The sequence below is a fragment of the Centruroides vittatus genome, unplaced genomic scaffold (genome assembly GCF_030686945.1).
Source record: "Centruroides vittatus isolate TY-2023 unplaced genomic scaffold, ASM3068694v2 contig_970, whole genome shotgun sequence".
Classification (NCBI taxonomy): Eukaryota; Metazoa; Arthropoda; class Arachnida; order Scorpiones; family Buthidae; genus Centruroides; species Centruroides vittatus.
In genome coordinates, this window is record NW_027122643.1 from 635267 (window position 1) to 707355 (window position 72089).

Sequence of the window (72089 nt, forward strand, 5' to 3'; positions counted from 1 at the left end):
TTAGAAATTTTAGTATCTAGAATTATTTTAAGCGACTTTTCCTACAACATGAAGCTATAAATAGAACATTTTTAGCAATTTCTCGAGAATCTGTGGAAAATATCTAATTTCTAATTACTATATTCATAAATTTTTGTAATTATATAGCCTACACTTAAAATATTAAATGCTACATATATAGTAAAGAAATAAATTAACTTGTTATCAATATAATAAATGTATTGATATAAATGTTTATCATATATATATATATATATATAAGACTCAGAGCCGGATTTAGCCTTGTAACTCTATGCTGACACCACACAAGAGGCCTTTCTTCCTTCACCAAATAATAATAATAAGTAATATTTATAAGTTGTTTTTATGAATAGAACGAGGTCTCTCGTAATGTGAAGACCTAAGCTTTAACTTATTTAGCTTATACGTAAATCCAGCTCTGATAATATTTATAAATTTCAAATTGAAATAAGACTTTGTTATAAATATTATGAATAAACTATTTTATTATAATTTTAATTAAATAAACTTTCAAGAAATAAGACAATTTTAATATTTATAAAATCTTTCAAAATTGTATTGTAATTTCAAAGACTATTTTAATTAAAAATTTACAAGAAAATTCTTTTAAATTTTTTTCGCAATAGGTTAACAGAAGAAAACACAAGGTTTCTTCATTTTCTTGTGTTCTCTTCTGTTAACCTATTGTGAAAAATTATTTAAATAATTTCCTTGTAAATTTTATAACAATCTTCCTGGCTATTTACTAGTTTTTACTAGTTTTAGTAATGTTATTATTGTTTTTCATTTCTTATTTCTCAAAAATTACTTATTAACAAGTTTATAAAAATTATTTACTATTAATAATAATAAAAGAAGCAAAATTAATATCATTACATAAACCTTATCATCAGAATATGATCTTTAAAGAATGTTGAATAGGTCTAGACTTGAATAATATATAATATTAAATCAAATAAAACAATTTTCTACATGTTGTCGCCCATTCTGTATATAGAAAGATTTATGAATATTTTATATTATAAATATTTAAATTATGTGTCTTAGGTTTATGAAGTAAACCTCTCTAGTCAGCTCATCTTAAGCGATGCACCTGTAAGACTTCATACTAAAATTTCTACACGAAATTTTGCAAACAAACAAATATAGAATTAAATGAAAAATTTAAATAATCGATATTAAATCAAGTTGAAGGATTTTCGTTTGACACAAATCACTTTATACAGATTTTTTTACGACAGTTTTATTCGAATGTTTGTTGTGAAAAGTCATGATTTGAATTATTGATGACGAGACGAGCAATAATGTAATCATAATTTTATATTTTCGATACATATTGCCTATAAACATAATTATTTTATTCCAGTAGCTGTTCTAGAAAGTTGATAGTGGTACAGTATATTGGGGCCAGGCCTTTGGGGACCCTATCGGTTAATTACACCTTGATAAAGGAATATATAAATCGTCAAATATTAGGCGATTTTGTATGGAATATTTTAATGTTCATATTATATATGTTTAAATGTATAATATAAGCTCAAATGTTTAGCTTAATTATATTTTACGGGCTTTAGTGTCAAGCGGGGAATGGAAATCTTTGACTTTTCAATCAATTAGACTTTTCCTAATGTAGCTAAAATAAATAAATAAATAAATTTTGTAGGGCCTTATAAATAAAATAATTTTTCCACCAGAGACCCAAAACACTCTTACACCGTTACATACGTTACAATCAATATATCATTAATAATTTAATAAATAGAAATAAAATAATATATAGAAATTCTGATTAATATAAATTTCAATATATATATTAACTTAACTTATATATTATTTTCATCTTCATTATCAGTCTCGAATGAAGGTTGACTTAGCCATCATTTCATATTTTAGTTTATATTGTTTTTATAAATATAAATACAGTGTGTATTGATTATAATAAAGGAATCATAATTTTATTGATAAATAATAAATTCATCAACAAAGATGCTAGAAGTGTTTGAAAATTTAAAAATTTATCCCTTAATTCATTGTCAAGAGGATAAAATTTTGTTAAAGAATTTCTTTATTAACTTTAAATTTTCTGTTGACGAAGTTCGAAAATTCCCAAGAGATGAATTAGTTTATGCAATGTTGGAAAATTAAATCTATTATTAGTGCAATCTGGCTTTTGTTAACTTCGCCACACCTTTAGATGAACCATAAATATTTCATTTATAATTTTATAAATTTTTTTCAAGCTGTAAATTATGTATAAAAAGTTTTTATATTAATAATTATTATAATTTTCAAATGATTAGCCTATAGATTTAATTTAGCTCAATTCTTACCTAAGTATTAAATAAACGAATAAAAACAATGGAATTAAATAAACATAATATATAATTAATGCATATTTAAAGCTTTTTCTGCAATAAAACATGAAGATTTTTATCGTTCTAATCTCTGATATTGTTCTCATATATCAAATAATTTGTGTTATCTGTTGTATATCAAATCAGAATGTGATTATAGTGATGGAAATTCCAGAGGATGACTTAATTGTTGTCATTCCAGCCCCATTCTTTATAATGTGACACTGCTACTTTTATCAAAGAATTATGTTAAGGTTGAAAATTACAATTACACAAATTGAGTTATATTTTACATATTAAAAACTGATTATTCTAGTCAAATCCACAATTAATTTGAATTTTATAATTTAATGTAACTTTTTAAATCAATTTTAAATAAAATTACTCTTTGATTATTTGTAGATAATACATTAATTATATGTTAATTTATAATTAAACTTTGTACATATATTTAAAAAAAATTAAGATAAAAAATTTAAAAATGTATTAATATATTAAAATAATATAATTATTGATTAATTTCTTATATTGTAATTTATTATTTAAATTAATTCTAATTTATAATTTTCTCTTGCATTTTATTTTATTTAAATTTTATTTTTAAATGAATTTTTAGGATTTAAAAATAAAAAATTAAGTATTAATTAAAAGTTATATATTAAATAAAAAAATTATATATTAATTTTCATATCAAGTAAGATTTTATTTTTTGTTTTCTTTTGTATAAAGGAAAATAAAATAAGTAAAAATTATAAGGTCTTATTTAAGTAAAAATAAATTATGTTTACTTTGAAAGATTAATTTATTTTAAATTATAATAATAATTAATTATATATTATTAGCAGATAAAAGAAACCATCAATAAAAATTTAATTTAATTTAATTAAAGTTTAAAAACATTAGAATTAATTTTGAAGGTTAAAAAGAGTAATTCGAAACATTTTGTTTACCGAAAAGCATAAAATCTATAATAATTCATTATAAAATATAGAAATTTTAAATTTAGTAATTATACTTAATAAATAAAATTTACAGTTTTAGAACTTATATTGACATTATTAATAAAAATATACGGTAGATTAAATATGTCGATACTTCTTATTACCGACATAAATACTCGGAAAAAAGAAAAATAAATTTTAATTAAAAAGTATAAGCCAACTTTTTATATAACGATTTAGCAAATAATAAAATATTAAAATATTTTAAAATACCTAATCGAAAAATTGCGTTAATAGGCTATAAATATTTAAAACACCAAATTTTAAATCATACAGAACAAATCTGAAATTCTGACTTATTCTTTGTATTTAGATAACACAGAAGAAATTTTCAAAGTACAGTCGAGATCTTTTAATAATAAATAAATAAATAAGAAATTCTGAAAGCCGTGCTAATATAAATGTTTAGAAAACAGAACGAAGCTTGTTGAAGCGGGGAGGAGAGTTGGTGTAATTGGCGCAGTCGCAGTGTCAGAGCACCTAGTGAATACCTTAACCAGTAGTAGTAGTAGTTGTGTGTGCGCAACCGTCAAAGTCAGTCCCGGGCAGACAATCCGAAATCCTTGCTTTGGTTGGAATGGTGGCAATGTGACTGAACGGTAATCTGTTAGATGACTGCAGACAGATTGACCACAATGATTAGAGAGGAGGCTATACATACACGCCCGAAATCCGTCCGTTCTTCTTCGGCTAAAACGAGGGTACCTCCTGCAGTTGTTATCACCGATGATTCTGATACTCCCGTTCCAGTTACCGATATAGCGTGTAGCCTGTCCGATACTATAAGCGCTCATAATGTAAAATGTGACGGAAACTCCTCCGCTAAATCACAGACTCTTGCTGATAACGATAATAAACCGAACGGCGTGTGTACCATTCGTAGCAGCGGTGGTTTAGATATAGACATTGTGGCACAAAGTTCACCCGCCACCGAACTATTAGGTGAATCGAATCAATCTACAAATCAAGGTAAGATGGTTCCTCCTGCTCTTATATAACCAACATATTTACAATGTCACCCATCTGTCAGTTTCGGTTGGGAGTGTGCGTTTAGGTTGGCTCTGTAGATCGAACTGTCAGTTTCCTATACTCGTTAATAGCTTTGTTAATTGGGTTTTTTTGTGCTCTGATCGATATATTAGCTCATGTAAAACTATAGTTAGATAATGACTCGGTTATAGATCGATTTGATTAGTATGGGTTCGGGTATGGATCGGTAATGATAAATGACAGATCGCACATTGCAAATGTCAAAATGCGACAGTTTCTTACTGAACCCGAAACGTTTTACACGGTTTATATATTAAATTTTGATGTAGCAGTAAAGTTAATTTTAGATATTTAAGTAACGCTAAATCAACATATGGTTTTTTCGAATTATCTTATATTACCTGTAATATAAGAGAATACGAGAAAGAATAGGAAAAAAATTATAAATCTATATTTAATATATTTTCCCCTTGTTTTTTTATTACATTACTCAGAACAATTATTGCAATGTCGGATTTATTTTGAAGAAAAAACATCAGTATTGTCAACTCTGTTCTAATGCTTTAAGGTTTATGTTTACGCTGAATAGGTGAACTTTCGAATAACTTAATTTTTTCGCTGTCAAATGGGCTATTGTTTTAGCGGTTGCTGAATACAATAGAATTAATTTATCATCAGACTACATCATAAAATTCAATAAAGTTTTTTATTTATCTGCCATTATTTTCTAAAACAAAAACCATCAGTTCTATTGAAATATTAACCTGATACTGCAATATCTCCTAATTGTTTTGAGCAATATATACTTCACTTAATATTATCTTACTCGATAAATAAAGCAAATTATATATATACATTTTACCTTTAATTTATACTAAAACTCAATTCTGAAAGAACTGAACTTTAGTGTAATTGCAATTAGTTTAAGTATTCGCTTAATTATTTAGTTTCTTTCTGTATATTTATAAATATAATTGCACGATTTAATTCTTAAACACATCTTAAGATAATATATAAAATTATATATATTATTATACATTATAATCAAAAGAGTATCTTAAATAAATTCAGATTGCTGTTATAAAGGCATTATTACTCTAAATAATTAAATAATGTTATACCGAAATAGTTTTATACTTTTGATGATATAATCTATAAAATATTAATAAGAATAATAAAATATTAATAAAGAATAAAAGTGTTTTAAAACTTGCCAGAAAATTATATGCTTTAAAAAAATCACATTTTATATTCGAACTTATATAAGAAGTTTTAATGTATAAAAATTTATTTTGTAGTTGCTTGGTATAAAACATATTTATAGAAATATTGTATATTGTAATTTGTTTACATTCTGAATGTTAAAAGATCGATATTGACTAGAAGCCGTCAAAACCAAATGTGGTTGAAACACGATTGAATATTTTAGAATGCTAACATTTTGATTTTTGGGTTAAAAACTAGATAAAAATCAGTTATTTTACTTAATTTTAGTGAAATTTTCAGATTTTTCCATCTTATTATAGATATAGGAAGAAAAAGAAGAGCTAGATTGTAAATTTGGCAAGGATACTTTGAACATCTTCCAATCTTTCGCATATCTTAGATCGATACTGCAAAAGTCAGTAACGACATTCTGACACGTTATCATCATCAACAGTCATTTCTTTCTCTGTTTTTATTCTTTTCATCACAAAATCCAAATTGTCAATAATGTGAAACGTTAAAAAATAATGCACACTTTCAAGGAAAGATTCTTAAACATTTATTCATCATCATCATCATTATCACTTATTAGCGATATTCAATAGTAAAATCTGTAATGTCTCCACACAAAAATGGAATAGTTTAACCGAAAAAAAAATGTTTTTTGTAGAATAATTAAAAATTAATTATGTTAAATATACATTTAAACTTGTTTAATACAAAGAATTTATTCCATCACAACTCATTGTCTTCAGCCAGATGTCTCGCTAACAGTCTGGCTAATGTCCAATTTATAAACAAACAACGAATGTAATTAAACATTTTCGTTTCAATATGGCCTTACAAGTGCGTTATATTTGACATATTTGTTTCGTTTTTTTCTGTAAATAAATTTTTTAAAATAGAAAAACGTCATTTAGCGCTACTAACTACAGTTATCACGAACAATCATTGAGGAGGTTATTCTTTAATCATTTCACGCCTAAAGTGTTAGCAAAATCATGTAAAAATATTCATAAATATAGTAGAAAGCAATTTATTATAATGTCTTCTGATCAATTAAATCGTAACTCACAAATAACTTAAATATTTCAATCGTAATATGTCAGAGAAATCGCTTTATAATGTTTAATGATCCACAATAGTGTAATGGAATCTCCTATGCATTCAACTAATGTTGATGATAGATAAAATTGTTTTCTGAAAATGAGCAAATTATTAGTTTAATTTTGATATAGAAAACGCATTGTGACATTTAATAATTTATTCGTCACTAAAGTTTAATTATTTAAAGGGAACAATATTTATTTATTGTTTTTCTAATTCCAAAAACAATTATTTTACAGAATAGAGTTTTACTATTTTAAATAATAGAATTGGATGATTCACATTGCTTAGAAAAATAATATAATAATTATTTTAAATATAGACGCACATTCTTTTGCTATCAGGAAAAATATGATGTACAGGGGCAAAACACTCTTAGTTTGAGATCTAACACTCTTAGTTAAATTATATAAATTTAAAATATGATTAAAAATTTATTGTGACACAATAAATAATTGCTCGTTTATAATAAAATATAAGTAGAATTTAAATTTTATATCTAAACCTGATTATTTTTTTAATTTAAATGTTTTAATTACTTCATTAAAATGATTTGAAGTTGCTTTAATAATGATGAATGAACTTAAAGATTTGATAGATTTCACTCAATAACCTTAAGTGTTTAGATAACATTTTTACGTGTTATCTAGACGAATAGACTGAGAAAAATCATCTTCAATGTCAGCTGTTCTAAATCTTTGCATAAGAGGTTTTTACATAATGTTACATGTTAGAATTTGCTTAAATATACAAAAAATAGAACTTTTTTATATCGTTTTAAGGAGAATATCCTATTATTTAAGAATTATCTTATCGAGAATCGATAAAATAAGATAAATAAGCAAGAATGTTGTGTGTATTTTTAAGTAGGGCGTTTTTTATTCCTTTATTTTATGTCTTTCTTCGTGTTTATAATATATTCAGCCACGAAAATGAATATAATTATAAACAGAATAAGAATATCTTGTTTAGAAATCTTTATCATATTTTTATTTATAATTTTTATTCTTGTACAGTACAGTAAACATGGTTTGCTGAATGAACATGATTAATGATCAACATTTTAAAATGTGTTATTTTTTAAAATAATTTATTCTAAAATTAACTTTGGTTTAAACTAGAATTAAAAGTTAAAGTTAAAACGTTTAATTCTTGTTTATTTAAAAGAATAAAAAAGTTCTTCTCAAGAAATGAAATAAAAAATAAACATAGTTTTTAGTTTTTATCGTAAGATTAAATTGAGGATTTTTTTACATATATATAAAAATATATTTTTTGAATTTAAAATATTTATTTTAAAAATAATTTATCAGTTCATCCGAAAGATAAAACATTAAAAATTATAATAAATTATTAAAATGCATTTTTATAAATAAAAAAAAACTTCTATAGATCATTATTGTTTTTTGGTTATTGTTCTTCTGAAAAGAAGAAATTGTTCTTTCCTTTAATAGAACCACTTCATTTTTGGAAGATTTATCTGGCTCTTGCAGCTGTCTCATAAAGACTTCTAGTTCTTGTTCAATATCACAATCTCTTCTGATATGCTACTTATTTCTTCTCGCAAACACATGTATTAGATATCCCATAGATCAACATTTTTCTGTTAAAAATAATTATACACTCATCAAATTTTATATAACGAACCCTCAATTTAGCGCATAGAAACGGATAGAAACTTATGTAAGCTTAAGCTTTACGTCTACATAAAATTAGTAATAAATTAATCGATATATAAATCTGACTTAATATGGTTTATTATTTAAATTGTCGTATAGAAGAACGATAGATTGAGACATTATTATTAATTGAGTTTGAATAATTATAGTAATATTAGGGGGGCCCAAATTAGAACGTGCGAGTTTACATTCACTCTATACTACTGTTGATAAAGCCACTGGCGCTCTTATATATTGTATATACATGTGTATTAGTGGGTTTGTCACGTTCAAATGTCTTTCTTCTCCTTTGATTTTTTCTTAATTTATTTATTTACAAATATAAGAAAAGAGGCGCGGGCTCCTGGGCCCCTCCCTGATTACGCCATAGATATAAAAACGCTTTCAAATGCCAAATTTAATTGTATTTTATTATTATAGATGAATTTTATATTCACTGATATATATGTATATATTATATTTAGTACATAAATATATTATTTTCTTGACTTAAACATCAGAGTAATTAAACTTTGATATAAGCGAAATTTTATCATTTAAACTATTTTAATTTGTAAGAATATTCTGAATACTTCTAAATGGGAAATGTTCCAATAATAAAAATGACAATAAAACTTAGAAAAATATCTTAAAAATTTAAAGATTTCGTGATTGAATCTTTATTTTTTTTTAATAAAGTAAACAATTTTACGTTGTAATGTCGTGAATTTCGTTGAATAATTAATCATTTTTGAAAGATTCTTTTCTTTTTTGTATTGTCTAAAAATAAAATTTCGAATTATTATTTTAAAATATTTTTCTACTTAATTGCTTTCTAATTTATTTGTTTTGCGAAAGATAAACTTTTATACAATAAATAAACATTTGTATCTATTAATTTGATGGTTTACTGTAAAAATCGTATCGTGTTTATCGTGATTAACGAAGAATGTTTTCTCAATCGTTCTATTTTTATCGAGTTTAATTTTCTTTATGAGGTCATTATATCAAATAAACAAATTCTTAATATAGTAAGAAACGAGAACAATGACATTTAAGTTTATCCAAATACATTTATTAAGATTCTTGTTAAAATTCTCTTCTAAATAACTAAAATAAACTAACCATGTCCTTCAACTATAAGCTTTATCTCCAGACCGAAATTACATATTTACAGCCTAATTTCTTATTGAGTAGCGAGGAAATGTCACGTATATGATTATAATTTAATGAATAAGCACGTGTATATATATATATTTTTTTATCTTCGGAGGAAAGGAGGCCCTTCGTAGAATGAGGCCTTAAGCTATAGCTTGTAGACTATAACTTGATTATAAATCAGTTCTTAAAATTAAACAATAATAAGGAGAATTATTCTTGTATTTTATCTATGAACTTTTACTAGTTTAAAACTCAGAAATAACAGCAAAGTTTAATTTTTAAATACTTTAAAAGGTCGCTGTTTATTAGCTGCATATGTTAACATATGATTTTAAGTGAAATTTATACGTTTATAAAGCTTTATTTTATGGAAAAAATCTCGGTATTGAATCCATTCTCTATTATCAGAAAGACCATCATCATGTGAAACTCGTTACTTTTTTTTACAAGATCTTTATCATTCACTGAAGTTCCATTACGATAGCTTGTAATAGAAAAAAAGTCAATTTATTTTTTGTTGTTTCCATAGAAAATTGAATTTTTATTTTTAAATGCCTTTTTTTTTGTTGGATAAAGCGAGGAGAGATTTGAATTTTTGTTGGGACGTATAACACATTTTACTTTATTTATTTTCTAATGTTAACGACAAAACAACTCGAATGAAGATCTTTAAATATTGAAAATAACTACTTAAATTTAATGAATGTGTTTTTTTTATTTTTTCTAATTAAACTTGTTTATCTTCGACATTAAGTAGCGAAGCCTATATGCTATTTTATATATCGATTTATAGCAATTAAATTTGGATAAAGCTGTCATTAATTAAAGCACCCTCTGGAATAGTCAACTGTATTAATCGAAACAACTTTTATTGTGTTTTTTTTAAATATTCTTATCGATAAAAAAAATAAATGCATTATATCATCATTAATTAAATATCGAGAGAAAAAAGGATTATATTTTAATTAATTGTCTGAATAATTAAGTATAAAAATAAGTTTTTGTTTTATTACTTTACGTTATAAAAAATATTTATCCGTGTTAATAAGCTTGAAATTTATTTTACAGCATCATAAACTTGCATTGATTTTGATTGAAGCACACAAATCTCATATATTGTAAATTAAATATAATAAAATGTCGATTAAGTAAAGCTTGTTATTTATAAAATGATTTAAACTAGATTTACTTTATGTTACCACTTTATCTTTTACATAATATTTTAAGATGTAGCCATTAATTCCTTCTTTTACTCGCTTACAATAAATATTTCTAAGGTCTAAAACTCGTATTAAAACGTTTTATGAATTCTAAATTGCTATTTAAATATATAATAAAAATATTTAAAATTTATCAGTTTAAAATTTGATATTTAATTATATTTAAGGGTATTTTTTAATACTTTTTACTAGTAAAATAATTGTTTTAATTGTCAGTTATGCAGTCCTTTATAATACCTCAAAATATAAATTTATACAAGAATTATAAATTAACACGTAAATAAGCTTCATTTATATTTTGTATATATCCATAATATGATTTTATAGGCTATTTATATTATAAATTGGATCTGTGTAGATTATTTATATGTTAAATTATAAATAAATTCCATATAATCCCGCATCAACTCGAAGATACATGTACATATTTTACAAATAAGTAGGCTTTACTGTATATAAAATTATTTATATAATGAAATATAATATAACTTTATAAGCATATAAGCTCTATATGTTTATAAAGTTTACAATAAATTAAAACAAAAATTAGTTTAATTTTTATATAAATTATCTTTCGCAATAATAATAATAATATAACAATTTATTATATGTAATATATAAATAGTCGGGTGTAGAGAAATAAGGAAGATCTCTAAATATATAACACATATCTTTAAACATTGCACGAGATTTAGTATAAGTTTAATTGAATTAAATCTCGTAAATATTTATCCTATTTATAAATATAAGAATACTTTATTTTATTATATTTAGTAAATCTTGTTTCTATGTCCCGCTTTCTATTATATTTTCAATAAATACCATAATCTGTATAGCAAATATAAGGTATAGTAGACCACTTTACGTGACCGATAAGTTATATCACAAATAGTATTTTCCAAATGTGCATGTTGTTATTATAGATACGGGTGCAGCATTTCGATCTGCTCCTAAACGGGACAGACTGTACTATTTCTATACACAGGGAGGGACTACGGAAGAAACGAATTAAGATATTTCTTGACAACACTTGTTAAAATTAAATAAACATTTATTTAAAAAATTCTTACAACTGTTTAAAATGTTTATTAAATCAGTAGATCATTGCGTAGCGACTCTAATGTTTCGCATTGTTTCCGGCTTAAAAACTTTAAAAATGTCTACTTTATTTTTAATATATTAATTTAAAAAATCAATTCTAATATTTTCAATAGATATAAGTCATTTTTTTTAAAATTTAATTAAAAAATATTAGTTTGGAAGAATCCCAAATAACAAAGTTAGAGCATAAGAATGTCAAATCAGTTTCGGAAATTAAAGCATAATTAATGTTAAAATTCATTTTAAAAATTGATTATTTCGCTTATTTATAGTAATTAAATGAATATAAATTATAAATAAATAAAAATCATAAAAGAAATTCAAATTATTTCGAACTAGAACGAAATTCTAATTAACGCAGGAGAGGAAGAATTTGATAAATATATTTCCCTGATCGTTTATATAAGCGAAGGAAGATTTTTAAACAATTAAAGGAGATTAATGATGTAAATAAAAGTAATTTCGATGCATTTCCGAGAAGCATTATATAAAGAAAGGAATAATCTTGTACTTGAAAATAAGGTTACGGGTCAACTCTAGACGGGGACATCAAAATCGATACCGAGACATTTGTTAAATCGTTGGTTTGATGGAATAAAATGCAGAATCATTATAAGTCTTCTAACACATTAAAATTCTGCATTTATTTTTTAAATTTATATTATAAATATTTAAATTGAAGCAATTATTCTGACGAGGCAAATCAAATTGCCAATCGTACGTGGCAAAATTTCTGTTCGATTATTACGCTGATTATTAAGGTAATCAGCTCATTGACTAGAAAAAAAAAACTTCAAGTATTTAATTAATATTAAAAGAAATTTGAAGTTTATTTTTATTTTCCTTTTAAAAATATTTAAAAGATGAGTTAAAGTAAAAATATAATTATGGAAATAATAATTTATCGCTTTTATCTCATAGTCTTACTGATAACTTTCTTTTATCTTTCAGTAAAGGCGAATTCTCTGTGCTTGCTTAGCATGCACCGCATTCTTAAGAAAAAGTTTTGACTGTCAATATACTATTTATATGAGAACAAATATGCAATAATAATTTATTCTAACTTAAAATCTAAATCAAATATAATTTTTTTATTATTATTTTAAATTTATAATATTTAATAATAATTTATTTATTGATTTCTGTATTAGTGTTACTTTTCGTCTTTAGCTTGGATATTTTAATTATAATTAGGAGCTTTAAAATCGTTTTATAATTTCGATCATAGAAACAATTATATAATTTAGTAAAATACTTTTAAAGATTTTATCAATCTTTGAAATTAAATAAATTATACGTGATATTACATCATTGTAATTATATTCAAGTATTTTCCTATAATAACAACAACAATAATAATAAAAAGATGAAGATATTTATTGTATCTGTGCCTCTTCCTCGAATGTCATACGACATATTAAAGACAGGAAACATTACGTCTTAATCAAAAAATTTATGTCACACTACAGCAAACGACAGTGATAAATGCATATCTATAATCAGTAACATTTTAAATGGAGATATACAAATTAACAGCGTACAAGCTTGGCTAAACAGTTATTTTTAGAGGCTATACCTTTATTTTCGTCTGTACACTTGTCTTCAATATCGAGTATCAATGACATAATAATAATAATAATAATAAAACTTTTAACAATTATAAAGAAAATTAATCGAAGTTACCGAAAGATCGATCAAAAACTTTTCCATTAAAGTTAATGAATTATTATACTTTATTCAATAACGCATTTATCAGTTTAAATTAATTTTTGTTAATCTTTCACTTGCGAAAAATAATTTATTTCTGTAAATATTTCACAAAGAAATGATATTCTTTATTATTATTATTATTTTAATTTTCCCGTTAGTGATCGTTGTTCAGAGGTTTATACGTAGTAATAATTACAAATTCTAAAACTTAGATTGTAATTTTATACGAATTAACTACATTTGTAAGCTTAATTTGTAAATGCAATTATGTATATAATTATTATCATTTATATGTGCACGAGAAAGAATAAAACGTAGAATATGTTAAGTTTTAATGCTCTTTATTCCTCAAAACTTTTTAAATATATTTTTTAACAGCATATACAACAAAATTTCTGAAATAATTTTATATATTCTCTTATTAATTTTTAAATATTATTATACGAGAAGCTTCACCGTATCCAGAATATATTTAATATAATGCGAGAAAACTAATAAAATTCTAATTGCATATTTAAAAGTGATTTCACTTATGTTAGTGACAAATTTATTTTAAACTTTTTCTTAGAAAATGTATTTATTTTAACCTTTTAAGTGGAGAGAAATAGGGGAAAAAATGTAACAGCGACAGTAATACGAATTTTTTATTCGTATAAAATTTTAAAATTTACAGTTCTATTATTGAATTATAGTAACAAATTCGTCATTAGTTCTATCTCTTGTAACGATTGCTGACCTCTTATTTACTGTCGGGTAATTTGTCAAACTATTCTTTGAACAAGTAGCCTTAAAAATGATTGATAACCAGTAAAGTGTAGCATTGTATCTAAATATCTTTTAAAAAAGAGCACACTTAAATGCAAATCTTGTTATAAATAGCACTCTTATCTTCAAATTTTTACACAGTAAACTTTAAAATTTTAATTATTAAACAAGGTAATGGTATTAACTACATGTACAAAACTTTAATTAACTTTAAAACAATTTTACTACTTTTTAAAGTTTGTTTAATTAAAATTTTTAATTTTATTGTTAATTTTATTATGTTTTATTACATAAAAACACCCTGTTATCAATTAGAAAACGTTGATAATGTACATTTTAAAAATTATATTATCATCATTTTTAAGGAAAATTTTGTAAAAATTATTAAAATTTATTCAAATATTTATATTTTATTAACAGTGATTAATATTAACGCCTTTATTATGTAGTTATATTACTTAAATAATTTATTTTAAGTAAAATAAGCTATTGACTACCATAAGATAATCACTTTTATAGGGGGAAAAAATTAAAGTTATATATTTTTAGATTAAAAAAAAAGTAAAATTAATACAAATAAAAAATTCCTGCGATTATGTTGTTAAAAATAAATTTATTTATATTATAGTTTTTTTTACAATTAATTATTCAATAATATTATAGATTCTAATGGAGCTCTTATCTTAAATTATACTTACATTATTAAAATATTAAGTAATTTTTGTCAAAAGAATAGTGTTTAGTTGAATGACGTAAGTAGCTACGTCAAGGAATGAAATGATATTTTTAGTAGCGAACAGAATTCAACGAATAATATTTCCTGTCTATTATAGAAACTTTCTTCAATAAGATCGTTCCAGTTCAACACTTCACTGAATAATCCTAGAGTTTTTTTTTATAGTCCATAAAATATTAACACTTCGTTTTTTTATTATATTTTAAGCAAAATTAAAGTTTTGAAGGTATTTTTTTTATTTAAAACAATGCAGAAAAATACAAGTTAAAGGGGTGACATATATGATAATGAATTATAAATTAACAGAAGCAATATAAACATTGTAAATAATTTTAATGGAAAATTAATTACATTTTTTGGTCATTATTAAAATTTATATATATTTTTTTGTTAAATATAAAATATTTTATACATAATTCTTATATGATATAAACCATGTGATGATGTTTTCCTTGTGTAGTTTACTTATGTTGCAGAGAAGATAGTTTTACAGGGGCAGCGACGATCTATAAGTTGCTTTCTATCTATCCTATACAATATTTATATAATTTAATTTAGTATATATTATAATGATGTTTGCATAAATTTAATATAAACTGTGGTTCATTTTTATTAAGTATAATAAGAAATAAAAATAAAAAGTTTCAAAATTTTAATGGATTCAATTAATTGTATAATAATAAGAAAATTTTCTTAATGATTGAATTTATAATGAAAATGTAAAATAATTACTCTATCGTACATTATTATAATGATTATAGCGTGCTAAATAATTAAAATTTACACAGGAAACTAAACGAAATTTAGCAATTTATTTTAAATTAAATATATCTTAAATGCTCATTATGCAACTATAATAAAGATTGTACATTAAACGTATCTATAAAATGTTTAATTGGTTTTTAAATTATGTAAAACGAAATTAAAACAAATATTATTTTTAATAATAAAAATTTTCAAGAATATAATTAGACCTTGACATATCTGGCAAAGAATGGAGAAAAATACATATTTTTTTAAATTAAAATATTACTTAAGGTATTCATTTTTACGATAAATAATCTCTAAACACCTTTTCAGATTTTCCTAACAGAATGTTTATTAAAATATTTAATAAAAGAATTTTAAAGTTTGTGAATTTTTACAGTTTGTCACCCATAAACTTTACACGTTTACATCTGTTAATTATAGCATTAAAAAGTTTCATAAAATAAAAGAATATATTTAAAATTTTACAATATTTATTAAAAATTTTCTCGAGGGTGTACGAACTTATTATTTATTACCGTAATAAGTTTTGTATTAAATAATAAGGTGATCATAAATCTGTTCTCGAGCGGATTTTTCTTTATATTATACGACTTTCGTATTTTAAAAGGCTAGATTTGTAAGGTCACGAAAGGAAATTAAAAGAAAAAGTTTACTAAAACCACACCTAAATCTTGAAATTTAACTTCATTATATTGGTTAAAATGAATAGTTTAACCCTTAAATTATCGCTTAATATATTTAATACTAATTACACTAAAATGTTTAATTATTGTATAATAAAATTCAATTTATTTTATACAAGTAATGCTATCAAGTAATTCCTGTTTTGTTACCATTAATATTACATACTTAACGCACATTTATTGTTTTGTTTCCATGTTATAATGGATTAATGTTAGATAAAATATTTTTATTATCTACTTTATTATAAATATTAATGAAGTTGCCGTATGTATGATAGATTAAGATATTGAGCAGGTTCAATGCACGTAGAGTTAAAAAAACTGAAATAAATGGCCATTATTCTAAAAATATTTAAATTTTTATATTAAAAAAAAATAAGAATTCTTTAACATTTTAGTATAAAAATATCTTAACTTCAAAAATTTATTTTTTAAATTACATTTTATGCAATATTTTTTCTTTTTTTTTAGAAAATAGAGAAAAATCCATAACCGAAAGTATTTTATTTTTTTAATATTTAGATGTATAATTCTTTACATTTGAAATATATAACCGTGTGATATAAAGCCATGTTTTAATGTATGAAAAAAGATTTTTGCGTGTTTGCTCACATCGATCTACTTTAATTAAAAAAGATATGATGACGACTGCAACACGTGGAGAAATTTTTTTTTAAAATCCTCCTTCAAAAAATCGAATACTTGATTTTTCCGTCCATGCCAATCGATTATTTAATCAATAAATCAACCCATTTTGAAATGTGGTATATACAAAGAATCTCTACTTTCCTCTACTTTCTTCCCCTTGACTAAAAGTTTATTTATTCTAAAAATTCAATAATATTTTAAAAAATATCTCTTAAAAATACTAATACAATAGTTTAATTATTTTAAAATTCATTTTTTATCCGTAATGTAGACGTTTTTGGTTTAAAAATTTACATTTTATGGTATAAAATTAAATGGCTTTACGATCATTTATCTTCATTACGTAAGCAAGGTAATGTAGAGCATGTAAGAATAAAAACATAAACATGACCTTTAAAAAATATAGAACAACGTATAAATTTGAATAATATGGCTTTATATTAGTGATAAAAAACATATTAAATTTATAATTCATAGAATAAAATCGACGAAACCTGTAAATGTCGATCATTCGATGGTTACAGATAAAGTCGGTCAACTAAAATAGAAACTTACTTATATATATAAAAAATATTACTCTATAAAAGTAAGATAAAAAGATTATCTATTAAGTTTATAATGATACACATTAAAGATATTAAGTATCAGTTTAGCACTTCATCAAAATGAATCAGGTTTTAATGAACATATGCGTATTGGCATCACTGCCTATATCATCTGATCAATAGTTACCTCACTTATATTCACTCTACTTGCTTTCTGAGTGATTAAATATTCTAATAACTATTTGAAGAAATTATGAAAACATTCCTTTTTCTATTTTTTTATCCCATTGTTCAGAGAATACCTTCTAAAGTTTACTAATGGAAGTGCATGACCTATAATATGATCAATAAAACTGTCAAGAACTTTAACTTAAGACAGATGGATAGCCAACTGTTAGAATTATATAATATCATAAATTTTGTATGAGTTAGTAATCATTTTTAATATTTTTTTAAGTAAAAAATTATAGGTTAGAAAAATTAAACCTTGAAATTATTAAGTTTTAATATCAGAAGAACATTTTTTTTTCTTTTTGCTTATTTATCCACATTTATTTTTTATGTTAGTATGAAATTTATAAGGAAATTTAAATATAAATATATATATATAAAAGTATCATTGCTCCATAGAGAAAAAGAGAAAGAGGAATATGAATTTTTAATCTTCTTCTATGTAAACTTTTGGTAAACAGAGATAAAAATGTTTCATATATAAAATATTCCCTGACAACGTGTTTATAAAAAATAAATTTTATGCTTAATATTAGCATTTTATATTCATCTTTTTAAAAAAATTGTAGAGAATTAATATTATATAATCATCATATTGTCAAGTTATGAAACCATTTAGAAGATTCTCATTAACTGAATTTTCATGCCTTTTCAATTTCAGCTATATCTCAACTAATAATTTTGAAACAGATGTTTAAACTATAAATAATAGAACAAAAGACCCTTCTGATAGCTGTTTCACTGTCACATATGTTACAGAATTACAGCCTTTGTTCAGTGTTACATAGTGATTATACTTTCAACATCAATTTATTAAATTATAATTTTCAATTCTGTTTGTATTACCAACTTAATATTAATGAAATATTTTAGTTTAACTTTAGTTAAATATTTAATTTCGATAATTATAAATGGCATTAGATTAGAAAAATTATTATTATTTTTTTTAAGATTATTAATGGGGAAAAAATTAAATTTTCGATATTTTTCGCACTATAAAAGGGAGTATTTTACAATTTTCTACAATAAAATTTTCCAAATTTTTATTTATTTTTACACATTTCTTCTCTAGAAAATTTTGTATTAGAATTAACTTTTCGTGAGTCATTTCAATTGCATTTGATCCTTCTGGGAAATGTAAATGATTTTTAAAAAAGATAAAAAAAAAAGATCGTATCTTTCCATTCAATTTTCAAGTATTTCTGACTCTAATTTTAGCTAATATCTAAGCTATATATAAAATTACGAAAGCGATTTTAAAAATATATGTACTTTTTTATGTTTAAATTCGAATTTATAAAATGTTTTTTAAATAAATTTATAAAACTTACGAATTTATATTTAATATCGCGATTTTATTTTTATTTATTTATTATTAGAAAATATTTTTATATTAAAAAAATTTAGAATTATCATTTTTATTATATTATATATAGCCTATATATTTCGGCTATTATTTAATAATCTTTCTAAATTATATTTTTTTAAAATTAAATAAAGAAAATGTACGCTTAATCGTGAAAGTTTTGATTTAATTTTATATTATACTTTGTTTTTTTTTTAATATAAATAAAACTCTAATTATGAATTTTCTACTTTAATAAATAAAATTGAATGTATATTATATTATATATAATGGAGCATACAGTACAATGGTAGATTTAGTGTGTATACGTAGGAAAACTTGAGACCCCCTTTTATATTCACGTTTTTTAATGTATTGTAAAGCCATATCACCGAAACGATGTAAATATAAGGTCTCAAATCTTATTATTGAGTAAAGAAAACTATTTGACTGATTTGAATCTATCTACCCATATATATTGATGAAGAATACTTATGATTTTAGTAAACTCGTACCCCTGTACCTCATACTTTTCCTGTTAACAAGAGAGTCATGCTGATCATCTGTCTCTGTTCTAGAGAAAATTTTTGAATTGAAATAACGTGACTTCTGGAAGTTCAAATGTAGTTAATCGGTTCTAACCTAAGCTTTTCACTTTCAGCTATTTAACTCCGTTTTCGAATTTAAGAAAGAACAAACAGGCAGACGGACGACAGCGGAAATTTATAGGTCTGCAATTCTAAAATTGCAACCCAATATATATTAAACATGCATATTTAAATATTTTATACTTTTTACGGTAAGAAAGACATGAGTGGATGAAGTGTTACGTCAAAATCCGATTGTTCTGCACAGATGAAGGTGTGACGTATCCGTCTATCACACGGAAGGAATCATCAAATATCTCAGACATTAAACGACACGAGATTTATCAATGGATTCATTTAAAATTACATAATAAAATATTAAACGTTAATTCACTCAAAACTTTGATTTTATAACATAAAACGCCTTTATTCACTCGTGTTTTCAATTGTTACTTTTTCTTGCCAATCTGTTATTAATTAACTGCGTCCCCAAAAGACCGGATCCTAACGCATTGCACTCCTTTCCTACATAAATCTGCCACTAATATAAATATATACACGCGCTTATATATATTCAATCGATATATATAGAATCTTTTATTTACGTTCTAAACTCGAGCCTATAGAAACAGATATTTCCTTCGTTTCTATAAAAAGAAACAATGTTTAAATTGTTTTATATTCTTTATAAATAGATTTAAAAATGTCAATATTTTCGAAAGCTTGAAATAATAATTAACCAAATATTTTTCTTTAAATTATTGACTATATAAATATAATTATAATTAACATAAAATAAATGAAAGCACTTTTTACGTGAAGAATTCATATTATAAATATAAAATTAAATAATTTATTTTAGTAGACAATTTTTTATATATTTATCATTATAATTTTATTACAAATATTATGCAGTCGAACCTCTAACAACGGCCACCTCTAACCTGCGGCCATTGTTTTAGGAACGTTTCTTTCTGAAATGCATACAAACCCCCCCCAAACAACGTCATTCAGTGGCCTTATTCAGCGGTTTAACTGTAAATAATTCGGTTTTATATAGTCAGAAAATGTGGAACGAATTACATTTCTAATTATAAATCAGTTTATTATTGATTTATTGATACGAGTTCTCATTAAAATCGCTTTATATATTCGCAAAATTAATTTAAAAATAGATTAGAACTTGAAATTAAACAATGAAAAGTTATATCCGTAGTAAAACCTGTCCAAATCGCAACCTGAATAGAACGGTAACCTGCCTAAGCGGAAAGAATTCCTTGGAACGGAGCGATGTTTTTACATTAAGAAGAAACCTGTTCGAAACGGAAACTTGCCGGTAAAAGTATTCCATTCCGGTTTACACAGGTTCCACCTTTAATTGATTCTAATTTGATAGATCTTACTCATTTAGGCTACTGTTATGTTTTGCATACATGGTTTATTTAAAAAAAAATATCGATTTTTCGTGATATACAATGCATTATAGATTGAGTTGTTTTGAAAAATACGAATAAATTTCGAAGTAATTATTCAACAAAATGCTTAGAAACGATTTTACTAATGTTGATGTATTTAGTTGCTATAATAAAATGCTTCAAGCAACTCAGAAAATCGAGTGATCGTAACGAAGCTAAAAGCGAATTATCAATGTCCCATAAAGATACAAGTTTCCGTACATTTAAGTTATATATAGAAGCAAGAATAGGGTTAAAGTCTTTATATAAAGCTTTTTTTTTTATATAAAATTAAATTGTTTCTTGTGAGTAACCATTCATTTCAGTAACGGTAAAAGAAATTCTTTTTTTGTTAGGATTAATGGTATGTCTGAAATTCAAGTTGAGGGAATTTTTTATATATGATATGTCATGAATGAGGAAAAACGATCGCTTTCTCTGATTGTGAAAAATATTTTATACGTATAATAACAATAAAAACTTCGATATTTCGTTATTTTACAATAGAATATAATCGGAAGAAATGATAAATTGTCTTTCTGAGGGTAAATATAAGAAATAATAATGAATTATTTTATTTTCACGCTTTTGAATTTGTACAAAAACTAAAATAAAATTTAAATATCTACACAAGAAAATTTTCATTATTTTATATATAATTATCTATCATTTTGACCTATAAATTCCCACTGTCTGTCCGTTCTTCCTTAATCTCTAGAACGATGTTATATAGATGGAAGGCGAGACCAGATATGGAAAGCTTAGGGGCAAGAGGTCAGATAACTAAGTATGAACTTCCGCTCTAGACCGGAAGTCACGTGATTTCAATTCAAAAATTTTCCCGGAACGGAGTTACGTAGATGACCGGCATGACTCTATCGTTAGTGAAAATTTCTGTTATGATATAAAAATACGCTTAATATTCATTTAAAATGTATTAAATATTTTACGTAAAATATAAGAAATAAAACATAATGGTTTTTTTATTATTATTTAAATAAACATTTTAATTATTACGACAATAAAAGCAAGTTATATAAAAGAATTTAATTATATGAATTGTATAATTGGATAATAAAAATCAAATTATTTTGTTAAAATAATAAAATTTAAAATTTAATGTGAAGAAATAACAAAATTTCAAAGAAATAATTTTTTTTAAAAATATTTATTTCACTTAAAATATGAAATAAATACGTTTAGATAATTTATTTAATTAATATCTACGATAAATTCAGATCTAATAGTCCATCAAACTACAACTTATGAAATAAAAAAGAAAAAAAAATAATAATAAACCTGCATGAAAGTTTAATAAAGTGTGAGAAAATTAATAAAGAAGTAAAGCCAAATCTCCTCAAATAGTAATGATAATTACAGTAGGAAATTCTCACGGGAATTCCTTCTCATAATAACTAACCATGAAATAATCATGTTAAAGATTCTTATGATGCAATACTTTCCTGTTCTGAAGCATTACTTATTTAACCCAAGATTTACTTGTTCCTAGCTGATAAATATTTTTTCCATTAATGTTTACAGAGCTATTCGAAGAATTTATATGCATACAACTAATATTTTTTAATTAAAAATAGTTCATTTGAATGCACAAACATTGATGCATTCTATTACAATTTGATCCATAATTATACATTTTTATGTATATGTATTTGTAGACTATATATTGCTATATATACTCCTATAAAGGATGAAAGAATATTTACATAGAATACAGAAGTACTGTATATATAACACTATACAGCCTATATACTAATATAATTTGAATTTATAAAATATTTATTTAAAATTCTTTTATTGTTATTTAATTAAAATTTATTTAAAAAATTGAATTGATAACCACACACACACACACACACACACCATACACTTTATATATATGAGAGAGGGGGAAGAGAGGGAGAGATTACACATCTCTTCTTCAGAATCTAAATTTTATTACCTGAATTTATATAGATAATTTGCTATAAACGTAACCTATTTTTTAAACTTTATCGATTAATTTCGATGACAGCTCAGATCGATTCTTTTAGGAAGAACGAGATAAATTTCCTTATGTAGCTAATTATATCGATATCCAATTTATGTCAACTGCTACATCTACTTAGTTAACAGATGATAAGAGAGTTTAAAAAATAAAAATAATAATAATAGAAAATGTGAACTCATTACATTTTCTATTTTAGTTTAAGTGGCAACAAGTTGAGTAATATTTCATATTAAAAAAAAAAAAAAACCTGACCTTGTTATTGATTCATAAACTTGTAAGAATTTATTGAGTTTAGTTCAATGGTTATTCATTTTTGGCTTCTGTTTATGAAAGTTTTATCAAAGCACGTGGAAGTTAGAAAATTATTGATTTTATTACAGAAAAATGAATCAGTTTTATTCAATGATTTAGTTTTGCACTCACAGATGTCGCCACGTTTCAATATTATGGATAAATTTAAAATAAAAAAAAATTATACAGTTTTTTTAATTAAAATTTTTTAAATATTTAAATACTTAAAATCTAATATAAAATAATCGAAATTAATAAAGAAAATTTTAATTATTATTTAATAAAAATTTCACGTTCATTAACGAATGTGACATTTCGGATGTTTATTAATTTGTTAAAAGAAAAGCAAAAATTCAATAAGAGCATAGAAGGGTCTTAAAAAAAAGAAATAAAAATCATGCTTAGGAAGTAGCTATTAATATCTTCCAATCCGGTGTGTTGTGCGATTGAAAACAGCCTTTACTACTCTTATCGACTTCTGCCCGGTTGCTATGGTGATTAAACTGCATAGTGGAGGTTGTCTGTTGAAACTAGGTTTCCAACTCTCCAACCATCATGTTTGCTAGATCGTGACGATGTTGCTGTCGGCCATAGGACTCTCTAACATTGGTTTTCAAGGTAAGATTCGACCTAGCTGTTGCGCATTAGGCTGTGCTTAACTCCTTCGTTCACTACTCCTTCTCCTGATTATCATATGGATAACCAGTATTTTTGACATGTTTACCAATAGGATTGATGTTTGCTTATCATATAATTCATTGATACGTACAGAATCTATATCTGTACCGTATATAGAAATCTATTCTGTATATCCTGTAATTGCATATTCATTTTCATTATTCAGCTTGTTTTCATTAAATAATAATAATTCTTAAAATATTTTTGGCATATTATGCTAATTTCTATCACATGCTTTAAGAATCGTGTATATATATTTTTAAATTTAGAAACTTCATATTGTGAATAAAAAATAAAAGATTAGAAAGAAGGGGGAAAAGCTATGATATTCCTGTTGAGAATTAATCGATAAAATTTATTTTTATCAATACTTGTAAATGACGTTGACACAGATTTGTGTGTAAAAATAAAAAATGTAATCTCCCTTATTTTCTTGTTAAATTATTACTTATTAATATATAATATTTGAAATATTTTATAGGTGATGCAGACAATCAACCTTACATGAAAATTGCCGGTCGGCAGTGTTGTACAGAACATGGCAAAAAAGTCACGTATGGAATTATATTAACTACAGTTATAGCTACGGCATGGGTAGGGACCGTACACTTGCTCAAAATTACATACACTTCACAACCCAATGTCAAAAATGCTGTGAGAAACAACACAGAGAATCAGAGAATGACAACCGTGTCACCATCTACAAGCACCATCACATACAGTGCTCCATTTTTTACGACATGGTTCTGCAGCATGTGGAACTGTATGTTTTTCCCAATTTTCTTAAGTTTAAGACCCTGTTCTTCGTCTGAAAAGACCACAGTTAAAAAAATTTTAATGTAAATATATTACTAAAAATTATTTCTATAAAGATTTTATTGATTATAATATATTAATTCGCATTTTTTAAATTTCATTTTTAGAGAAAGCATACAGAATTTTCAAGAAAAGAATTTTACTTTGCTTCAGTTTTTCGGTAGATGTTGTCTTTTTAGCCTTCTTTGGGTCATATCAAATTATATGATTGTACATTCTTTGAAAATTTTGGGAACGACGGAAGTTATGGCTTTATTTTCTTCAAACGTTTGCTTTGTTTATTTATTATCTTGGGTTATTCTACACGAAAAATTCGTAGGAATTCGTGTAAGTATTTAAATTTCCCTATAAAATTCTCATAAAGTTCATTTAAATATATTAATTCTTAATTGTTATAATTAAGTAAACATAATAAAAATGATATTTTAAAATAATTAACTCTATCTGTATGGATAATTAATTAGTATAAATTGTTATCTTATGCTAATTAAATTATTAACGTTTATTATATCCGAAAAGGTGTCAACATGTGGTTATAAGCAAAATCCGACTTTCTATTGATTAATTCTGTGAAGTAAGCTCGAGTTCAAAGACACTACACCTATTCTTTGAACTCTGTGTTTACAGACAGTATATCAATATTTTTCTAATTATATTTAATCAAATTTTTTTACTTAAAAAATAATTAAATAAATATACTTAAAAAGAATTTTTATATCGATTTTTCTGATGTTTCAGCATTGTTATATCTTCAATATTTATAATATGAAAGATACATTTGAAAAACACATATATTATCCTGTTAGCTGTAGAGTTTAGACTATGCAGAATCAAAAATATATTTATTCAGTAAATATTTTGACGTATTTTTTCATCTATTCAACAGTCTGAAATTTTAATGTTATGGGATTTACGAATGTCGAATACGAGTAGTTCTATCCATAAGAATTTTTAAATCATTTAAACCATTCTAATTTCTAAATATTTTAATTATTATTTTAAACATTTCTTTAAAATAATAATAATAATATTCTGATTATAAATTACGGTTCTATTTTTCTTTTAAAATTTAAATTCTGTTTTAAAAAAATTATTTTCCGGATTAAACTTACATAAATTATCGTTTAAAAATAGATTTTATAATTTGATTCTTTAACAAAATAAAAAAAATATATATTATGCAAATTTTTGAAATATTAATATTACATTTTATAACATTTTATACAAATTTTTTAATTATATAATATAAGTTAATTAGAATAAAATGTAACTAATTGTTCAGCCAAGTTTCCTGTTAGGCATTTTAAATACCATTAAATTTACAAAATAATTTACTTAGCTATAAAATTTTTACGCGATGACCTATTAAAATTGTAGAATTAAGTAATTTTTAAGAAAATAACAAAGAGTTTCGTATAAATAATTTATTTCTTCGATGTTTTCTGAGGCTTGTAACAGCTAGAATAAAATCGAATATTAATCGAAATGAAAAAGATTTTCTAGTATATTTCAGATTGTATTTAATTTAAGATAGAAGCAATAAATATATTTCTATTTAAGAAATAATTTAAGACGAAATTCTGTTAGAAATCTTTACAACGATGCCGAAGGGACGAATGTTCTTGGTAAAAATAAGTTCCAGTAAATGTCCCTGAGGGAAAGACATCTCTTCAGGCGCCATGCAGGTCGAGAGCATTGAGGACAGATGCACTTAATCATAATGCCATAGAATAGCATTCTGTAGCTGATTCAGACGCTACTTGTACGAGACAGATTTTTGCGAATTTCGGAGAAAAATCGCTGATAAAAAATAAAAAGAAAACGAGAGTTTAATTGATTAAAATTTACATTTAAATATTATAAATACGGTGTAAAAGTTTTACGTTGTAAAACATATATTTAGCTATCAGTTTTATAATTATTTTAGTAAAATAGTATACAATATACTTCGATGTAGCGTTCTCCTAAATAGCGCCACACTCAATTTAGTGCCAACTTTAAGGCAAACAAATGGCGACGCTAAATACGGGTTTGACTGTTATTTAAAAAATTAATTATAGAAAGTTTCTATTTATAACGTATTATTTATACTGGAAATTTTGAAATAAAACGTAGTAAATTGATAAAATTCAGCTTAAAATATAAATTTACCGTTTATTTTTTTAATATTTTATATATTATAAAATAGTCTGTTAATATATTTTTATATATTAAAAAATAATAATTAAAAAATTAGATTTTGTTAAAATTTATCGAATTCTTTACGTGTATTCGTTTAACATTAGAACGGAATTTAGAAATTATTAAAAAAAAAAATCTAATATTTCTAAATTTCAAGAATTTCCTATTAATCATTGAACTGTGGCACGCCCTCTTAACACGTGATTGTCATGTATATGAGTTTTAATGAATGGTAATATAGGAAAAAACTTAGTTGAATCTCTCTCCGTGGAAGATATAAATCGGCCATTTTCATAGAATACGACTTTCAGGTTCATTGACTTTTATTATGGAAGAAAAGTAGGAGATGAAACGTAAAAACCGATTGGTAAAGGAAATCGTATTTGAATGGATGCCATTTGCTGTGATCAAGAGGGATGAGAAAGTGGCTTAGAAACAATTCAACCGATTCGTTAATTAGTTAAAGGGATCAGAGGTTCTGTATTGATTAAAATTTTGGTTTAATTAGGCTACAATCTGAAAAAAATTCCATCTGTCTGTCCTTCCTTAATCTCGAGAACCGTGTTATATAGATAAAAGTGGAGACTAGATATGTAAATCTTAGCGGTAGGAGGCCCCAATTAACTGTATAGGAACTACCGGTCTGAACCGGAAATCACGTCATTTCGATTCAAAAATTTTCCCCTGAATGGAGTTACGTAGATGACCAGTTCTTTCTATAAATTTTTCGAGTGATATTTATAAATATTGATACTCTTTGAATTTTATCTCGATATACGAAATATTCGTACATAGTTTGCACGATATTGTATAATATTCTCCTTCCTACAGCTTAATTTTATATTCGAGTTTCCATTGCTCATAATTTCTGGAATTTACTAACGTGAATCACGTCATATTATCATAAATATTAATTTTTCTTTCTGGAAATTGCGTGACATACACCTGTAAACTTCTTGTTTTTGTTGTTGTTTTGTGTCTTTACTTTATATAATATTAAAAATTATGATAATGATAATAAGTTTCACTTTTTACTTTATATTTTTATGTAATTTTTTTAAAAATTTATAGTTTTCTTACCGAAGATTTATTATAATTGTTTAGATCGTTGCGGTTATAATATGCAACACAGGTATAGCTCTATTAGCATATATGGATGGTGCATCCAGATCCGTTACATTAGGAGGAGTCGTTTTGGCATCAGCAGCAGCTGCTGGATCAGCTGTATATAAAGTAAGAATGTATTGATTTTAATAACATTTTTAAAATGACGTACGAAACACATAAACCTACATATTAAAAAATACTTCTAACACACATTGAGGGTATAATTCTACAGTTTCAAATAGTAAATCTATGTAATTCCTGCTAAACTAATTAATAGGCTATACAACACATTCGAAATCAGTAGCTTTATATTAACTGTGAACATGGGAATCTGCAAAAAATTTTCCAGCAGGAGACAAATAATTACGTTAATAAATTTTATTTAGTTATTTAATTATTTGTATTTTTTCCACAAGTATATTATAGGATATATTATTGCATCAATACAAAAGCAGACATGATGGAGGGTGTACGGTTACATATCTCGATCACTTTTACGATTGTAATTTGTGGGCCTTTTTACTCGATCCAAGGGGTAAATGCCACAGTTTTCTTAAGCGTTAATATAATCATTAACGATGTAATTAAATGATAAAATCTTTAAAAGATGATAACATTTTCTGAATGTTTTCGTAACCAATAAATCAATTTATAATCAGCTTTAATAATGAAGTGCGCTATTAGGAAGCGAGATAAATTAACAGGGAAATGGATAAATGAAACAGAACGGATTTAATAATAAGAATTTACAGATAAAGTTTGCTGGAAGTGAAATCGAATTGAAAAAAAAAAAAATCGGATGAACAGGAAAATGATAAGATTAAAGAAGAGGAAGGATTGAAAACATGAGCACAATCATTCACGTTTAATTTAACAGAAAAAGCTACGTAATATTTTTTCGGGAAAGGTTATCGATTCTCAACCGAAAATATTTTCTTCCACTCATTTATCTTTATATTTTAACAAATTTAGTGGAATGTAAAAAGTCCACCAACGTTTTCGTCTAATGCGAACCGTCTTCTTTGTTTTAAATAATATTGATGGCACATTGTAATGGATATCGCTTACGTTAAAGCTTTTAAAAATACAATCTATTTCCATTAAAATAAAAATAAGTTTTCTTTATATATATATATATTGTAATGTTTATAAATAAAAATTCTTTTGGGAAATGTCAGGCTACTTTAAATGTTTTTTAAAATGTTTTCGTGCATCTTTTTGGAGGAAAACATTCATTAACGTAATAAAAATTAATGTATTAACACTATTTTTTTTACAATTAACAAAATGAAATATTTTTCCGGTAGATTAATTCAAAAAATCTGACTGAAAATTATATTTTAAAAAAAGTATATAAATTTTAGGTATAATTCTAATTCATTAATTTATTTAATTTACTTTTAAAGTTAAAAAAATAAATAAATAAATTTGATTATAATATCTGTAATTTACACTTGAACTCGTGATTTCATATTAAATGCCTTAGGTCATTGATATCTAGAGGGGAAGAATAAACTTTTATTCATCAGATTATTCACCCATCACGCAACGTCTGCGAATAACTAAACGACTCTCAAAAAAGAATTCATACGGCATTTAAAAACGGTTTTCCGATTTTACATATTTTCTAGATAACATCAACTTGCTCCAACTAAAATACAATATTTTCTACTTTACAGAAAAATCTACTAAAAAATAAAATGAATGTATTAAATATATGAGTAATTCCTGTTATAAATTAATTGTTTTATTGTGTTTTCAGTACATTAAACTCGATATATTTGCCAGAGATGATGCGGTAAAGATTTAAGTGAAATTCATCTAAAGATATAAATATATATATATATATATATTTGGGAAATTTTGAAAATGATACTGAAAATATTGTTTAATTATTTACTAAATAATTAAACAAATATTAAAATATTATACACGAATGTACAATATGAAACTAACACGCTCATCGACCACCTCAGTTTACATCAGGGTTTTTTCCCATTGGGAATACTTATATAAACTATTTAAATTTTTAAATTTTGGCATAAATATTTACCGATAGTTAAATTTTTAAAATTTCTTCTCGATTTTAAATTATTTCCACTTTTATTTATTTTATTAGAACGAAGAGTCGATAGTCTGCTTTATTTATACTGGCACAAGGTACACAAATTTTATCAAGAAAGGAAAGAATATTTGTTAAACTGAACTTTTTTTTTGTAAAGAATTAATTCATTTACCATTCTGTAGAATTGGAAATTAGACTTTAAAATCAACATAAATTGAAAATTTAATGGATATTTATGTTTACTCGAAGATGCAAGTTGCTTCGTGTCCAGTAACGTTTTCTGAAAATTAATGAAAATATTTGTTTTCATTACTCTCGAAATGTAATACAGTAGAGCGTCGATAAGTGGAATGGCCGGAAAGTGGAACGATTTTCAGTCGGACTGTGTCGTGCTGAATCGAATGTTTTTGATACTAAATTTACTTCTAAAGTATAATTCTCATGTTTTTTATATTCTTTAATATATTTATTTTGTTTGTACAAAATGCAGAAATAATTTTTAACGATACGATAGCCTCGATGATTATTATAAAAATTTTCGTTAGGCTTAAAATCGACGAAAATTCAACACGAAGCGACACGCAACGGAGAAAAATTCAACAGGAAGCGATACGCAACGGAGAAAAATTTGAACATCGGACAGGTTAATGTATTTTTTCGTACAAAGTCGGAAACTGGAACAAATCATTAACTGGAAGGACTCCAGTCCCCAATTGGTTCCACTTTTCGACGCTCTACTGTATTTGTTTTGTAAAAATGGAAGTAAGTTTCTTGAAATGTTTTCTTTAAAAAAAATATATGAAATTTACGAAAATATGACGTTAAAACAGTAAAACCAAACTAAGTGATTCTTTATGACCATAAACGTGATCTAAGCTATAACTTTGGTATTAAAAATGATTAAATCAAAATATAATGCCGAATATATAAAAGATAATTTGGTTTTTAATGGAATATTCCATTGGTCTTTTCGATCATGCTAGCAAAAATATTTTTTCCATTTAAATTTAAAGTTATATTCACTTTTCAGTTAATTGAATAAAAATATTGATGTATTCTTTCAGTACAATAATATAATATAATGAAAAAGTGCAGCAAATATTTAATGCAAGACATTATATATACTTTCCAGTAACTTATTTAATTTACATCATCACTATGTGTACGTGAGAAATCCATTTTTCATGCCAAAATTTATATATATATATATATATAGATGAATATTAATGAAATTTCAGTCAGGACAAATATAGTCGGTTTATTTTGATCATTTTTAGTAAAGTTTTTGTAATATTTGTTATAATTTATTTTCATTTCGTTGATGTTTTTAAATGTAATTCTTACAACATTAATTTTTGGTAAGTTTACAGTTTATTTGATACACGATTTTATCTTGTAAACGAATAATCAAGCATTGAACCATCATGTAAATGAATTAAAGTATTATTAATTATAGTAAGAAATGCATCATTTTGTTAAATGTAAAATGGTATTGTGCGCCTTTATGCCTCATTTGTAAAACACAAACAATTCTGATATAAATTTTGATGCACAACTTCACTTTATGCATGACTGAAAATGTAGAGAGTTAAATTACATTAGAATATCATCCGCATCACTTCTGGCAGTCATATTGAATATCGTGTGAATAATAAAATTTTGTGCTTACAAGTATGACAGTGACAGGTAATTTTTATATAGTGTAATCAAATTTACTTGTAAAAATTCGGGCTGGACTATTTAATAATGTTATAAATATCTGTTCAATGCTCAATAAAAATTACAATAATGCAATTTATATTGGCTCTTTCCATAGGATACTGTTAAGAAATATATTCTAATGTTTAATATTTTATAATAACAAAAAATATTTATATATTATATGTAAATGTAGTCCATCAAAAAATCACTTTAATGGAATTTTTTATCAACATCAAAATTATTTACAGACTTTTTTCTGCCATAATCTTAAATGAGTTAGCTAAAACTTGTAAAATTTCTTTCATATTTATCTTGAAAATTTTTATTTAAAATTACAATATATTGCATTTTTATTTGATAAATTGTTGCTAAAAAATATTTTAAAATTTTACACAATATTTTCTGATATTCTGGAGGATTAAACTATTAGAGTATCCGATTATCACGCATCCTTTAGCAATTACTTTTTCCATTTTATCATTTACATACCCAACATTCTACTGGGTTTTTCTACTGGAAATACCTTTTTTTTTCGTATGGAATTTGATTCACTTCGAAAGTTTTTACTTTATTTTCTCATATTTCTTTTGAAAACACTAAAGTTCCATTACTGATCATTATAGAAGCATTCAAATATTCAGTCACGAGATTTTCTAACTTAGATAAGTCTTCTACTTATTGATAATGCATACTGTCTGATTATCTGAAGTGTTTTAGCAAATCAACTTCTCGGTTTCTTAGGAAGAGTGATAAGCAAAATGGTGGATAATGTTACCATGTTCTGCAACACTATCCTTTTATTTATTTAGCACTGATGTAGGAAAACGAAAAGATACTTTTGCATTACTTCTATATTCATGCATTTCTTCGTTTATCTTGAACTTGTGTAATTTAAACTTGTAAATATAATTTAAGCTACATTTATGAATTAAATATAAAACTATATTCTTAATATTAATTAAAATATTACAATTTATTAACGTGTAATGTAAAAACGTTTATAGATCTCTAGCTTAAATGTTTTATAGTTAAAAACTATAAGCTGTATAATCGAAGAAAGTTATATACCCCATTCTTTGTACGTAAAAGAATGAACGATCTTCGTGTGTACATTTCCTCCTTTTATGCCAGTTTTAATGGCAAGAAAATAATGAATGTTCTCCTCCATTCTGGTAGTAACTAGTTTATATGTACTAAGGTTTTATATAGTGAGTGTCCAGCCATAAACAACTTTCATTGACTTATAAAAGCGTGCTATCATATATAATTATGAACGCTTTACTAGAGGATAATTGAAAAGTTTAATTTAATTATTTTTCTACAGGTTCTTTTCAAAAAGTTGATTGGAGAAGTGAGCTTTGGCCAGTTATCTCTCTTCTTTACAATTGTAGGATTCTTAGATGCCCTAATGTTGTGGCCACTAGTTTTAACACTGTATTTTACTGGAGCGGAAGTTATTATTTGGTCAAAATTACCTTGGTATCCATTGGGAGGTGCTGCCCTTTTATCATTACGTAAGCATATTTTTTCGCTTAATTATAAACTTAATTATTAAAGAAAACTTCACTTTTTGTGTAATTAAAATATGATTAATTTTTTTTCTTCCTAACGTAATAATTAAGTAACAATTTTAATTACTTAATGAGATAATATATTATTTAGTTTTGCTAATTTAATATACATATTTTCAGTGGCAAATATATTAGGAAATCTGGGAGTTGTTTGGACCTACGAAGTGTTTCTAATTTTGGGTTTCTTGTTTGCTGTACCGGCATCTGCAGGTAAAAAAAAATAAATTTCTTATTAAAATTTAATGACATTTAAATGTAATTTTTCTTAATTAACTGAATTAATCCTTAAAAGTATGTAACACTAGAAATTATATAAAAATACCCATTAAGATTTTAAAAAATTGATTTTTAATCTGCTGTAAATTATATATACAATTAATTTTTACGCAAAATGAACTGTAAAACTGCTGTAAGCGATGACTAAGAAAGCACAGATGGACTCTCGTCAACGTAATGGTCCGTATCATACGAAGAGATCTTAGAAAAATGTACTCCATTACAATACAAAAATTCTTTATGATTTATATTAATCTACGAATTATTAGAAACAAGAAAAATACTAATAATTTTTAATGAAAAGAGTTATTTTAATCATTTTAAATTCGTTATAGTAGAAATAATTGCTGTTCTACGAGAGTTGTTTGACTTTTAATGTTGGAAAATCAATATTATAAGCATAAATTTTAATAGTTTACCCAGATAATATTGTTTATACAGCTATTAATAGCTTATTACATAATATATTTATGTCTTCAGTTAATTTACCTCTATGAAAAATGGAGTTTTACATATATAGAGCGCTCTTAAGTATACTAAACATCACGCAATTTGTAATTTTATTAAATTTAAAATGCAAATTTACAAATATTTATGAAATAAAGGATTATTTATTCTCTTTCATTAGAATCACGTTTCGAAATATTTTAATTTAAACATAATTACGCGTATGGACAATGTTTAAAGAATTAATTTTCACTTCTTCACCTACTCTAGTTGTTTGTTTACTAGATTTTGAAACTTTTATTATTCTAAAATGGAGTAAAGAAGGCTTAAAAAACTGGAACACTTCAAATTACAGAAAATCAATTTCTTATATTAAAAAAATAATAGAAATTTATTCAAATTATTAAGAAAATTTTTGTATAGTGAAAGGTTACGAAGAGGGACAGTAAAATTAGTATTAAAGAAATGTTTACAAAGTACTGTACATAGATATACACGTAAACGAACAGTATAATCGACATTATACAAGATAACCCTTTAACTGCCAAATGAATATGAACTTTTCAATTTATTTACAAGTTTTTAATTTTTTCCTGTAATCAAAAGAATGTTTTCTTCTTGCTTCCATATTTTTCGAATATTTAGGGAGTTTATCGTCATATGAATTAATTAAAAACAAATAATATTGCTATAAATTGCTTTAATATTATTAGGCTACTCCGTCTGCATAAAAATTTGTTATTGTAATTTGTGCAATTGTGATATATATTTTCATGCAGACACACGAGTAATTTCATTAAAAATATATATAAATATATTTAATACTTTTCGAACGAATCACTAGAATAAATAGTATAGAATTCAGCAGGGTTGTTGACGCCCGCAGCAACTTTATTATTATTATTCTTTAATATAAAGTATATATATCAATATGTCTCTGGGATATTTTCTTTATTTCCTGTTCAAATTGTGTTATTTTAAAGAACGTGGAAGAAACTTAGAATTAAAAAACTACCTTCTAGGCAAGAAAATAGAAATTTATTTTTTGAAAGTAGTAAAGTACTAATTTACATGTTTATTCTACTATATGCTTATATACATATATATTAAAATTAGAAACTTTACATTATACAATGTTCTGAATACATATTCTATATTACAAAGTATTATTTGATTGATTTTCCAGTGTATATCATATTATAACTTATTACCTATAGGTGTATATATCAAAAATAAAAAGAAATCAATTAATGGTAGTAGTTATTCTATTCATCGACAGATGGCACCACAGTAAATATTTGTCTTCCATACTCGTATTTATATGAAATTTTCAAAATATTTTATTACCTTGATATTAATTTAAAATAATTATAAAACTTCGGAAAATTCTTGTTTCTTTGGTTTCGAGTATTAAAATGTCATATTTTTTAAGGAAAAATATTAAATTACAAAAAAAATATTAAAGTAATAAATTGAATCTTGGAATGAGTGTAGTCTATTTCTCTTAATGTAATCCCTATAGAATTACACAAAAGATAACAACATTACCTTCCATTATAGATAGATATCTTCTGACCATCCGAGGTAAGCTGAAAATATGGTTTAGTGAGCAACTGGAAGAACATCTGGGGTATAGTGGAATTTGCTGTATATGACAGAACAACCGACTAAGCAGAATCTATTGTTAGTCTTTAGGTAGCTGACACGATAAACTCCAATCAGTCGAACGTAAAGTTTGAAAGGAAAGACGTCCTTCGGACATATGAAATTTTCAATGTTCTTCTTTCCAGTGATTTACTAAATTTTCAAGTACAATCATTTATTACCTAACGTAATTTGAATTTATTATGTTGATTAGCATTTTTTTTTTTTAGTTACACAAAAATATACTTAAATTATAAGGAAAATATGAGTTTACTTTGTTTATTTCCGAAAAACTTAATGAAGACGATAAAACTACCGAAATCTTTCAATTTTCTTTATCATCAAATATGATTTGCTATTACGGATTTAATTTCCTGTTCCAAAAAGTAATTTCCTCCCCATTTCTATGATTGTTTTTTCGCGTAGATAGTAATTTATTTTCGTTAGTATAATAATAATTTATAAAATACGTCATTTATTCGAATCGTGTTTAATTAATTATGATAAAGGACAACAGATGGCGCGACATTCGTAATTTCAATTACGGTTCAATTACTAGGAAATATATTACCATATTTTAGTAATATTAAGAATATTTTTTCTTAAAAAATTATTTATTTTAATTTAAATATATTTTTATTATCACAGTTAAATAACATTGTGTAAAATATACATCACTGATTAGTTCTTAAATTAAGGATTAAAATATAACCGAGCAGCAAATGATTGATTGAAATTGTTAAAACAATAAATTAATTACATAAAAATATATAATTATTTAGATTTTACTGTATTTATAAAATGTATTATTACGTAGATTTATAATTTAGTGTAATGTATTATTACGTAGATTTCTTATTGCATTGTACTCAATTTCAATACTTTGTTAGGAAATAATAATTGTTACGTAACAGATTACCGGAAACAGATTACACGATATATTTCATATGAATTTCTAAGCCTTTATTTGTTTTAAGCGCATTAAAATATCATTCTATAATTGTTTAAAAGCGTAAAAGAAACTTACAAAAGCCACACATAAGAGGTTTACAAGATTAAGGTAAAGTGTACAAGCAATTGTTCGAGCGTGGTTTAGCAAACGTGACAATCTATTGTATTAAGCTTAAAGTAGTAAAGCAGCTAACTTTCCTTCTGTGAATATTTGCAGCTGTCTCTTGTCACGCCATAGTTAAGGTTAATAGAGTCAGAGAAGAGAATCAGATTAATCAAGTATTTTGATGTCTTCTACTATAATTAGGTTTCATTCCAAATGTAGAAACCTTACAAAAATATTACTCTCATTATTAAAAATAACCGCCATTTGGTAGCAAAACTTTGTCAAATCATTAATAGAAGTTTAATTGAAGTTTATTTTTAAATTCCATGCTTTAATTGAAAATCGCTTCTAATTCGAAAATTGTGTAATTAGCTAAATAGCTATATTTGCCTTAGGTTTGAATATATTCTGTAGCATTTATTTTATTATGAATATTAGTAAAATTCTTATTGAATTAATTGAAAACAATTTTTTTAATTTAAAATAATCTATTTCTGAAAAGATATAACTGAAACTATACACGCAGCACTGTAAAAAAATGCTATTTCAAATATAAATATATAAATTAACTAAACACTTATATTAATTACAAATTAATGAAATATGTGTTTAATTAAAACATTACAAAATAAAAGAATTATTTATTTATTTTTTTATAATAATATCGATTAGTTTTTCATCTTTTAAAATATAATTCTACATAAAATATCTTAAATAAAGCATCTACATAAGTTGATCGATAATACAATAAAATATTTTTGAATAAAATAAATTAAATAAGAAGACAGACTTTATTTTTTTAATTAATATATTCAAAATATTTCCTTTTTTGTGTTTTTATTATTCGAGAAGAAAACTTTTTGGAAATAAAATTAAAAATCATTCTACTTTATCTGAACAGTACTTTATATGCAAAACTAAATGAATTTGAAGTTCGTAGGATATAAACTGTAAATTGAATTCAAATCCTTCAAACAAAACCTCTGCAGTAGTACAAGATGGCAGAAAAAACAGTCTCTATTCATTCATATTCAATATCTAATTTACTATATTTATATATAAAAAAGCGAATTTTATATATTTTCTATTACGTGTTATTTCTTATTTTTATAGAAATATATAAAAAAAATTCGACTTTTACTTTTTATATTGGTTTAATTCTGTTTATTTATCTACGTTTCATCTTATCAAGAGTGGGAGTAAAATAAAAATAAAAATGATTATCTTCAGAACAGCGTGATGTACCTGTTATATAATGATGAATAACAAGAATTCAAAAGAAAATTTAACATCATAAATTCAGTTCATCAACTTAGAAAACTGATTTATTTATGAATTCACAGCTTATTTTACATGATTTCTTTTTTATCAATTCACTTGGAAAATTTCTTCAAGGCTTTATACTTTTTAATTCGGTTAGAAAATATAGTATTGAAATCTCCATCTTTTATATCGTGTAATATAGTATTGTTGTATCATTTATGAGCTAATTTATGGTAATAATAATAATAAGATATTTAATACAATAATAACATTAATTAGATGAATATGTATAGTCCTCATATTATGATTTTTAATTTATATTATTAAAAATAGGCCAGCAATTTTTTAATCCTAAATTTTTATGAATTTCGATTATAATAAAGGGATTTTTAAGCGAATTTTTGATATTTAGTCAATAAGAAAAGAAAAATTCATATTAATAATAACATATAATTGTAGTCTTGTTAATATTTGATGATAATTAAAGTACAAACAGAAATATTCTAATACGATAGAATATAAGCTATTAATATCTTCAAAGTTTGAAACTTATTTAAAAATGATATTCATCAAGGAGGTGATCTTCGTGACCAATTTCTGACAGAAAAGAATACCTGCGTCTTTTAAACTAGCAATTTTCTTCAATTATCTCAACAATTGGCGACAACCATAATTATGGCTTGCATTAGTTTTACTTCACTACTTCCAGTATAAGTTATTGGCGCTTGTGATGATTTCGAGTTCTCAACAATAAAATAAAAATAAAAATTAAGAAGCTGACCATTTAGAAAACTTATTTTATGTATTTAAATTTTTCTGGAAGTTTTTATAATTATTTTTTAATATTATTATTTCTGTCTAGTTTGTTTATTCTTCTTCCTTGATAAAAATAAAACCACAATCTTAACAAAACATTACATTTTTTTACGAATAGAAGGATGGAGTTAAATTCTCTTGGGAAATTCATCTGGAATCAGTAATTCGTTTAACATTTTATCCCAACATCATAACGCAATTTTTCAGTTAGACATAACTAGGTTTTCTACTTTCATCTTCAGAAACGTCATTCAAATACTGACTGAATGCTTATATACATCCATATGACAGAGAAAGAATTAAAATATAGAAACAAAGTTTTCTGTTCAGAAAAAAAATGCATAAAAATTTTATAAAAAGTATTGAATTTTCTTCAAAATAATTCTAGTCCTTGGGAAATGCATTTTTATGGATAAGCAGAATATGCAAGTCAAAATATGTTTGCCAAAGTTATTTCAACCGGGAAACTAATAAATAAATTTAGGATATTTTCCTAAAATGATTTTTTTTCTATATTCTTTTGTAAGATTCCTCAATATTTCCTTTCATGAGAGTAATGTAACACCATTTCTTTCCTCCCTCCAGTGTACAAATATAACTTTCCTTTCAAGCCTGCACTGTTTTATTGCCAGAAGTCTATTTGATATCTAAAGATTCTTTGTTGATTTTTCTCTGAAAATCACATAACTTTACCATAAGTGCAAATATTTGATACCATTTACTTATTGTTTAATTTTCTAACTGCTGTCAATATAATAATTGCTATAGTTTTTTTCATTAGATCCGAAAATATAAATATTTTTTAACGATAATGGAAATTTAATATATATAAAATAGAACATTTTCTTACTTTTCCTCTTTTAAAAAAATATATTTTACGCAATTAAAATTTAATAATGTTGACGTTTCTTGCGATCTTTCATTATTATAAATAATTTAATTTTTCACAACATGACAAGTTTTGGTAATTTTCGTCAGAAAGTATTTTAGAAAGCTTTTATGATGGTTCCGGAACGATTAATTTTCAAAGTTATTCTACATCAAGATTAAGCAAATTATCATAATTTAATTTTAAAACTAATAAGTAATGTTTTAATTTATTTTAATTAAATTGATAGTCACCTTACATAAATGAAGTTTATATATTACTGGGTGTGACAGAAAGGGTGGTACAACGCGTACAGAAAGATTAATCCTCATTGAAAAGCAGAGGAAAATCATTTTAACATCCAAAGGCTTACTTTAATATAAAATTACTTTTTTCGATAATCATGTATGATCTTATTTTTTATTAGTAAAGTATTTAATTAAGTTTCATATCTATTCGGTATTGCATGATGCAGAATAAGCGTATGTATTTTCAAAATTGATTCTTGAACTTCTCTGGAGGGATATCGCATGGTATCCACTGTGAATTTAAGCAGTGCAAATGCTTTCTAAAATTTCAATTTTTTTTGTGTTTTTTTTGTATACATTTTTCTTTTTAATTTACTCTGACTAAAATTATTCTAATTTGTTAAATCAATTTTTACATTAAAGCCAACTTTGATGTGCTTCACATATTTAAGCGATCGATAGAACTATACTTAACATAATATAATATATATATATATATATTTTTAATATAAAAATCGCAAAATCCAATAAAGTTATTTACTATATTCTAGTGTTATTTTATATTTCTCAAATCGATTTTATTTATGAAATATAAATGCAAAATTGGAGGGAATTATTCAAGTTATTTACATAACTTATATATATATATGCGTGTAAATTTGTTTAGCTCATAGCGAGAGTTTCTTTATATAACCTGATTCACTAAAATGATTTCGGATCTTTATTTATCAGAAAAGAGGGTTTGTTTTGGTCATTTATTTCCCCAAATATACGACATGTGTTTCCTCTAATTTTTTTTATGATATCCATGATTCAAAAACTCATCTGTTACGTTTATGTGTATGTATAAATACATTACTATACTGGCATATTTGTAGCTTGAAATACATGAAAAGGGTTCTTACAACTTCCTGATTTATTTAGAGTTGTAAAATCACAAATATCTTTATTAAAATTTTCAAAATTTATTACGACATAATTATAATAACTATAGTATTTATAATTCAGCCCGATTTTATTTAGACACTCACATAAGATGAAATATAAGAAAGCTTCAGAAATGATTATTGTTTAAGAAGAAGAGAAGAGAAAATCATGCGGAAAGAAGAATTAATTTCAAGAGCCTCTGAGAAATTGTATCCCATTTAGCAATCCACAAAAAGAGTTAAGAACTCGACAGTCGATGCAAACATTTCACAAAAAGAATTTCATCAGAATGCTAAGTTTGTTAACTTCAGAAGTCCTCTCATAATTAATTAATCAATACTAATTGAAACACACTAAAGCATATTGCATAGGCAATATATTTCACATTCATTGCACACATCACAATAGTATTTGCATAACAAAAATTCCGTGAAAATTTTAATAATTATTATTACACGTAAATAATTTTTCACATTAATTAATGACACGACAGTCACGATATACTACAGTAGCAATGCATTCGTCATGTTACTGCGAACTTTCTGATAAAGACGACACTATTTTCGTAAGAGATATCAAATTTATGTGCAGTTTTCTCATTACTCGCTTTCTAAATTGGCAATTGCGTAAAAATTCTGATAAAGATTCCCTTATGCTACAGATGTATTGGGATAAGATACTTTTGTAGACAAACTATATTCACGTACAGTGGTTGAATTTCCTAAATTCATATTATTCTATATGTTCGTCATAATATAGCATAGGATGAGCATTTATACGAACTTTAGAAATTCAAAAATTCAATAGATAAAGAAATTATTATTGAATGCTTACAGCTCTTTTCAATAGTACCTTCGATTCCTTTTAACTTCAGTACAAAGCCAGTTGCTTCAATGATTTCAAAACTTTCTACTTTTAATAAAAATTTTGTTTCGGTTTTTTTCTTTTTCTCTTTTTTGTTATTTCTTCTTCGACTATGATTCTTTTAATGATATATCTCATTATCTTACATGATCAAAATTTATAAAACTTTTAATTTGTACGCTGGAAATTATCTCATCTAACTATATCAAATACTTTGAAGAATATTATCATGTTTAAGTAGATATTCTTAAAGGAATCATCTGTATATTTCTAAGTGTGCCGAATTTCCTATTATCCTTTCTTTAGCTTGCAGACACAAATTACGCCATAAATCAAGAAAATACAAACTACTAAACGTCTGAATTTTATTTTCATTCAAAAATCCTTATATATTAAAATCTGCCACAGTATATTAGAGCTATTATTGCTAATTCTTTACTTCATTTAATCTTGTGAGTTAATTAATAATCTAAGATACAAGATTGATAAATGCTTTCCCCTTCTTCATTGTTATGTCCCTATGAGAATTGAATGCGGCAATTTTGTTCTTTATTGCTATCATTATTTATGTCTTCATTGGATATAAAAGAAGGAATGTTCTATTTCATTAACTTGTGTAAGTCTTTTCAATACCTGATTTTTATTTCAATTCAAATCCAATTCTTCTCTTGTAAAGAATGAAAAAGATAAACAATGAGAAAATATCTTTATCTTTTATCTCTTCGCTACTTTTAATTCATTGTTTAGTAATAAATATACTAAAATACTATAAATATAAATATTTCGATGCTATTTTTATATAGAAGGTAACTCAAAAATCAATTATTTGTGTAAAGTTTTAAAGTATTTGAATAAGACAGCAATATACTCTTTAAATGCTTAACGGAATTTTGGACCACCCCTTATATAAGACCGACTTAGATTCACTCATTTTTTATAACAAAACATTGATAGATCTGACTTTCTACTGTAAAATACAAATGATTAATGATGATAATAAATCTGACTTGTCATTTTATCAAATTCTGGCTATTATCATGGAGAACCAATACGATACACGAAGATAGCGTTGAGGACAGAGTCAGATTATAAATCAGAAGAAAAAAGGCATAAGAGCCTAAAAAAGCTTAAAAGTACTCTGATTTTTCTTAATTTATTCAAAACTAAAGAAAACAGTATATAAATATAAAATATTTATACAGTATTAAATCGAAGCAATATATTAAATACGGAGTGACTCGAAAGTCTGTATTGTAAAACCGTTTTAAGAAGTTTGAAACGGATGCACGTCTGCATAATTACATTTAAATTACTGATTTTTTTTCTTATTGACTATTCTTGAAAATAAAAGTGAATAATATTTATATTAAAAATTGCTAATATATTTTTTTATTATATATTTTTCAGTAATCGATGTTTATAGATACAATATCAAGTTTTATGGGATGAAATTGGCCGGTATAATATTAATCGTTGTTGGTTTTCTTCTTGTTCTTTTACCTGATGATTGGCCAGATTACCTAACTATGGTATTACGATGGAGAAGAAATAAATATACCAAAGATAATAAGGCCAATAAACAACAAGATATGAGATCGGCACAAACTTCAAGATTAAGAACACTCAGTGGAAGAGTGAAGTAAAATATCCAAACAATAATGTATTTTTCGAGAAGAAAGAAAGAAACAAACAAAAAAAAGAATATATCTTTTTTTGTTGTCACGGAATGTTTTTTAGAATTAGTATCTTCAAAGAAGATAGGTGCTATATGAGGTGGATAAATAGCATCGACGAAATTCAACTCAGTTCTATTTGTATAGTACAATATAATGTATTTGTGCTTAAACTGTATCGTTGAACTGCTCTGTTTTAACATCAAATATTAATCAGCTTTACGATTCTTTTCTCAAATTAATAGGTCGAACGATAACATAAAAAGTCTATATTAATAAATTTCGTGTTCAGACATTCCCGAATCAAACTTATATCATGTAAAATAATCGAAAGAATTAATATTTACGCATAGTGAAAAATATTTAATTAATAATTTATAATTTATTTTTGATCATGTAAAAGAAGCACTAAATTTTATACTGGAAATTTTATAAAAAAGAAAAATTTATACTAAATTTTGCTAAATAATATTAAAAAAGAAAAATATTCTTGCCTATGAAGATATTCGAGGAGTAATTATGAATATTATTATTGTTATTATATAATTAATAATAATTAAACTTAAATAACGTCAGTTTAAAATATATCGTATGAAATTTTGTGTATTTGTAAATATGTAATTATTATTATAATTGTTTTGTTATGACGGTATTCATCTTTGAAATTAGTGTTGATAAATAAAAAAGGAGATAAAGTATTACAGAATATTTTTTTCTTCCTTAAATATATGAACGTTAAAAAAATAATAATAATTAATTTTATGTCTTTATTAAAATTTCTATAAATCGTATTAAAATGTTTAAAATATAAACTGATTTCTTTTTATTTATATATATAATTAATAACTTCATATACATTCAATCAAATATCCTGCCTCATCGTCTAACCCGTTAAATTTATAATTGGGGGAACTCTTAACTGATAAAATTTATAATTGGTACATCTCATCCTGAGAATGATACATAACAGATACCAACCGTACTTAAGTGTTATTCAATATTTTTGAGTGGAACACCGGCTGAATTTTAGCCTCTAGCTAAATATAAAATTAAAAAAAAAAAGAAATTATAAGTAGGCACTTGAACTGAGGAAAATTTTCCAACCGTTAAGTTCACTCATTAATAAAATAAATACATCATTTTCTGTAGGAGGAAGAAAAAAGAAAAGATCGATTTTATCTGGTGAATATTAAGAAAAATTTTAAAGTTAAAAAAGAAAAAAAATGTAGCAAAATTTTAGATGTCACTATTGATATATTTCCTTGTAGTTCTGAATCAGTTTAAAACACGATTAAAATTGTCGCTCTGCTGATTAGAAAACATTGATTTGTTTTCTTGCAGTTCTGTTTATCGCGAAAATGCTTCAACATTTTTTCTAATTTTTTCATCCAAGATAAAACTACTCTCATTTGTTTCCAGGCATTAACTTCCCGATAGAGAAAATGTTATAACCTATATGAAATGACACAACTAATGCATTTGTTTAGTTTTCTAGAATTAAATTTCCTTTACACTCTTAAAATAACATTAAAAACTATAAACTTATAACGTTACAGTAAAAATTCCAGTAATTTTAGACTATTAACGTAGGAGTAACCCGAGAAGTTTTAAGATGTAAGCTGATTTACTTTTTTTTTCTTTTACAAAAAGGGAAAAAATTAACTGTAGAAGACCGCTAGAAAAAAAAAAGTAAAAGCACTGCTATTTCATGGTTAATATTGCAACTTAATAAGAAGTAGTTAGGCAGAAGTGGCGTCATGGCATTCTTAAAGCATTTCGATAGTCTGGAGTCGTGAATGATGGATGATTCTTCAGTAGTTCTCATCAGAAAGAATTCGTGAAAGGAAAACTCGTATTGACTAAAACCGGAAAGATAAATCTTTCCTGGATACTAGTAAAGATGGTCATTAATGCTACAACCGAAGACTTTAGCTGATCCTTCTTAAGCCTGGCACGGTGTTGAGATTATACTGAAAATCATCGCTTAACTCAGAAATCGTTATTTAGCTTCTTTCGAAGGATCAACATCGTTAAGACTTCTTACATCTCCCATAAGATTCTTTATTTTCCTCCTCCTCCTCCTTTTTGATATATATAAAAATTCACCCTTAAGCTGAAAATCGATTTATTACATAGTTTTTAACTAAGCAAATATTTCACGCCTTACATTTCGATATTGCAACCAATTCTTGTTTAATATTTGATTATTTAAATATACATTATTCAAATGTAATTTCAAAATCCGTTGTAAATTTGCAATTCTTTTTAGAATTGCAAATTATTTTCTTACGATATTGCACGATTTTATTTTTTACTCCTCTCTTTTATTAACAAATAAAGCTTTCAAATTGTATATTTTACAGTTTATTAAATTATAAATTTTTATAAAATAAAATTATAAAAATTCTAAATTTTACTTAAAAGAAATATTACCGAATCCTGCATTTATATGTATTAATAATTTACGTTTCGAGGGATTTTCTTTTCTTTTTTTTAATTGAGTAAAGATAGATCTCGGGAAAGAATAAAACTTTTTTTAAATTGGTACCTATCTAATGTATAATACAGTAAAAGAAAGTTTAAAGTTGAAAGATGACGTCGAATTGCACTTACAACTGAAATATTTAATACTTTACTGAGGAAAATAAAACTTTTGCGGGAAAGCCTAATGAAAATAATTTAATGGTGCACTGAATGGGTTTTACTTTACATAAATTTACCGAGTTAAAGACTAAAACTTGTCGTCATCTAAGTTGCTGATGGCTTTATATTTATACTGCCTTTTCTACAAACAAAACCGTAAAAAAAAAATTCAGAAAAAATTTCACCAATTTAATATCGTATACAAAAATAAGAAGAAATATTAATAATTAACCATACTTTTCAATAAGAATTTAACTTCAAATTTACTCATGAAATTAATTATTTCAATTTTCTACTATTAAATAAAACTCACGTAAAGACAATGAAAAATGGATTATTTAAAAATTTATCGTATTATTTATTTGATTTTAAATTGTTTTAGAAATTTTATCGAAAATTTCTTCTATTAATATTAATCAAGCTTTAGATCTACGAGTAAAATAAATTGATTTCCGAAGAAATAATCCGTGACAATTTACACAATGTCACGAAGTTGAGAGTTTAAAAATAATAAAATGATCGAACTATAATTAAAGATTTTGTAGATGAATAATTTGCGTGTTTAAGCAACTTTTGCTTAGCAAAATTAATTTTATAAATTGTATTATAGAAGTGATGTTTACAAGTTATATAGAAAAATAAAAGAAAAAAAAACGAATAAAATTCTATGTCCGAGGTTAGAATATTTGTTTTTAAAAATGTTAATAAAACAAACGATCAAAGTAATAACATGTAAAGCTAATCCGTTCAGCATCTTTCTTAAACTTGACTTGTTCGTTAAGAACGGTGATTGACAAGGGACACAGCTGCAACTAAGAGCAAGAAAGCTTACGATGTGGCAAGTGAAAAACGAATTATGTATGTAGATCTTGCATGTTGCTACAAATTATCCGCCTTTGTTATTCCAATATCCTTAATGCTTGCATTCGCCAAAGGAAACGTTGATGTGAAGTAATTTGTTCTGCGAAAGACTGGACTTTTTTTTCTGGTTGGTTCAGTTTTCTTACTTTGATACACATGATTGAAAAAAGAACAAAATAAATACCATTTTACATATATTATAGTTGAATATGAAGATAATTTAATCGTTTTTTTACTAAATATAAATAAATTTTTTGCATTTATACAAATTTATAAATGTTTTAAATAAATTTTTAAAAAATAAGAATTAAAAGTAAAAACCTCACGTAAAATCAATAATTTTAACATTTTTTTTTTTTTGTAATTTAATCAATAAATCTATATATTTCTCTTACAAAAATCGAAACGGTCGTGTTCAGAATTCGAATTTTGAATGATGCATAGCCATATCAATTATATTATTCTTATCCTGACTCCATTCTTAAGAAAAAAGCATTGAAGAGGATTTGAAGATTAATGAGAAGTTCGATCAATTTTACAAAGAAAAATGTGCTTCTTCACATCATTATGCACCACTGTATGCAGAATTGATTGAAGCCAAAAATATCTACGATTCATGTAAGAATTCACTTGATTGCACTAGAAGTTTAGTAAGAAATTTTTGTACAGTTCAATGAGAGTAAATAAATTATATTTAGTAATTACAATTTAAGATGTAAATTTAAATTTTTCTTAAGAAGAAATAATTTAATAAATTTTTTTAAAAAATGTGAAATGATTAAGTTCATAATTTTCAGTTCATTAGTTAATTTATAATATTACTGTATTTTCATTACAAGTTTTTTCTTCAGGAAAATAAATATTAGTATTTACTTAATTTTTAAGCCATAAAATAAATAAATATCTTTATTTTTTTTCTCTTCTCGATAAGGAAATATGTAAAATAAGTTTAATGATAAACAATTTATTATAATGTAAAGTAAATTAAAGATATTATACTTTACATTATAAATAATAAATAAAATAATTTATTTCGCAAATTTCCATCAATATTAAATAGTTATAGGGAATTTAAGCATTTAAATTCAATTATTTTTTTTATATCGCAAAGTATTTAACATTATATACTGAAAAATATTATTTTATTTAAAAAGGTAAAGGATTGCTATTTATTATTTTTATACAAACGTATATAAAATGATTTTGATATATACTCGAGTGTCAGAACAATTTTGCATTAATATAAATTCAACGCAGAAGTATGGAACTTTAAAATACAGAAGCAACAAGCATTAGGAGATTATGACAAAGACAGACATGGAGAATTTGAAAACAAGTTTGACAGGAGTTCTTGAAAGCAAAAGTGAACATAGAATATGTTTTCAAATGAGAAAAGAAAATATAAGTAAAATAAGAAAAAACTTTTCTATTTTTGTTAGCAGTAAGAATAATACAGTTTTCTTTCATAGAAAAAAACAACAAAATAATTCAAATTTGACCCCTGTAAGCAATCTTTACTGCTATAAATATCTACTAGATGGGATCTAAAGATACATTTCCATTGCAATTTTCATATTTTTTGAGAATTTCTTTTACAGTTTTTTTATATCTGGTGTAAGATAAATATCTTTATTATTATTATTATTTCCTTTTTCATATTTTTACATAAATTACAATTAAAAAATCATAAACATAAAGAAGATACTGCTCAAAATGTCTTAGAATACCTTTATAATTTAACATTATAATTCCTAAAACAGTAATACGTAAATATGCTTTACGAGAATTAAGGTTTATTATATATCTCTCTAGCGTTTTAAATATGTTAAAAGTCCATTAGACTAAACTAAAACTTTTGGAGTTGAAAAGTTAGAGGCGCGAATTTCAGCCGTTAGGAAATGGTAAACAAGAGTCAATCATAGGGATGTTGGTTGACGTTTTGGTGACAATATTTTAGAATCATCGACTTGTCAACATCAGACGTTCCATTATGGTTGCGGAAAAAACTGATATTATCAAAAGACTTGGCAAAAATCAAGATAAATGATACCGATCTTTTCTATACATACCATGCAATATACTTCTAATATTTACTGTTGCATTTTATATCGTTCGATTTAACAGCTTTATATATAAATTGTCTTTTTAAACTTTCATATCAGAAAGAAATTTATAGATAGCAACATATATTTTTTTTTATTTAAACGGCAGTTGTTTTTAAATCTGTAGATTATTAAATGGTCTTCGAAGTTCTAAATTATTAACCAGCAAAAATTATTGTGACAATACCGGGCTGAATTTTTATTGTTTTTTTTTTTAATTTATTAATTTAAAATATATGCTTTCTATCTCAAATTAGTAGTGTTTTGTCCCTGTATATGATACTTTTCCTGATAATATTAGAATCATGCTGGTCATCTATGTAACTCCGTTCCAGAAAAAAGTTTTTAATTGAAACACATGACTTTCAGTATACAGTTAATCGGGACCACCTGCTCCTTAGTTTACATATCTGGTCTTACCGTACATCTATGTAATACTGTTCCCGAGATTAAGGAAGGACAGACATAGAGACCGACAACAGTGAGAATTTATAGGTGTACAATTTTTTTCAAGTTGCAGCCCAAAAATAAATTCTATTAGAAGCTTTTGATACAAAGAAAGGATATATTTAGATTAAAAATAATAAGATACGGTAATTTTTTTAACTCTAATTAGGACTTCGATGATGGACGATGGACTAGAACAAGAGGCTATGACATTGTTATTCTGGAATACGGTTGATGTACTTTGAAGCATCACTCTCGACCATAAAATCAATAGGAAAACATCTATATCTTACCGTTGGTTAAGCTCCAGGATGGACACAATTCAATAATTAATATGTATATAAAGCAATGATGCGAATGATTTCTAAACTGCATCCTCGAGTTGTCATCAAGAAGAAAAATCATCGAGAAAAATAAAAATAATAATTTTAAAAAATATTAAAAGAAAAATTAAGTATAAGAAATTTTTTAAGTTAACAAATATCTCTGACGATCTTTATAAAATAACAATATATAAAAAATATCTGTAAAACTTTATAGTTGACTTGATCAATGAAAATGTTTGATATGAGTGAATTTCTCTTTAAATGTGAATCTAAAAATTTAAAGATGGAAAAGTATGCAACAGCTTGACTTAGAGAACTGTAAATGACGTTCAGTTTCCCTTAAGCTCAAAATATTTCTATCGACTGTAAGCGAATTTGAAAGTCAAAGAAGGTGGGAAGAAATTTGTTGATATTATTTTATAGAATCTTCGACATTTTTCTTCACGTACGAAATTTTTATGACTAAAATTTTATATTTTCAAGAATTTTTTGTCATTTTTTCCAATTATAAATTCAAATTTTATGGTATAAAATATATTAATTCCATTCAAGGAATTTCATCTACACATATAGAATACATACATATTTATAATTTACTATATTTATTCGTAAATATTATAAAGTTTTCTTTATAATTAATAAAATTATATATATATATATATACTCCTTAAAATATTCAAGAATAATTTTTGAAAATATTAAATTAAATATTTGTATATAAATTTCTATAGAGAATTAAATGAGAAATAAAAGAAACAATACCACAAAGGTAGACAACTTCAAATGTTAAAAATGTTAAAATGAGTAGCTTTATTCTATTAAAACCATGCATATTTATAACTCAAGAGTAAATAGAAATTATGTATTTAGTGTGAAAATGAAACCATTGAATACTTTTAATAAATTAAAATTGTTTACTTTAAAACTAAAGTTTGTATTAAATAAAAAAAAATTAATTTGTTAGTTTCTTATGTATAGATTAATGCACTTTTTACTTTATAACATAATATAAACATGTTTTAATAATCTAAATGAAGAAAACATCGCGCACTTTTAAGCTTAATATTTTTTTTCTCTAAAGTATAAAAATAAAACATAAATTTTTTGAATTTTGGCTGTTTTATTATTAGTTTTTAATTAGAGTAATACATTATATTTCTATAAAATACATTTAATAACATTTATAAATATATTTTAAAATATTGTCGTCTATAAGCGTATCTTAAAATAAGAAGCATGTTTAAAATAAATCGTAAATATCAAAAATTCAAAATATTTCTTCGGTGTTTTAAAGATAAATTTTAAAACTACTAAAAAATTGTATCGATTATTCTACTTTTAAAGTCACTTTTATGACATAAATCTTTTTATTTTCCGACCGGAAAAGCTTATTTTTTTCATGATTAACACATCAGAAAACTGCTTAAAAAAAGTATATTTTTTTTTAGATCAGGCAGGCGATTAATTCAACAAGTCCGATAATTTCAGTACATCTATCGAATTATAATTTCGTGGCTCGAGTTCATTAAAAGATTGCTTAATCGATGCGGAAACACTTTACTAGTAGCAAATGATTAACTTTAATCAAGACAAAATTCCAGTAAAGGTCTCTCCGAAAAATCTGCTCTTTTTTTTCACTTTATTTTTTCCTCCCTAGCTTTACAGTCTGGCGGTAGTCTCCCACATATTCCGCCAGTATGCGTCCTGAGAGACGTATACAAGGACAGAAGGACGGTGAACCCTTGTCGACCTGTTCTAAACTGGGAACAGATCGAAAGAAAAGAGATGAAAAATCAAAGAAAAATTCACTGTTAGTGAAAACCATTCACAACGAAACATTTTTCTCTCGAAGAAGGACAGATGACGATGAAATAAAAAAAAATCTCTACAGTATTGAAAATCAATATATGTTATCTGCAGTTTGTGAAGTGGCTGTTCGAAAGACGTCCTAGAAAGCAATGACAAGTACAGAAAGCAAGCACATCGTTTTGCACTACGATTGTTCTCCGGAGAAATGTCGTATCGGAAATCTTTAAATGTTTCCTGTCGCAACAAAACTGCGGTTGGATGCAGTAGTTGGATTTTTAGTATTTGTAACATTAATCCATTTACGTCACTTACCGAGGATTTTCTGCTAGTAGACATTGCTTATCAGTCTGACGAAATCCTTTTTTGAACAGTTTCTTTAAACTTTTAGCTTTCTTTTTTCTTGGCTTTTCTTTATAACATTGGAAATTTAATAGCTTATCAATCTGGATTCCGAGAGAAATCGAAAACTTAATTTCGGTTTTCGTCCGGATCTGAGATCGTATAATTTGTTATCTAAGAGATAAAAATCAACAAATTGAACTGTTAAATTTTGTATTTGATATTTCTATTTAAGTGATAAAACACACAACAGAATATTTATTCATTAAAATATATATGAAAGTGAGAATAACAATGCAAGATGTATGGATCTGTTAATCAATTCATAGATGATTCTTGCGGGTGATCGGCATTACCACCTGTCACTCGCTATCAGAATGAAGAAAAGTAATTTGCAAGAATATTGATCCATCTTAATATAAATATTTGGAAAGTTTAATATGAACGAAAGGTTTAAATACTCGTAATTTTAACGTAAATTATTACGTTAAAATTACGAGTATTTAAACCATTAATAATATCGCAGAAGCTTTAAGTAGCTTAAATGTTCTCTTCGTTCGACTGTTTTACTTAGATCATCATCCGATATTAATGAATGAAGATGCAAGGAGGAAACAATTTACTTGAAATTTTAGTCATTTTTTTTCAATTTTGAAAATGTACCGTTTAGCATTTTATTTCGTGACGGCCGAAGACAGACGATAATAAACTGCAATATTCACTTCATCACGTCTTAGAAGTGATGGAAGCAATAAGAAAGAAAGAAAATTCTGTAGCTTTCTAGCCATCAATTGGCCCAACTCGCTGCTAGTAGTTTCGTAATTTTCTACAAACTTGTACAATATCGATCGTAGTTCAGGGCAACGGCGTAATAAACGAGAGAAGCTGCAGGCAAGTGTACATACCTTCCTCATCTCTTCTGCCGGTAATCATGGTGTAGCTTTTCGATGGCTAAATTGGCTTCGTTTTGTGTCATGCCTCTCTAGTATTTCACGACTTATTGCTTGAGCAAACAGGAGAACCGTGTTATTTGATATGTGCGGTCTTCGGTTGTATTTATTCGCTCTGTTTGACATGCTTACTGCGCTCACACATGCATGCATATGGAGTAGTTCTATCTCAGCATCGTTCTGTAAGTGATACAGGAGACAGAACCGAGGACACTGAACTGTGTCATGCCTGTTGATGGAGACTTCTTCTTTGATTCTGCGCTGATATCTCTAGTCGTTACAGAGAAAAAGAGGATTTCCGAGAAGAAACAGATCGTATGACGCTAACCTCATTAAATTACAGAGATTGGTAGAGGTGTAGTGTTGCTCAGTTTCATAGAACGAACCTCGCCCGATTCCTATTACCGTCTCTCTCTATACTACAAGAACATTTTTATATTTAATAAAAAATATATAAAATATTTATATTTTGCATTATAAAAAAAAGAAAAATGCATAGGCCTATATGATAAAAATTTACTTATCTTTTAAAATTCTTTCAAATTTTTAAATACTTTTAAATCATTTCAAATAAAAAAGAAAATGCCAAGTTAAATACGTTTATAATGAGAATACATTGTTACATAAATAAACATGTTTTAGAAAATAATGGTCTTTACGTAAACTGTAAATAAAGAAATGAATGTTTAATTATAAAGTACCTAAGTTTACTTATAATTGTTTTTTTCATGTATAAAATTATATTCTATATTTGTTTATAAATATATATCTACATATAAGACAATAATATAAGTAAGTATTATCGAAAACATAATAAATGTATATGATAGACAGTATTGAGAGAGGTAAAACAAGACCCGGACCAATTATAAATATGATATTCCATCCCTCCAAAGGCTGTAAAGATATATGACTAAAACGTCCTTTAAAATGCGTTTATATAGATCCTATATAAGAAACTCATTACACTATAAAACTATAAATACTATTAAATTTGATACACGCCTATATATTTAGTACATATGATTCTGTATTTTAATACAAAATAAAATATTAACCAAAATTTCTCCTTATTAAATTTTTAGGATAGAACTTATAAATATCTATACTTTGATTTTACATATCTAGCATTCTTCATAAAATAAAAGAGAGTGCTGAACACATAATATGGTATTTATAATATATTCATCATTTATCTTATTTATGTATTATCTTTCTTAACTTTGGTTTAATATAAATCACTTTATTTTATAAGTAATGTCAGCTTATATTTCTTTTCCTTCTTCGTGGACGAATTAAAAGAAAATCTACTGACTTTCTAACATTTATCTGCGAATTATTTCTCAATTTGTCATTAGTTTGTTAAAAAGCAGAAGTTACCAGAAGAAAAAAGTTGGCTGAAGATCAAAAGTATTGGTAAATTCTTTTTTTCCTCTTTTTAAGTTTTCCCCCTATCGAATTTAAGAGTCGATTCTGAAACTGCAACTATCTCCATGGCATATTTTATTACGGTCGTTAATTTAGATTTCTGTTAAAATATTCGGTAACTCTTAGTCCAAGTCGTTTTCTGACGATTACAGTAAATTAAGTCGGTTACTAAGAAGTTTTGGACGTTAAATCGATAAGGTTGTCGAGAATTTCGAAGGGAGTAATTCTTAAACTAACTCGAAAAAATTGAAAAATAAAAATAACTCTAATAAGTTTATTAGGTACATAAAATCTCAAAAAACTTGGCAGATATTATTGAAGTCATTAAAATGTTTCGCGTCAAGAAAAATTGCATAAATGATTATAATTAAAATAACATTTAAATTATTGCAAAATAATAATTAATTATTTAAATTAATTACATTGTTAATAATAATTCAAAATTAAAATTTTTTCAAGGTTTAATTAATTTAATTTAATTAATTTTGTCACGTATTTTTATATAAAAATACGTAAAAATAGGTTATATAGAATAGAAGACACATAAATTACAAAAGATTAGACAATTTTGACGTATAATATATACTCTTTCATACTATTATTTGTGGGAGGACAGATTGGATTTTTAGTAATTTTAATAGCAATTGTATAAAAAGTGCTTATATATAATAGATCGAATTTTTCTATATTGTGGCCCTAAGCTGAAACACAAAGGAGATCCTCTCAAAAATTATTCTTGACAGAAAAAAAAAATTTAAATGGGCTCCTATGTCATGGTTTATCTAACGCATATGCAAATCTGACGCTTTATAATATATATAATATAAAAATATTTATGTAAAAGTGCTTGTTAACTTTTTGAAAGTAGGCTTATAACGAAGAACTTGGAAGGATTGTGATGTTTCTTTACACAGAAACTAAACGATATTATATGTAATACATAGTTTACATCGGTAATATGCAATTACAACGTAAAATTTGTTCATAATTTTTTATTTGATATTATTATTAAAAATCAAAATTGCTACTATATTGCTCCATTCTGCTGAAGTAGAACATCTCGCAATATATTTCTAAGTGATAAAGTGTTAAAATTTCCTAAATAAAAGGATTTTATTTTATAAAAATTTGAAACAGTTCTTGAGTACAAACTAAGTTTACAGAAAATGCTTAATATTTAATATTAAAAATGCATTATAAAAATTTGAAGATTCTAATCCGATTTTTGAAATTTTTTGGGATAAATTTTGCTCAGACAAACAGACAAAAGAGAAAAAACGCGAAAGACGAGTTTTTTTTTCTTTAGATAAATGTGCTTTAAAACGTCAAAACATCTCTAACATAATCGTCTTTTATTCTCTGTTGTGTATGTTCCTTTATACTTATCTCTATATATTTTTCTATATATTAGGTTAATCCTTATAGAATTTTATTTTAGTATTATCTACAAATATTGTAATATTATAACGTAAAATGTTCTAAACAAATAAGCACGATTATAATATTTTAAACACGATTTTGTTTTATATTACATATTTTAATCATATCAAATGCATTGTGTCAAAATATACTACTTTAAAAAGAGAAGCACGGATTATAAGATTTAAATATACATTTTGTTTTTTTTTTTCTTACCATCAAATCGTGCGACTATAAAAGCTTTATTATTTTTTAAAAAAAATTTTCAAAAGTTTCACGGATATAGTTGTTATTATACTATAAATAATATCATAATTTACAGTTCAAAAAAAAGAAGTAAAGACACGAATTGTCAATATATAGTCAGGATATCTGAATTCCCTATAGACAAAACAGAACGCAACATCAATTTTGCATTCAAAACTGGAAGGAAAACAGGGAAGGATTTAGTATTTTCACGCCCAAATAATAAAAAAATACGATAACATCAACACCAACACAGATTGCTAACCAAGTCACGTAAGTTTGAAAGTTTCGCACTTAACTACGATTTCAGGTTTTGTAATACAGGGCTGTGGAAAAGAAATTCAACTTTTGCTGCTTATTTTAAAGTATTCAAGTCTCGTTGTAGTCAGCACCATTTTGTAGCAGGGCATTCAGCGCTCGTTTTCGTCTTCCTATTTACAATTCAGTTGTTCGCCCATGGGGATGCTGAGAGATGGCAAGACGTTATAAAGCAGAATAAGAATGGTAGCTGCTTTTTATTTCTCTTGTGTCGTTCCATAAGGTAGCGGTAGAAATATGAAATTTTATAGTGTCATAACTCAGGATGAGGGCAAACAACAGCTTGTTATTTGGAATGGCAGCTAAAGCTGACGACGACAGATCAGACAGGTTGTGTCTTTAACAGTACTGCCGCTTGATTATCAGCACTTTAGAAGCTTTCTTTCGGAAGATGCCTGCTTCTAAAGCTATCTTAGTTGACAATTTGACAGCATAATGTATTTACTCAAGTAGACTTTCATTTACATTTACAGCTAAAATCAAATAATGTATTTAATATTACGTCACGAACGTATAGCTGATTTATGTATTCAGAAAAGCTAGCAATGCAAATTGTTTGTACTAAATCTTATTTTTCTATTTAAAGTCTACGATAAATCAACAAATTGTAAAATTTTAATACAATTTTTACAGTAATATTTTATTATTATTATAAAACTTCATCAACCTTCATCTCATTTAAAATCGGATAATTTTTGGATTTGGAGACTTTAATTAGAAGGATCAAATGATTTAAAACACCTGCCTATATATATTTAAAGACGTTAATAAGAAAACGCTGGATTTAACATTGTAGGATTATGAGGAGAATATTACATTTTCTACTCCAAAGCTATTTAAACGAATTAAGAAAGAAAATATGAATTTAAAGCTGCGGGTATTTTCGAGTAATGGAAAAATTTTTACAAATCGAAGAAAAATTCTTTCGAAAACGAAAAGAGATTAAAAGATATTAAAGATGTGGAAGAGCTTTAATTTGCCAATCACCGAGAGAGTGATTCTGTTAGAAAAATAATGATGACGTTTACAAAGTGACAGTTTCAACAAGCCGTTTTGCTACAGCAATTCTTTTGTACCAATGTATCGAATCAAAGGAATTCTGCCAGCGGTCTTCGAGTCAATAACTCGTTAACTTTAGATGTCTGCGGGCATTATACGAGTTTAAGACAGAAGATACATATGAAGTATTTTTCTTTTCCTTTTTTTCGTGGTATCCACATCATTATAATCGTAATGGTCAAATAAGACATCTAGAATAGATCAATGTGAAGAGAAACAATCGTAATAACGAAATTGTACGTTTTTTTTTTATTTTTATTTTTATTTTCGAATTCAATCAAAATATACAAATATTTGTTGATGTAAATACAAGTTAGATGATTGATTAGTCAGGAGTACAACTTCAATATTGAATAATTTGAATAGATTTACAAAATAAAATATTTAAATTGTATAGATTGGGAATGTTCTAAGATGAACATTTTTGTCGTAGATATCGATTGCTCTAATGTTTTCTAATTATATGGAATGCATATTTTTTACGTTTTCGTATTTACATCTTTGTTTGTTGTATAAATTAAACATTTTCTTAATTAAATCGTAGGGAATTTATTTAAAAAAATAAGAATTTTTCGATAAAATAAAATCTGTATTACCTTATATTGAACTTCTATTCAATACATTGTATCTGTTTAAAACAAAAAAAGCACATTTCATGTGTATCTTTAGTTTTTACAACATCCTTTCCGTTCTTTTTTCAACCGTTTTTCTACAAAAAAAAGAATTAAAAAAATCAAAAGAAAGTATTCTCTCGGCTGAGATTTTTATATTTTCTTCGAAAGTTTTAAAAATTAGATATGTTTCTAAACATGAATTGCATTATTCTTTAGTTATAAATAATAATAAAATCAATTTTTTCTGGACTAATTGAAACTATACAAAAAATATATTTTTAAAAAACTGACCTTATTCTTAGAAATTTTAATTAAATTTACTTGTATATTTTTATTTAACGTTAAAAGAAACGTTATTGCAAATTGATGTTACGGTCAAATATTATAATAAAAGTTAAATTTTATTTTCTAACAAATTGTAAATTTACATTTATCTAAAGCATTTTCGAAACAAGCAGCAAAATTGCAAGAAATAAAATGTAAATTTAGTTACAGATAGATACGATTCTACAACCAAATAAAATAAACAGAAATAAAGATAAAAATTCCTGAGTTCGATATGAAAAAAAGGGGAAAATAGATCCAGAAGTCGATATGAATATTAATTATTTTGCCTACAATCTATTGAAATTATTTTTTAAAAAAACTTTTTAAAATGTTATGATTGATTATATGTTGAATTAGAATTTAAAATTCTAAGCAAAATGTTAGAAATTATTAAAAAAATTCTTAACGATTTATAGATATTTTCTGATTATTTTTTAAATTAACTAATAGAAAAATTTTGGACATTGTTGTGGAAATTTTTAAAGAATTTATCTATCTTAAAAATTGAATATTTACGAGTAGCGGTGATACATATACTTGGTAGTGAATTATAATTAATTCTAATGCCTCCAGAGAAAGAACAAACAATTGAAATGTCACAATATTTCTCTCAGATACAGTAAGAAGAATGCTGAAAAGGATTCTGAAAATAAAAATTGTTTTCCATCTCTATCGAATACCAAGTGCGAACAATATGCTAATGATGAAAATAAATTATCAACAGAGGTCGGTTCAGAATGTCACGTAAAATAGTTTTATGTAAAAATTAATTACTTTAGCAATATCTGTAATTTTCTGTTATACTTATGTCATTGATTAAAGATATGTGTAACTAGTGTATGAATAATAAATTTAGTCGATTGACAAAGGTTAAAAGTTGCTGGTAAGTTTTGTTAGTTCACGAGGTTTCAAACATGTTTCTTAACAGTTTTATAAAGTTTAAGTGAGAAATATAGTTTCAACAGTTTTGAAAATGTCAATGCACTAATTTAAATTTTAATGACACAATATTTTGCATATAGAATAGGTGTAGTACTTTGCACTTATTATAGGAGGTATCATTTTGTAGTTTTGCTCATGGTATGGCAGTTCTTGAAAGTATTACAATGAATAAAAGACAATGCATTTTAAAAGTGTACTACGTGTAGAATGTATGTAAAGTATTTATTATATTAGAACACTTTTAATATTGGTATACTGGGTAAGGCAATGATTAGTGATATCGTAAACTAAGTGAACTATCAAGATCCCGTTTCTTTGCAACGCATTTGGATAAAAAATAATAATAATAATTTAAATTTGAGTGGGCCATCATATAGATGAAATGAAGTTTACTTTCATTTTTTTTAAAGAGCTCAGTTATAACAAAAATACAAAACTTTGAAACTTATTGAAGAATGCTGTAATAATGCTTTGTCGAATGTCTTTATGTACAAAAATAAACCCTGTTTCGATGATATTGTATTCTATTGTAACTGAGCTTCAATGATTTTGAATGCCCTTAAGTCATAGACCGTTGTAGTAGCCACTATCAAAACATAAACACACACACACACACACACACACATTTCATTTAAAATACTATACTTAGAAAAATTGCTATGACAAAAACAAAATTGTAAAAGTAATTTTTATAATGCTTTTAGTGTGCAATATGCTCTATTCTCTAGTATTTCAATCATGCTCTTTTTTTAAATAATTAATAAATTAGGCAATGACTATAAATATCTTTTAAATGTACAGATTTAAAGTATTTTGTTTCAAACTTCTCATAAAATATGTAAGGTATGGAATCGCCAAGACGCGCGATTCCCACCTGTTTGTTATAACGAACTGTCATAACGGAAAAGTCGTTAGGATCGGCCGTTGGAAACGACCGTTAGGAACTTCCGTGGGAAGAACCGTTAAGTTTCGAATCGTCAACCATCGGACGATTGGCCGGCGGGAAGTGACCGTTGGCGGCCGTTGCGGGAACATTCAAATTTGATTGGAGCAGGGTTCGAACGCCGTCGACTATTTAAGCTCGGATCGAGTCGTATCGGATCGGATCGGTGTGATCGTATCGGAGGTGATCGGATCGGATCGGATCAAGGGAGATCGTCGTTATCGAGGTGCTAACTAACTCTCTCGTGGGAAGTTACGTGTTTGTGTATGAACTTGTTCCTGACTCGGAGGTTTTGTTAATTACAAGTCTGTTTGTTCGTAAGGAGTTCTTTCGACGAATTTGTACGGGAATAGTCGGTTGTTGTTGGAATTAGTGTTTGTGCATATTTAATTGTAACTCTAATTTGGATTATTTTGTACATTTACTGTAAATATAAAATTTGTGTTTTTCGTCAAACCGACTGAGTGGTTATTTTGAACATTACTGGCGCAGTCTCGACAGGATATTTTGGATACTTTGGATTACGTTGGATTATCCTGGATTACACTTCAAAGAATCGGAAGAACTGAGCTACGACAGAGAAGCAGACGTACGTACAGAGCATCACCAGCAATTAGACCCAGGTAAATTTTTTGTTTCTCGCTAGCACACAGAGATGCCCAGACGCGCGAAATCGCGGCAGCTAGAGGCTAGGGACTGGGAGGATGACGAGCCGGGAACGTCGCGTAGGACAAGCGGGTCAGGAGACGACCTCGAAGCTCTGAAGTTGCGGATCGAGCTCGCGAAAATCGAGGCGGCGAGCAAAGCAGATGCAGAAGCGACAAGAAGGGCAGAAATACAGTTAGAACGGGATAGGTTAGCACACGGGTCCCGGAATAGTGAGGACGGTCTCGGCAAAGCGAGTTTTGACGATTACGCCCGTAGAGTAAGGGGGGCTCTACCGAAGATGCCGGAGGAAGAAGAGGCAGTGCCTTCGTGGTTCCGCTTGGTAGAGGTAATCTTAGAGACCTACGAGGTTCCGGCAGAAGTACAGGGTCAGATAGTGTTGGGCGCATTGTCTGAGAAATGTAGAGCGTCGCTGGCTAGATTAGCAGCGGAGAAAATTAAACATTACCCTTCCCTGAAGGAGTTCGTCCTTGAGGAGCTGAGGCTCTCCCCCGCGGAATACTTAAAGGGGTTTAGGCGGGCAGCGCGCTTCCCAGAAGAAACGTGGCCGCAGTTTGCGTCGCGCCTGAAGGATTTATACGGTTACTACGTAGACAGTAGGGAGGTGCGGACGGTAGAGGACCTGGTAGAATTGACTGTGGCGGACCACCTAAAGACGCTATTGCCCCCCGAGGCGAGGAAATACGTCATACTGCAAGAAGGGAACGGGTGGAGCAAACCCGCGGTTCTAGCTAAGCATATAGAGAAATTTGCAGAAGCGACGGGCGGCGAACTAACGTTAGACAGGGAATCTGGACGGCAGCGGGAACAACAGGGGAAACCGTCAAGGGAATCGAAGCCCGTGACACGGGGCGCGCCCGAGCAACACACGAGGAATAGTTGTCACGTTTGCGGTAAAATGGGGCACTGGAGGAGGGACTGCCCCAAGCGGAAGCGGTCCAGCGAGCCGGACCGGGCGAGGTTAGCACCTGCAAACGAGCCATCCCGACCGAACGAACGTTTAGTGGCAAGAGTGACAACGTACGACCAACCGGAAGCCGACGATTCGCTACGCAGAGTTAAGTTGGCCTGTGGCGGAAGTTGTTTGTCAGCTATAGTCGACTCGGGAGCCGAAATTTCAGTTTTGAGGAAGTCAAGGGTACCAGCGGTGACAGAAACGAGGGGGAAGACACGGTTAGTGGGAGCCTTCGGTCACCAGGTAGAGGCAGGTTTAGCGTCAGTACCGCTTGGATTGTGGGAGGAAGGACGCGAAGAAACGCCAGGATCGGCACGGGTGACGTGTGCGATCACCAATAGGTTAGGGAAAGCGACAGACGCTCTCTTAACGGAAAGGGACTTCCGAGCGCTGGTAGAAGCGAGAGAGAAAGCGGATTCCGAGGCAAGAAAAAGGGAATTAGCTGAGGAGCAGAGTATATTAAGTGCGGTAGCGGGGATGTTCGTGGAAGCGAGCGAGGCGGTTAAACGAGAGCCGCCCGACGACAAAAACCGGGGGATGGTCATAGGACCGCTTGACCAGACACAAGAGCGGCAGCGCACGGCCCAGTGTGAGCGGAGGGCGCAGTCTGAGCAAAATAAAGCAGGGGACGCGATTCCTATTGCGAGGAGATATTCCGGTAGCGAATCGGATAGCCGAAGCGAACGACCCGCCGCGAACAGGAAACTGGAGGGCGAGGACGCTGATGAAGGGAGGCCGGGAGTCAGAGCAGTAAAGAATGGGGTAGCTGGGACGCCTCAGGGTCAAAATTGTGGCGTCGGGGAAATAATCGACTTGGGAGATATCGGCCGGGAACCCGCGACTCAGTTGGCGCAACACGCCGATGACCAAAGACGAGCGATCGGGGAAACTAGCGAACCGCTGCTAGGGTTACCGAATACGACACGGGATGAAGCCTCTGGATGCTACGAAGGAGTGTCATTCCGTGGACGACTTGGCCGGATTGATTGGGCAACAGGCGAACGTGATCTTGGCGACCGTCACTCGGGTTCAAAGAAAACACAGCGGTGAAGAGACCCGGAGGTCTCGGGCCACGGCGGGCGCGGCCAGTGGCCAATCGGAACCACCCACACACGTGCTAAGTCCGGAGGGAGGCATATCGCCGGTCCGGAAAACGACGGACAACGGTCACAACCGAGCTCGCGGTAAGAAACCCAAATTCCGTGAGAAGGGCCGAGCGACATCTGGTGACCAACAAAACCGGATGACGCGCCGAAGGCGACGGGGACGACCTCCTCGTAGGGGGACCCGCGCGGATAGGTCTCGGGGATCCAAGGGGTCCTACACTATCGCGAGGCATCTCTGTGCGCGGGTTATAGCGAGTTTGCCCGGTTGTACCGGAGGTAAGGGTCAGTCCGCACCAACGGACATTTGTAAAATTGCTGAGTGTTGTTGGATCAAACAGGCTTGGGCTAAGCTCAGTTTGATCCTTGGCCGCGGAGGTGTAAGGTATGGAATCGCCAAGACGCGCGATTCCCACCTGTTTGTTATAACGAACTGTCATAACGGAAAAGTCGTTAGGATCGGCCGTTGGAAACGACCGTTAGGAACTTCCGTGGGAAGAACCGTTAAGTTTCGAACTTCTCATAAAATACTTTTTTAAATCTCTATAAATAATATTCTTTATATTAAACAAAGAATAATAACACTCAATAAACTCCGCTTAGTAAGAAAAACCACGTGAAATTCATTGAGTGTTTGTTTTAGTTATAAAAAAGAAGAATTAATTTAAATTTTTAATTACTCGCTTTCTGCACGGAGGATATTGCTTCTTTTGTACTAGCCGTATATCATTGTAATTTATGTGAATCAATTGTATATATTTATAGCGTTCTGCACTATGCACAATTAATAAATTTCCGTTTTAACAAATTATTAAAGTTCAGAAGCTAATTGCAAATAGAATGAAAATTTAAAAATATTATGAAATTATGCATTATCTTTTTCAGGAAAAATCACAAATCATACTAAATGAGTTGCTATAAAAAATAACAATGAACTCAGCCACAACTTTAAATAATATTAAGGATGTTAATGTATTTTAGTTAAACACCATCGTTTATTACACTCATTAATTTAACATTATAATGTGTCAAACTAATACACTATTTTCATCACTTAGGGAAAATGCCTGGAAAATTGTTGCTTTTATCTGTAAATTTCTTTACTTAAAATTAAACAGATCAAGAAATTATAAATTATAAATAAATTTTTATTATAAATGTTACATTAATTTCAAATTTAATGAGAATATTATAATTGTCTTATTGAAAAATTTATTTATTTAAATAATTTTAGTTATACTTATAAATATGGCATATTCCTATTTAGTTATTCTTTCAATCTATAAGAAGATACAAAGGAATTGTCAGAATAAGTTATATTTAAAATGTAACAAATATATAATAAATATAACCAAATGTTGAATCATTATACATTTGTAATGAAGAAAAAAAAAGATAAATTAAAGCAAAATTTTGCCATTAACAATAATGTAAGAAGAGAAGTAAACAAAATACATACAAAGACTTGTGTTTGAATACGTTTAATAGATTTCAGGACATTTATATACATAGTGCATAATGCAAAATAATTTAATGTGTATCAAATATTGTCGTCAAGAATTTCAAGAAACCTTTGGGACCGTATATTATGTATTTCAGACAAATAATATTTTGTTGTTTTTGACTCCTTTCTTTTCTTTCATTTATAAAACTTACATTATAAGACTTATATAAACGTATACCACGATTATTTTAATAAATTTATTTCAGTAAAAGCCTTAATACTGTTAAATTAAAACAAAAATTATCTTTTCAAATTCAAAATTACAGTCTATCAAGCTTATAATTTATAAAATTTTAGATTTAATGAATAAATTTACATTTATTAAAATTCTTTACAATTTTCTCTGTAACAGGTTTTAAGATAAATATTGTGAATATATCATTATATAGAAGTTTATGCTTTTATATATTCGTATGTTGATGAAATTTGTTTAATATTCCCTTATGAGGATTGATGGAAAAAGAATTACAATCTCATCTATTATATGAATAAATGAAAATGCATGGAGCTGTCAACAAAAGATAAATGCAGCTGCATAATATCTTAGATAATCTTTAAAAAATACAAAATTTTTTATTCCGAGAGAAAAAAAATGTAAATTCTTAAATTGTTATAACTATTAGTGGATTTAAGAGTATAAAATGTAATCTTTGAATTTATTTTAAAAAAATCCAAAATAGAGACACTAACATTTTGATAAAATATATTTTATATATAAAGTTTTAAAATTTATAATAAACTCTTATTGACCACGGGCGATATCGTATTATAAAATATTAATAAATATTAAGAAAAAAGTTTAAAATAAGAATTTGTAGGTTGAAGAAGAATGAACATTTAAGAATTAAGATTTTATCACGTTTATAAAAGTAATAAAAATTGAATAATGCTATTTTAATGCATTTTCACTGCTGTATAATATCTAGAATGACTCGATTTTTGTAGCCGAAAATTTCTTTGATTTACAATTTTGTGTAAAGATATCTTTAAATGTTTTTCTGACTTCATTCTTTTCGATTTGAATCAACAGATTTTTAACATTTCAAACACATTCTTTTCTCTTATTTAAAGGAATCAAAGTGCAAAAACTACTGTTGCCTTTAATTGCAAATTGATTTATTAAAAAGTACGCTTATTTACTTACTTCTTATTTAAAATATTAACACTGTACAGGGAATTATTAACTACAGGTCTCTGTAAAAAGTTATGTATAGTAATTTGCTACACTATGAATATACTACTATATACGACTTAATATGGAAAGTTACGTGTTATATAGTGTGCAGTGGCGAATTTAGAAATTTTAATCCCTTAAGCATAATATGATAAAGGGCCCTCCAATGCTTAGGCCTAGGCCCTCCAACTGATGATAATATAGAAATTTTAATAATTGTTAGAATATATTGTAGATAGGTATATTAAAAATTTATTTTGTTGTAATGAAAGTTGATATCGAAAAAAATTACAAAAAGTAATCTACAAATACGTTTATAAACAAAATAAAAATTATTAGTTGTAATAAAAAGTAAAAAAAAAGATAAAATATTTACAAACTCACAGAGGAATTAGAAAAATAATTATGGTAATGCGTAAGGTTTATAGCCAGTATTTTGGTTAAGTAGTTGGATTAATGGATAAATAAGCTAATGTAAATATACGTTCTACACCCACCAAATTAAAATTAAAATGTCAAATTTATTATTTTTGTTAAATATATCTCGTGTAAGTGATGTCACTGGACAATATATTCTTTCTCGTCATATTGTTAGTTAATTACAATCCTACCACGTTGTTCTTTCAAAACTGTAGAGTTTTGAAACCGTCACACTTATCATTTTGCTACGGTATAAAATGATGTGTATTTAGAAAAAATAAACAGTAAAAACTGTCTAAAATAAATACTATACATCTACTTAAAATTAATCGTTCCTAGTTAGAACAAACTTACACACACAATATATATATATTATATTAATACAATAAACCTCCGTTAACCTGCCAACTCGGACAAATTTTTGAAAAATAGTACAGTAATTTTAAATTTCTTGACATTAGAAAAATTATTATTAACGAGTAACTATAATTATTATTCGATATTGAAAAGTCTTTACGATATCGTGCACTATATTACTGTATTACAGGGATAGCGAACACTTTTGAGTTTGCTTGCCATATAGTAAGAACATTATCTTTAAAAATGTTTATGCGTGCCGAAGCTTTAGACTTCGAATTAGGATATTTAAAGAAATGAAATGAATATGGTTTAATTAGAATAAATATAAATAAGCTGATTAAAAAAATAATCAGGTGGTAAACCGAAATTACATGATACGTTACGATCCACTTTGAGCACTCCCTTGAGCAGTTGGTAAGTTACTAAAAACTGTGCATTGCTATATAATGTACTGTACTGTCATGAAATTTTTTGAGCTCATTTCATGTAATAATAAATTCAAGAGTATAACCTATTAAAGCTAAGTAAAAGTTCTGTATACAGCTGATCGTAATAAATTATTGTGTTGTATATCCATATTCTTATTTTCCAGGGGGTCGAAGAAAGCATTCCGCTAACTTCGACTTTCGTAAACTCGGATTAACAATCTTTATCCGCTATTAGTTCGAGTTGGTGGAAATTTACTGTATTTTTCTTATGAAATATTAAAAAATTCTGATATTAATACTGTTATGTATAAAAAGCGTCCAGGTCTGGGTTGAACCTCTTTATTCATAGACCGTTAAGCGTCGCTTAATCGCGCTTAATAGTAGTTATGCCACGAATAGTATAATAACTGTATAGTATGATGTAGTACTTTATACATAATTTGATATATTATGGATAAACTATTATACTAACCTTCCATCCTCTTGCCTGAGGGTAATCGATTAAATTGATGGAATAAGTCAACGCAACAATTGGGTGATCTGCCAACGAGGATACCTCTCAGGCGGACTTCCTTTGGGAAACTGGCCTCTATTTAGGTGTTATAAACATGAAGAAAATTCTGAAAACTCCACGCGGTTATCCCGTTGGTCGAGCGTTAAATCCTACTTGTTTGGTGGTTTTATTCACTCAGCCACTGCTGGGCACTAGAAAAATAAAATAAAAAAGTTTTATTTTATTTTATTTTTAAACTCTTTTCGCCCCGTGGACACTAACAGGACCTTTTTATAAAGCCTATTATGACCTATTATAGTTTGTCTAGCATTGGAAGCATCAGGCACTTCCTCAACCCTCGTCCCTGATCACCAGGCCTTCCCCATGGCCATAGTTTGGCCACGACGAAGGCCTGGTAATGAAGAATGAGGATGCTCATGAAAATTTTCCTGGAGATTTTTGAGCTATTCGGATTCGATTTTGAGTTCTATATAGATATCTATACATTAATATATTATAAACCCGCGTTGTTTAAGGTGACAGCCTACCGTCTGGAGAACTCAAAATCGAATCCGAATAGCTCAAAAATATATTCGTTGTCCATATGAAATATATAAACAAAAAATTAAATTTAAACATTTATTTTATATTTAATAACTGATGTTTATAGATATTTTTCGATATAACAGTCAGTATTGTATGTTAATAATAATAATCATACGTCATGGGAAGCTTTTGTCAGTACTCAAATTTCCCTAAGTGTATACGCGATCAGTTTAAGAATCATTCAATTAAGGCAATAAAAGTGAGTTTCCTTTGTTACTGCAATCTTGCAGTTTCATTGGTGTTTTATTGCATTCAATCAACTCGGCATCACTCTAATTCGTAATATGAGTGATATAATTGAACACTATGAATTATTTCCTTTGAATTCATCGTATTCATCTTATATTCGTTGTATTTTTAGTTAAGGTTTTTCATTTTGTGTACAGTATTTAAAAATAGTATTTTTCTTCTTCCTTCTCCCTTTTGGAAGTTAGAAATTAGTATTAATAAGTTTAAGTACCGTATTATATAAAGGATGATCGATAAATAAGCAGCCAATGTGCGCAGTGCTTCGAATATAATTTGCATAACGATACAATCTGGTGGAAAATCGAGAGGTATAAATAAGGTAAAGAGTAATTAGTGGTGCTCGTGATCCTAAGGCAGAATGAAAGCGTGTAGAGTAACGTGCGGTAATACGGTCCCAAAAGTCCTACGTAAGGAAATGGACCTACGGAAATTCATCGACGCATGAAAAACGTGTGTGGAAAACATACAGTAAACCTACCTCAAGGGAAGGCTGTGCGACATTTACGTCTTTGCTTTGGTGAACTGAAGAAAGAGTTGTAAAGCAAACGATTTCAATCCAAGAAGTAAAGGGTGCCACTGCACTTGGCTCCGCGGTTGTCCCGCAATAGTTTTTCAACGCGAAATCACGAGACTCGTGGGACAGTGAGATAAATGACACAACAGCCAGGGAGACTACGTATAAAATAAAATTCACTCATTCTGTGCATATACTTTTCGTTTTAGATGGATCGATCTGTAAGATCGGATCAGTCTTTGTCACGTGATATAGATCGCTTCTGTCATGTGTTTTAGTTGACGAAAGTATACAAGTAGGATCGAATCTTTACTCTGTGAATAAAATTGCTCACAAAACGGCAAAACGGGAGAGTGCAAGCTTTGCATACTTGTCGTACATTCTCGAAAACTTGTCTCTTATTATTTTGTTTATCGGATATTTTAATAATGATGTTTTTACTTACCATTTATAAGTTTCAAGTACAGTACTTTTCATTGTCGACAGTTAAATATATTTCTTTGCTGTCGACAATAAGCTTCACTTTAACCATAAAGATTACCATCTTTACTTTTTTTTTATCCGATCCGAACGATCCTACTCTCCGCTCGGATTAGTTTGATCTCGATTCAGTTGATCTTAGATTGCGTTTGTATGCGCGGATACAGATTAATTAGATCGCTACATAGTTCATTTGTATACACGATTTAAACGATCAGAGTAATTTTGGAATCAGAATTTGATTCCAAAAGTATATGCACCCATTATGTTTCATTATCGTTGCCTAGTTATTTATGGATCACCCATTATGTATAGTGTAATACAGGATACTTTCGAATATCTTTTAAATTCATTTTTATACTATAAATATTTATAACGATTAGATAAAGAATGTCAATGGATTTGAGTTACTATTAAAAGCATTCGACGGTCAAGATCAAGGTTATATCCTGATCTATAGTTTATAATTAGACATTTTAAAATTTAAACTTAGATAGTTGTTATTGAATTGACCTTCGAGGATCATAGCATATTTTTATTTGTAACATCGATTTTTTTATAGTGATTTATTACGAGAGAAAGCGAAATCAATTTTTCTTTTGATAACTGATTTATATGGCAATGAAATTCCACATTAAAGTACAATAAACGATACGATCATTAATAATAGAATAAGTACAGTTCAAACTTAGGATCAAAATTTAGTTCTTTTCTAGCAGCATTATCTGAAGCTTCGAATAAAAGTTTAAGATACAATGATTCGCGGAACATATTCGTTCAGTAACAATTTCTAAATAATTTAAACTTTATTAAATTTTAAATTTATATTAAGCAAACTTTTAAATTTATAGTTATTAAAAATAAATTTAGAATTTTAACAACATTTTTACATAGACATAGTTATGTTCAGAGTGTAATCTTTCATACAAATTTTGACAAATCTTGAATATCGATTTTTCAAGTAAACTCAATATGAAAATTCAATATTTCTTTTCACGATATTAATTTCCTGGTATCTCTTTTTTTTTTATTTTTAAACTCCAAGATCATATTATCTATATTAATATTAAAATTCATAGTCGTTCAAAGAAAGTAATTTTTAAAAAGTTTTTAATGATGAAAGGAGCAGTGATAGGTTTTATATTGTAAATAAAGAGATGACGTTATTAAAATCGAATTTGGATGATTTGTTGTTATTAATTATCATAAGTTTAAAAATATTAAAATATGTAATAATGTAGACGAACGTGAAGAAGGAAACATCCTTAATCGTAGTGCTTAACATGTTAAAGACTTAATTCAAACAATCACTCTACAGGTTGGACATCCATCATTTTTATACTTGTTGGCACATTTGCAATTTTAGGAGAATTTTCTGATGTCATAATTTTGTGTAAAGTTTACGCAATATTCTTTAAGTTTCGATTTTATAGATTAATTATTTTTATTTTTTAGTTATAAAAATTAATATATAAAGTTTCATTACAAGTTTACTAGTTATATATGTTACAGTCAAAACCCGTTTTTAGTTAGAACGCGTTTTAACTAATTGAAACTAGTTTATACTGGATGTCTTTGTTAAAACCCGTTTTGTCTAGTTAAAACTAGTTTTAACTCAAAATTCATTTTTGACTAGCAGTAAATTCTAGTTTTAACTAAAGACATCCAGTATAAACTAGTTGCAACTAGTTAAAACGCGTTCTAACTGGTTTTGACTGCAACATGTAGCGTGATTCGGGGTAAGATGGTAACGGGAAAGATGCCTATTTTTTGATATTTTCAAACGGTGACGTCAGATATTGTCATGTGTTTATATGATGAATCGTTGGGCCAATATTGAGTGCGGAAAGCTGTAGTTGGCGACCGTTACCTCATTTTTTACATCTGAGAAGAATAAAAGCAAGATAAGAACGAAGTTTTTGCTGTGAAATGTTTCTAGAATCATTTTAAAACTAAAAGTTAAAATAGAATTTATTAAAAATTGCGGAATTAATGTTTGATGTAGTTAAGGTTCTAAAGTTTCAATTTTGAGCTACCGCCGATCCCGACCGGACACGCTAGAACACGTGACTCCGCTAGGCATCTTACCCCGACAAATGGGAAAGATGCCACATTTTTCTTGGGGTAGTATGCCTACTTTTTGTTAATTGAATTCCAATATGCCTATTTTTAAAAAATTTTTGTTTTCTCGTTTTATTGCAGGATATGCATGGAAATTATATAAGGACTTCCAGTATATACTAGGACGCGTTCTAACTAAAAACGGGTTTTGACTGTAACATATACAAATTTTACCCTAATGATATAAATGTCAATCACGAATTCTGAACGATTCAATATAAAATAACATTTATAATGTTGGTCATTTTATATTATACAATTTAATATTTACGATTACATAATTATTATAAACTTATTATTTATTAATAATTAAAATAAATTCATTATACGAAGGGGGAAAGTAATGGAAGAAAAGTATTTTGAAGAAATATTGACGATGTTTTACTATAATAATTATGGTACAAATTATTAATCTGCATATTCAATTACTTTTCGATGTAATTAATGA

General features: G+C 26.8%; 1 protein-coding gene across 2 annotated transcripts; it reads left to right on the plus strand.

Annotated features, from left to right (window-relative positions):
• The first annotated feature begins 3882 nt into the window (after positions 1–3882).
• LOC136985429 (solute carrier family 35 member F3-like) lies at positions 3883–44475 on the plus strand. 2 transcript variants are annotated; one of them, XM_067282710.1, is made up of 7 exons: positions 3883–4345; positions 24753–25110; positions 25195–25414; positions 28373–28501; positions 33466–33655; positions 33833–33922; positions 43530–44475. In XM_067282710.1, the coding sequence occupies exons 1-7, from the start codon at positions 3988–3990 to the stop codon at positions 43763–43765; spliced, it is 1581 nt and encodes a 526-aa protein (XP_067138811.1). In that variant the 5' UTR covers positions 3883–3987; the 3' UTR covers positions 43766–44475. The 2 variants fall into 2 exon arrangements, with proteins under 2 accessions (XP_067138811.1, XP_067138812.1); XM_067282711.1 differs by lacking the exon at positions 3883–4345 and adding an exon at positions 24053–24211.
• The last annotated feature ends 27614 nt before the right edge of the window (positions 44476–72089 follow it).

Coding starts and splice junctions, on each gene's coding strand:
- LOC136985429 (XM_067282710.1), top strand. CDS start 3,988: ATGACTGCAGACAGATTGACCACAATGATTAGAGAGGAGGCTATACAT. Junction 25,111..25,194: donor ACAGTTAAAAAAATTTTAAT/GTAAATATATTA, acceptor TTTCATTTTTAG/AGAAAGCATACAGAATTTTC. Junction 33,656..33,832: donor TGCTGCCCTTTTATCATTAC/GTAAGCATATTT, acceptor ACATATTTTCAG/TGGCAAATATATTAGGAAAT.